This window comes from Arachis stenosperma, chromosome 6, assembly GCF_014773155.1.
Source record: "Arachis stenosperma cultivar V10309 chromosome 6, arast.V10309.gnm1.PFL2, whole genome shotgun sequence".
Taxonomy (NCBI): domain Eukaryota; kingdom Viridiplantae; phylum Streptophyta; class Magnoliopsida; order Fabales; family Fabaceae; genus Arachis; species Arachis stenosperma.
Window position 1 is genome coordinate 33,582,954 of NC_080382.1, and position 72,089 is coordinate 33,655,042.

General features: G+C 37.3%; 2 protein-coding genes and 2 non-coding genes across 4 annotated transcripts; 2 read left to right on the forward strand and 2 right to left on the reverse strand.

The window, feature by feature from the left end:
• The first annotated feature begins 9,651 nt into the window (after nucleotides 1-9,651).
• Nucleotides 9,652-11,779, forward strand: LOC130935334 (uncharacterized). Its single transcript, XM_057865034.1, has one exon. It carries the CDS (start codon nucleotides 10,119-10,121, stop codon nucleotides 11,559-11,561), a length of 1,443 nt encoding a protein of 480 aa, XP_057721017.1. The 5' UTR covers nucleotides 9,652-10,118; the 3' UTR covers nucleotides 11,562-11,779.
• A 1,451-nt stretch (nucleotides 11,780-13,230) lies between these two features.
• LOC130932976 (probable E3 ubiquitin-protein ligase LOG2) lies at nucleotides 13,231-16,147 on the reverse strand. Its single transcript, XM_057862454.1, has 3 exons — nucleotides 15,365-16,147; nucleotides 13,917-14,412; nucleotides 13,231-13,681 (listed from the first exon to the last, which is right to left on the reverse strand). Exons 1-3 carry the CDS (start codon nucleotides 15,832-15,834, stop codon nucleotides 13,571-13,573), a joined length of 1,077 nt encoding a protein of 358 aa, XP_057718437.1. The 5' UTR covers nucleotides 15,835-16,147; the 3' UTR covers nucleotides 13,231-13,570.
• A 36,314-nt stretch (nucleotides 16,148-52,461) lies between these two features.
• Nucleotides 52,462-52,569, reverse strand: LOC130937863 (small nucleolar RNA R71). The gene has a single exon (XR_009069057.1). It is a non-coding gene; the product is annotated as a small nucleolar RNA R71 (small nucleolar RNA).
• Nucleotides 52,570-61,227: 8,658 nt separating this feature from the next.
• Nucleotides 61,228-61,335, forward strand: LOC130937932 (small nucleolar RNA R71). The gene has a single exon (XR_009069122.1). It is a non-coding gene; the product is annotated as a small nucleolar RNA R71 (small nucleolar RNA).
• The last annotated feature ends 10,754 nt before the right edge of the window (nucleotides 61,336-72,089 follow it).

Genomic DNA, 72,089 nt, shown 5'->3' on the forward strand with positions numbered 1-72,089 from the left:
ATACTTTTGATTGTTGTAGGCGCATAAACAAGCAATAACAATCGAATGTAGAGACAGAAATTAGCAATAGTTAAGGCTTTGGAGATGCTTCTTGTTCTGAATTAACACATCATACTTTCTACTTCAACGATGAATGATTCCTTCAATGGCAAGGCTATAAGTGATTAAGCCATGGGTCGTGGTCATTAATCTCCTCAGGTTCAGACCAAACATCCGAACAGACTAGATTAATCTGGGAGAGGGTGAAGCGCGCGCAAGTCAATCCCTTTGATGATCCTACTCAAAACGCCACAGACAAGGTCGGATCTTCCGAATCAGAGATTGATGCTCTTATGGTTCTAGCCCTTAGAGCTACAGGAACTTCAATTACCCCTGACTAATGAGGTTATATGTCATATACCCCAATTAATCTAGATAATTCTATTGGAACCCGTGATGCATCCTCAAGCTGTAGCTCAATACTATCCGGGTCAGGACTCATAAGGAACTCATGTAAAATCAAGATTTATAAGGATGAAGAACGACAATGTATCATAGAATAGAATCGAACGTTCATTGGAATAGAAAAGTAATTGTATTAATCCATAGGAATTAGCAGAGCTCCTAACCTTAACCTAGGAGGTTTAGTTGCTCATACTGTACAAAGTGAGTTCAAAGGTTCCAAAACTCGAAAGTTCCAAAAGAGATCCCTAACAATGGTGATCTACCCTTATTTATAATAATGACTAGATTTAAAAAGAAATTACTAATACTTAGAAATTACAATAATGAAAGAAACTAAGCTAAACGGTGCGAAAATCTACTTCTTGGCCCACTTGGTGAGTGTTTGGGCTGAGCTTGGCTTCTAACTTGAGGGAGTGGGCATCCAACGCCCAATAGGGGATAGATATGCTACTTCCTTGCTCCCTTTGTGGCATTGAACGCCAGTCTTGTGCATTCAATGCTGGCTTCTGTCCCCTTGGGGCGTTGAATGCCAGAAAGGGGGTAGTTTGGGCGTTCAACACCCATTTTGGGCCTTTATTTCCAAATCAAAGTATAAACCATTAAATATTTCTGGAAAGCTCTAGAAGTTAGCTTTTCAACGCTATTGATAACGTTTCATTTAGACCTTTGTAGCTCCAGAAATGCTAGTTTGAATGTATGGAGGTTAGGATCTGACAACATCAGTTGTCCTTTCTTTGTCTCTGAATCAGACTTTGCCAAAACTTGCCAAATTCACCCAAAATTCACCTAAAATCATAATAAAAACACAAAAGCTCAAATTAGCATCCAAAAATTGAATTTTACATTAAAACCTAATAAAACATAATGAAACTTAACAAAACATACTAAAAACACTAAGAAAATGACATCAAAAAGTGTATAAAATATCCGCTCATCACCTGTCTTGCTTATCATCGCCAACTTCCAACACATAAGTCACGATCTTCTTCTCGAAAACCATGTTATCCACCTTCATATGGATGTCGCCAGTGTTCTATCGATTGCTCTCCCGATTGGGAGTATCTTGAAGCAATGCCAGACGCTACTGCTTATGCTTCCCTAAGATGATCAGCGTTCCAACAGCATTTGGTGGAGTTCCAACAGCATTTGGGAGCTCACGTGTTTGCATCACTTTCTCAACATGTTCAATGCTGCAATTCGAAGACTTTGAGCTTTGAACCATTGCTTGTTTTAAAGAAGAATGCAGGTTGGCTTTCCTTTGGCCCACTCCATGTTTGTTAGTGAAAGAGAGATTTGGTCTCCCATTCTTAATCAAGGCCCTTTTGTTACATTGGGCTTGGAGTTTAGTAGCCCATTAGAATTATAATGCATAAGTTTTATTCAACTCCACTTTTTGTTTACCTTTTCGTTTGACTTCAGCCCCATCTCGCCTCCTTTGCATGTCCCTTATCCTCAACGTTAACATTTTGCATTAAAGTCTCCCCCAAATTCACTGATTGCTAAGTTTACATCATGATAAAAGATTGATATTCAAATTCAAAATGACGCGTTTTGGGTTGGGTTCGTCTTTTACACTTTTACTTTCATTCTTCTTCTTCTTTTCTTCTTCAATGACAAAATGCTAGGGTTCATAATAAGTAGAATGACCCTAATTATTGCTGATGATGTTAATAATTAAAAGGATAATGGAGTACCAGGAAAGCATGAGGTAAGTGCTTATTCTTATTTTAGTTTCATTTGAACAACTAACAGTTTTATTGCTCGAGAACAAAACTTGTTGGTGTATTATATAAGCAGGAAAAATAGAAAGCCATGTAAGTTCGTTTCATTCTGGGACTCAGCTCACTTGTTTTATGGAGCAAGGAGTTGACCATTGGAGATTACTATTACACATTGGTCCTTGTAAGCAACTCTTATTCTAATCAATCATACTTAATATACAGATTTTTCAATAAGCACAAAGAATTGGCAACATGAAAAATGGATCCTCTCAATGGATCTTGTAAGGTGTGATTTTACACGATACAAATAGATTTTGTTTAGATGTTATATTGGGTGGAAAAGATGAATTTTTTCTGTAAAATTACAAATAGAGCTCATCTATTAAAATTTTCATCTTATTTTTATCTGCCAACCAAGCGTACTCTAATGTAAGAACAAGATTTTTGGTAATTAATGCTTGATTTAAAGGTTGTAAGAGTTGGTGATTCTAACTAATGAAACCTTGTTTGAAGAAATATCATCCTGCAAGGGTACTTACCTTGATTTATCAACCATATGCACTTGGAACAATAGCAATAATGACATGGAACAAATCAAAGATCAATACTAGAATGTGTAATTTGGTAGGATACAGTTTTTTCTTTGCCAGCAGTTTTTTAGTTCTTGTTGTATCTGAACACTAGGGATGAATTAGGATTTTTTTAATGGGAGAGAGACCAAATTGGGTCCAATTGCAATCTTGCCACATCGTCTAGCTATCGAAATCTCCAACATGGCAAAGGATAGCCTATCAGCACTCTATCAGCTGAATCAACATCAGAAATTACCCCAGGGACCACTATAGTGCCTAGATCAGAATCTGGAGGACCACTATAGTGAAATTGGAACCTCAAGGACCGAATTGGGTAATCTAGTAAATCTCAAGGACTACTATGGATATTTACTCTAGCAATCACACTTACTACAAATCAAGTGTAAACTCTCGTATTCAATCTCATATTACACTTCATCAACATTGATCTTTTTTATGATTGGTAGTTCCAGATTAATTTGCACACATGTCCCTGGCATACTTTTCTCTTTCTGCTAACTTAGTCGCAAGGTCAATCTTGATTGGTTTTCCCACAGTTTTCGGTATTCTCATCATGGCCTGCTCATAATAATACTATATGTTTAAACTAGTAATTCTTATCCAAACAAGAGTAGATCTAAAAGAACACTTGTTTGACCTGAAGCTAGGACTCCACAGTTTTATAGCTACATAGCTACTCGAAAGCATCTATGACCACCTAGCAACACCCTTTCTCGATCTTTCGAAAGATCAAATTTAATAAAAAAAATCAAAACTCATGTCAAGGATCTCGTACCCTCCTCTAGTACGCCAAACTCCCTTAAATTTATGAACCAAGGCAGTGTAACTAAAGTATTTATCGAGCACTTTGATCACCATTGCTTCTTTATATGGTTCTGATAAAATTTTTGTAGCTTTCGGCGTGAAGACTACACTTAGTAGTACCTTATTCCCTTGTTTTTCGTTTATTTTGGCCATGCAGTCATCCACAAGTGAGACAGCTCTGACAAGAGCATTAGAGGATGAATTCTCCACAACTTTGTTTCAGAAAGAGATCTTAGCATGCTTCTCTAGATTATTTTCCTCGTTGCTTCGGATACGACCCCTTCCCTATTCTCCTCTTTATGTCTTCTGCCAGTGTTACCGGCTACCTCAATGTGTTTCTCCCTCATGATCTCTTTCCCTCTCTCACTTCCACTCATGTCTATCAATCCAAAACTCCCATAGTAGTAAAAATTCTAAATTTCTAATACATTTTTACATCTAGGGGTGTTCATGGATCGGATCGTATCCACAAATCTGCGGTAAATATCTGCATCCGATCCAAAAATTGCAGATACGATCTGATCCGCATACTGATCAAATCGAATAGGATCCAATCCGCACCCTTTAAGGATCGGATCGCGGATATCTGCTCTGCATCCGCATATCCGATCTGCGAATCCGCATATCTGCACAATAACAATTAAAAAAATAAATATGTATATTTTTGGTATTATATTTACTTATTTGTATTTTTTACTTAATAGTTATTATTAATATATTGTATTATTTTATTTTTATTATTTAGAAAAAGATTGATTAAAAATATTTTAAGAATAAATAAGTTTAAAAGTGTGAAAGAAATATTTTTTTGAATTTTTTATATAGAAATATAATTAAAAAAAAGGTTCAATTATGCAGATATATCCGATATCCGATTCGATTCGAGATCGGATCCGACATTAGAAAATACGGATATCATATCCGATCCGATTCGATGGAAATTGTGCGAATCGGATCGAATTTTCGGCTATATCCAATCCAATCTGATCCGCGTACACCCCTATTTACATCCTATCAATTTGAATTTAAAATAGAAAACCCAAAAAAAGTATATCTTGTACTGTGCTTGTTGGTGCGTGCTGTCTCTCTATCGATCCGTTGGCTTATGTACTTTAGATCCAATCATACAGTTTCACATTTTTTTATTGTACACTTTTTTTTTTCTTTTTATTTATTTATTTGGATCAATTACCACTCTAATATTACTGTAAAATGTATTGTGTATAAATTAATTAATTTAATGAAAACATTCTGCTGTCAAAAAAAATTGAAATATCAATATCCTAAAGATGTTTTAAACAGTACTACAAAGTTTTATCCCTAATATTCAAACTATCTATGATAAAATTTTGAAAATAAAGATTGTAATAATTATTGAACTACAAGTCTACAATCCACGATACATAGTTGAAATTAATTAACATTGGAAATTAAACAATTTTATTATCAATTTTATATAATAAATGAATTTGACAGAAATAGAACTTGACAGTGAATGAATGTAGGACCACATTAAATTTAGCAGGTTCGTTAGTTTGGAAAGTATTTGAGACATGTTAAAATGAAAATGTGAAGGCTCCGTGCATCAAATGTAGAAAAGAGTGGATGCATGTGAACACTCGACCTTTATACACTTTAGAATCACTAAATATTATTTCAAACATACTACTAAAAAGAATTGTTATATCAGCTTAAGCCTGGTTATAGAACTATTTTAGTTACAGATTCATTAATTTAATTAATTTAATTAAAATTTAATCGAATTAATTATTGAACCGTTTTAATTGAGTTATTTCAATTTATATATTTTTTTATTAAATTAAAAAGTTGATTATATTCAATATATTTTTTTTAACAAAAGAAGACTGATTATAATTTTAATAAAAATCAAATTTTTAACATAATTTACTTCTTCTTTGATAAATTTTTAACAAAATTCTGAGTATAATTTTAATAAAGAATCCAAGATTAATAATAAGATTTTTAGTTGATTATAAGTTTAGCAAAATTTCAGTATAATTTTAATAAAGATTAACAAGTAAACTAAAATCAACTAATCATTCATGTAATTCAAAGCAAGAAAACAAAAGACAATACAGAGAGTGAAAATAGAGGATTAAAATCAACTAATCGTTCAATCATTCAATGATTCAATTCAAAAAAGAGCTAATCATTCAATGGTTTAAATTTTAATCTGGGTAAAGAAAAAAAAATGTTCTGAGTAAAGAACAAAGAACAAAAACAAAAATTAAAAATTAAAAATAAAAATGAAGCCATTATCTTCATTCTGAGCAGCACTGTTAGTTGTATTGGTGAGACGCCAACACTAGAATCTCTCATCAGTCTCCCAATAAATAAACAGAGTCTTCTTTATTTTTGGTCAGAGCTAAGTCGTCCAGTAGTCCCGTCTTTAACGAACATCATCCAGTATCGGCCGGAACCGCCGACCCATTCTATGGTCGAATATCTTCTTGATGGTAAGGCCGTGCTCAGTGTCCCACCTAAAATGCAGCTGCAACAAAGAAACTTTAAAATTAGTTAAGTAGGATAGAAGGTATAAACTAGCTAAAAAGGTTTGAAACTAAAAAAAAAGGGTAATTATTGCCTATTTTTGAAACCAATGCTCCCTAGTCTCAATAGAGATCTTCGTGTAGATGGTCGTACATCAGTTTGATGACATTGGTCATCTCTTGAGTACACGCGTTATTATTTGACACAAACCTAACAACCCACAAACAAGAATCAACCTAAACCACTAAACAGGAATCATAATCATTAAAACTTAAAACAAAAATTGGGCAACCAAATCAACGTAAATCCACTTTGTTGGAATCAAGTTTTTAGGAACTTTAAACAATAACCATAATCATTGAAACCCTAAATCCACTAGACAGGAATCAATTCTCAGGAACTTCTAACAATAAAGTTAATCATGATCATTGAAACTTAAAAACACTAACTAGCCAAAAAAATCAACCTAAATCCACTAAATAGGAATCAATTTTCAAGAACTTTTAGCAACAACCAAATCATTGAAACAAAAAACATTAACCAGGCAACCAAATCAACCTAAATCTACTAGAAAGGAATCAATTTTCAGAAACTTCCAGCAAATCAATAATGATAATCATTGAAATTTAAAACACTAACAAGCATTCAAACCTAAATCCACTAAACTAGAATGAAATTTTAGGCACTTTTAGCGATAACAATAAACAGAAAATACATGAGACTGAACATGATACTTACCCCATGCCGCCATCAGGCCAAATGGTCAACTGTACGATGGGAGATGGTGGATGGGCATCAGTTGTTGCCTCACTTCTGTGGCTGGACTCTGAGGTCGCGGCATCCGTCGTTGGAGGCGGCGTCGACGTGGATGCGAGCTGCTGAGCAATAGGAGGCGGCGGCGTCGCCGTAGACGGAGGCATGTCGTTGGGATTAGGGACCATGATGAATGGCTAGTCTGCTAAACCTGCAACCTGTGGTGTCACTGGGGTGGTCGGAGTAGAGGGAGAGGATCCAGAAGTCTCGGGGGTACTGAAAGAAACCCTCCCTCTACCCCAACTACGACCAGCAACCTGATCCACAACACCTCTATCTGTCTTCATGTCTGTAAATATCAAATTATCAAACAATCTCAACAATAATTTCTCAGTAAATAAGTCATCAACGCAGCAATTAACACAATTAGGCAATTTCAAACACTTCAACAATTCAAAACCTAATGTATTAAATCTAATCTAACTTAATCAACCTAAATCCACTATAACTTTGAAACTGATTCAAAATTAAAATTGAAATTCTAATCAAACATAAACTAAACTAAACTGAAATTAAACAATTATCAAACAATCTCAGTAACAATTTTTCAGCAAAACAGTCATCAATGCAGCAATTAACACAATTAGACAATTCCAAATATTTCAAAAATTCGAAACCTAATGTATTGAATCTAACCTAAATTAATCAACCTAAATCCACTAAGGTTAGAAAACTAAATTGAACTAACTTTGATACTGATTCAAAATTAAAATTAAAATTCTACTCAAACCTAAACTAAATTAAACTAAAATTAAAGAAATTAGAAAAGAGTTGCTCAAGAACTTGTAATGAAGAACAAAGAAAATAATAAGGGAAGAGGTGAATGTTGCGGCAGTGGTTGCCAAAGTTGAGGTGGTGGCAGATGGTGGTGACGACGGAGGAGAGAGAGAGAGTGGGGGGGGGGGGGGAAGAGGGAGGGAGGGAGGGGAAGAAGGAGGAGTCAGCATAAAGGGTTGACAGTGACGAAGAGAAGGTAGCGACGATGGTGGTTTCGGCCGCAGTGGTAGATGGCAAGAGTGACAGCGATTAGGGAGAGAGAGAGGGGGGATGGTGGTAATGGTGGTCGAATGAGGGGGAAGAGGTTCATGATTTGAATTTATATAACCCTTTTACCGTCAGAAAATTTTGACGGTAAACTATTACGGGTCACCAAGACACATTATTTCACTAATTGGAGTTGCTGTTAGAATCCGACAGTAAAGGACGCGCCAATTCAACTTATTTTTCCTCCAAATATTACTGGCGGATTTACCGTCGGAAAGCAGAATCTGCCGGTAATTACTTAACCTTACAAATTCGACATTGTTATCGCTGGTAAATCCGCCGCTACTTTGTGATGCTAAATTTGATGGTAAATCCAAGGTTACTCGAAATTTTTCTTATAGTGTGTTAAAAGAGGAAGAAGCGTAGACAAAGTAGTGCCCGAACGTTACGAACGGCGACAGTAACTCTCACACCTTGTGGTCGTGGAGTTTCCACTGTCTTAGAGTTTCTCACTTTCTTTTCTCTCTATTTTGACATTTGGGAGAGGAAAAATTTTGTTTGAATATGAGAGGGAGGGCTCGAGAACTTTAGAAGGAGATCCGTCTCTTTCTCTTTTTTTTTTTTAACAATAAAATAACGTCGTTTCATAAAATCAACTGAATCCTAATTCGACACAATTAATTAAAATTGTCAATTTTAATCGATAAACAAAATCATATTATTATCTAATTTGCAATTAAACTAATCTGATCAACTATTCGATCTAATTTTTATAACCATGCTTAACATGCTTAGCTTATGAAAAATATAGACACACAGCCATAAAAAATTTGATAAACAAAGATATATACACCCACATAATCATTAAAGTATACATACATGCATATAGACATAGTGCTATTATTTAGAGTAAAATAAACTTTAAAATAATCTCTAATTTTTTTTCTAATGGTCACTTTAATCTCTTATCATTGTTTAGTAATTATTAGTTTCTAAACTTTTACATTATTAAATAAGTACGTACGTAAATTTGTAGTTAAAATATTTTAAGTTCATATTGAACTATCAAATTTTATTAAAGAAAAAATAAAGAATTTATTTCACAATTTTAAAATACATAAACTATCTAATAAAATTAACCATCAATTCGATATTTAAAAAGTTTAAATATTGACAAAAAAATTCCTAAAATATATTATCAATCAAATAATTTTTAAAATAATTTTTAAAATTTAACAAATGTATCCATAATTTTACAAGAATTCATTTTTGATAAGCGTAATATTAAAGTAGTTATTAAAATTATACGATTTAGCTATCTTTAAAAATATGACATAAAATTAAATAAAAGACACAAATTTATTGATACCTCTTTATCCTTGTAAAATTTTTGGATAATAATAACTAATATTTAGTGACAATTTTTATTTATTCATATAGGTCTATTTAAAATTTGTATATTAAAGTTAATTTTTAAAAATAATTAAAATGTATTTTCATAAATGATTTTGAAAATATTCTAATTTATAACAAAAAAAAGAAATGCAAATACAGAAAACTTTCAATTAATAAAATGCAAAATATTAACTTTGTCATTTTTAAAAAGCAGAGAAAATAGGATGGTGATGTAACACGAGGACTGGAGGGTCGACGATATTATGCCACGTAGCTAAACATTTTGCATCGAATGGGCCATGGCAGCAAATAATAGATGACACCTTCGCTGGTCCTTACCTTACTGCGTAACACGCAATCACCCCCCATTTCCCGGTCCTATATTTTCCCCAGATCTACACTCACTCAACTCCCAATCACTTCACAAACACACACACTCGCTCCATATCCAACCTCTGCTTCAGATCTACCTAGGGTTTTTCCTCATATCACCACTTCAATTTTCGTTAGAATATTGATTTGATGCTGGAGTTGGGAGGATGAAGTAAGGAACTGAATGTGAGGGGGGCACAATGGGGACGATGATGGGTGGGGGATTATGGTATGAATCATCACCGAAAAGGGTTCCAAGGGGGGTCTGGTTAAGGTTCCAAATCTCAATGGGCGTCCTCGTGGGTGGAAATCACACCTCCTCCAGGTTTTGCACTCGCTAATCATCTCTTCTTCTCTACTTTCCGGCTTTCAAATCTTTCAAGAACCCTTTCTTAGTGTTCAATCAATCAACCGAACTCCGAACTTCCTTTTTTTTATTTAAATTTTTCTTTATTGGTGTTATCTTCAATCCTCGAATCCCATGGATGCCAAAGCCATGAAACTCCAGATCCTGAAGGGGTCCATAGCGAGGCGCGTGTTCTTCCGCTCAATCATGCTCGCCTCCGCCATCTCGATCGTTTCTCTGCTCCGCGCCTTCTCCGCCTTCGACTTGGCTGACTTAGCTCCGGTGACACTGACCTACACCGACTGCGTCGCCGCGGGTTCCGAAATGCGTTTCGAAAACGCCACTCTCCAGAGCCGCGTGCTCAGCACTTTCTGGAGGTCCTTCTACTGCGAGAAAGACGAAAACTTGACGGTCAACGTGGTCAACGACCTTATGAAGAAGCAACTGTTGGATTGCGGAGCCAAGAGCCTCTGCGTCGGAGAAGGTTCGGCGATGGCCGTCGCCGCCATGAAGCACATGGGATTCTCCAGCGTTACCGGTGTCCACAGGCACCGGTTCTTCTCCCTCAAGCAGAAGAAAATCGTGTACGAGCTCAATTACCAGGACTGTTCATTCGATTTCGTGCTGTCAAGGGATCTTGACAAGGTTTCTGTTCCTGCGTTGCTCGTTCTTGAGGTTGAGCGTGTTCTAAAGCCAGGTGGTGTCGGTGCCCTTCTTGTGGGTCCCACTGGCTCCAATTCCATCCCCAACGACCTCATTAGGTCTGCAACACCGGTTTCATCGTTGCTAAGATCTTCCACCGTTCTGCATGTTGGCTCTGTTGGTGATCTCAACCTTGTTGTGTTCAGGAAAAGGGTGGCAAATGATACTGCTTCTGGTGCTTTCTATCAGTATCCACTTCCTGCGGATTGTTCTAGCATAAGTCTTACAAAGCCTTTGATTCAGCTCATGGAGCCTCTTGTGAGTCAGAAGCCGCCACTTGGGTATGAGAAGATGGTACCTTACTTGCCAAAGTTCGTGGATGTTTCTTCTAGGAAGAGGATGGTTTATATTGATATTAATGGGGGGCGAGAGATCCTCAATGCTGATGATAATCCTAGTGATTGGTTCTTGCCATCTTACCCTATTAGTCAAAAGGATTTCAATGTGTATTTTGTTCACTATAACACTTCTGTAATGTTGTCCTATGTGAAGCGACCTGGTGTGACATTTGTTTACTATCCCGGGTTGGCCGGTAAGGCCGCGGCCAAGGCTAATCTTGATGCTGCTGACGATGATGATGGAGATTTGGAACCGTTTGTTGGGGAGGACGAGTTTGATTTCCTTGCTTGGTTCAAGGAAACTGTGCAGTATGCTGATTTTGTTGTCCTTAAAATGAATGCAGGGAATGCTGAAATGAAGTTCCTCTTGGATGTGTTTGAGAGTGGAGCAATATGCTTTGTGGATGAATTGTTTCTGAGGTGCCCAGAGAGTGGAAATGACGATGAGAAAACTGTTATTGGCAAGGATAGCTGCATGGATATTTACAAGGGTCTCAGAAGCAATGGTGTCTACGTTCATCAGTGGTGGGCGGACTAAATTATGCATCAAGGGATGAATCTATGATGATTATGATCTGAATAAGAAGCAAATTGTGTTTCCAAGTGTCTTGTGAGTTATTATTGCGTTTTGTTGTTTGTTGAGGTGTGTTGGATGCTATGAACATCCGAGTGCTTTATGGTTGGGCGCTTGCTACTAAATAATCAACCACTGTTGTCATTCTCGTACGGTTTGCTAATAAAATCTCTGTTATGTTCCTTTATCTTTATTTAATCTAAGTTTTGGGGTGTGTTTTAGGCTTCTAATACAAAATGAGGCCATCGGCATCAATTAACGTACCTATTATTTAATTCTCAATAGATGCCATGATGAATAATACTTTACTCTTATCCTGTACGTTGGTTATTGTTGTACTAACGCCTTGGTGTTACAATATTTCTCCTTATGTTTGACCTTGTGCTTCACACTTATTTAGTTCATTCAATCTTCAATTTACCTTGCATGTTTTTGAATATCTCTCTGAGCGCTACACTGCGACGAAAGACTTCTGATCACTGTACTTTCTGTGATTTGGATATTGGTTTGAAACTTTGAATACCTAGGTCAAGAAGGTTACCGAGTGTCCATTGTGTGAACCGTAATCACGTCATGTTAGAGGAAATTGTTATATCGTATATATCTACTTTTTAATTACATCTTGAATAGCAAACTCGATGTGTTAGATGCAATATAAAATTATAAAGCAACAAATATTTTAGCCTACTCCTAAAACACATCCGAGGCCACTCTTCTTCACTTGGCAACGCTATGTGCATGCATGCGGTAGTTTATTCTTCCGGGTATTATCTTAATTTATCTACAACTACAAGGACGTTACTAAAGTATTTTAAATGAAAAATTATTGGGAGCCAGTAATTTTTAGTAGTTTTGACCAATCATTTGACCAGCACAAATACTAAATTATTTTTAACAGATAAATTTTACTAATTCACACGTATAAACTTTGAAAAGTGTGAGTACAAATTATATTGATTCATGTGTGCAAATTTCTGGTAATATAAGTACAAATTATAGCCTTATTGTGTGTAAAATATTTATAAATAATGAGTGTAAATTAATACTGATCAAATATGGGCCAAAAAAGATAAATATTTGCTGGCCATATAACATTGCTCATTTTTAAATATCCATTGGCTTGTTGGTTATACAAGACCAACAGAGATGAGTGCATGATAAAGCTGTCAACATCACCCGACCCACAACCTTACGTTTCCCCAAACCGCAAACAAAACATAGCTGGAGATAGGATGAGAAAAGAAAGAAACACCCATCACACATACTCGTATGACAATCCATGTGTCAAACATCGACACCTTGATCTTTCATAAGCCACAACTGTAACTATATGGAAATGGGAAAGGAAGCTAGCTAAATGGGAAAAGGCAACCTAAACCTTAAGGTTCCGATCTCCTCCATCAAAATACCTAATTCTACATTGTTACAATCCCTAAATGTCTTCCCCTTCCTAAATCCCAATGTTTTGTTAAGCAAGGTTGTTACCATTCAGTTACCTCTTCTTCCCCTTGATCTCTATTCCTTACCCACTCTTTATTATGTTCCCTTTACCTCGTAAGGTGGGATGCCCAACATACCCTCCTTATCGATACTATAAAGGACTCAACTTTTTACAACAGGGACGACAAAAATATACATTAATACAGGCTATTACAGAAAACCGAAAAACATCAAAGCTTTCGTTTTTTTATTTATTTAAGTGTTATTTGAAGTGAGACATTTAATTATATTTTGTAAGGGAAGGTATTGTATTAGTACTGTCTTATACAAGCCAGGTGCAAAGCGAGCCTGTTCACCATGTTAAACCTCATGTCATCATATATAGGATTCATTCTACAATTTTTTTTTTCCCTGGTTATGGAAGAAACCAGAAAAATGAGGCAGAAACCTAGAAATGAATGAAACAGGGAGAAGTACTAAAGTATGACACTTGGGCTGTACAGGAATATTGAAGGGCAACCAATATAAATTCCTCATTCCTCAGGTCCTACCTTTATCTCCAAAAGCCTCTCAACTGGTTGTCTGCAAATTGGGCATCTATTTGTCTGGAACCTCAAAACCTTTGCGCATCCATTACACATGCACTGCCAAAAATAACACGGGGAATCCAGTCAATGTTATTGTTGAAGAGTGAAGACCAACACTAATAAAAAAATTGTGAACAGTTAAATATGACTAAATAATCATCAGTTCATTAAAAGCCCCAGAATGACAAGGGATAGAAGGACAATCATACTGCCCTAATACTAACGATTAGCATCGCATCATACTGTCAACAAATCGAAGTAAACTTTATTAAAGAAAGGGCAATGCAAATACCATATGTCGGCAGGGATGGACAATTGTGTCGCGAGGCTCTGTCAAACAGATGACACATTCTTTCCCCTGGTCACTCTCATCTGCACCAGTCTCTGTTGAACTTCCAATACCGTATATCTCCTGCAACTCATACCTCATTCCATTCGCCCACAAAATCTGCTTGACAACTTTTACCCGGAATTCACCTTTCTCCTTCTCAAACACTGCTTGTGTTATCTGCGAGTTTCTGGTATTAGATGTTGTAGTTTCATCTGATCCATTGGTATTACTAGGAGATGCATCTGCCTTTACTACGAGAGGGTAGACATCCATCTCACCCACTTGCAATAATTCTGTCTCATTAAACATTTTAAAATCAATACCACTTCCAGCAGGCTGCCTGAACTTCTGGCCAAGACCTTGCTGAAAATTAACCGTCACGGGTGCGAGAAGGTTTTCTTTCACTGGTGTTAGAATGCAGCTTTCATTTTCTTTTGCAAAGAAATAAATTGTGATGCTGTTAAAGAGATAAAGAAACAGGATAGTTAGAACATGCAAAACAAAGAATTTTAGTACAAAAACATTCATAATCAGTAGATCATCATTTGATGACAAAAACCTCAACACAAATGGCAATTAGCATTTAAGACAAAAGTATAAAACATGGCTACATAATGCTGTTTCACAGTAAAGCAAAAAGTACTTATAAATACTGAAAGTAATCCAATGGTATTTTCACATTAGAAAGGGAGGGGGGAAAAATCAGCTTACGCAATGTTGGAGAAATAAAGTATGTATTATAGAAACAACTCAGATAATTAACAACGGATGCATACTAGAAACATATATTGCAATAAGAGGTAATAGATCATGCAAGAGAGAATGTGATTCCATAACGCTCCCAACCCACCCCCTACTGATTATCAAACAAAGATGTATCATCTCTCCAGCAATCTGTAGCAGCAATAAGTTATGCTTTGTCAAATTGGCTCCCCAGATTATAAAGAAAATCAAGCCCTAGATACACGAATATTTTCTAAACCAGCAAACCACAACCACCTGCAAAACAAGATATTCATTCAACAAAAACGGTTTTCCATAGAATTAAAAAAAGGGGTCAATGAGCTACCGAAGCCATCAACTTCTTGAATGCAGCAACCTTCCTACTTCCTACACAAATCTTTTCTTCCGATAATATAATTGCATATCTAAATGGATAAACATATAACATGGTGTCAATTATATTAGCACATTCATATCCTAATTTACATTACAATCACCTTTGATTCAGTTTAGTCAAGTTTACCACCACAGCATGAAAGGTTCGAGCACAACATCACAATATGTATTCAACAAACACGACAACCACGACATACATTGATAATTCAACACAACAAAATTCATTCACATAATTAACATTACCATGATCAACAACTAACAGAAAAGCCAAAAAAAAAAAAAAAACTTACCAGCCAGAAACCGTGGCGTCAAACGTGAAAGAGACGAGGAATTGGCCAGGGTTCACCTCATCGGGCTCGATCTTCAATGTTTCCTTCTTGACATTTACGTCGTTCCTGATTGTCACGGCCTTCTGGTGCTCCACGATAGGTGCTGGAGGAGCCACCATGGTCCCGCAAGGGTAACCTCGGCCGCCAACCCACCCGACCCCCATTTGAGGCTGGTGCTGGTGCTGGTTGTGGTGGGGGAAGGGCACCGTCGGCGGCGGAGGGTAGTAAGCGGGGTAAGGGTACTGCGGGTATTGCATCGGACGGTTCTGGTTCGGGTACTGAGCCGGGTACGGGTTGCCTCCGGGATACAGGAAGGGATTGGAGGTGATCTCCGGCTGGGGCGTCACCGGAGGAGGAGGCGGTGGATGAGTCCTTCTAGAAACAACATGTCGCCGACGGGTGGTGCCGCCGCTACTCGATGCGTTGCCCATGATTGGGGAATTAGAAAAACAAACCCTAATTTTGAATAAAAAGTTTTTCCCCCTTCTTTTGTGAATAACTGGATTTTTCAGACACCGGTGGTTCCGGCGGTAGAATTTTTGTTTTTTGTTTTTCTTTTCCTTCTTTTGTGTTTTAGAGAGCTTTGTAAAAGAAATAGAGAGAGAAATGAAAATGTGGGAAAGGGGGGAAGGAAATGAACGTAAGATTTATGAGCAGAAAAGCTTAGAGGGTTTGTTGTTGTTCTGGTTGTTATTGTCGTTGATGTTGTTGTGTTGATGGTGGTGGCGAAAAAGGGTGCTGTGAAAACTTGGAATTATTGAAGGAAGATTCTCTCTCTTTAAACAATAAAATAAAAAAATAAAATAAAATACTTTGGGTTTTTAAGATTTTTTTTTTTTTGAAGAATATTAGAGAATTATTAAAATTTATTATTTTTTATTATTAAATATAAGATAAAATATATTATTAAATTATTAAAATAAAAATTAAATTAATAATTAAATAATAACAAAAAGTAATAAATTTTAATGTTTTTATTTATTTATTTTTAGTGTTCTAGGTAATTAGATATGGTAACGAATGAAGCTATGAATAGAAGAATAAAAGATTATGTATGTTTATTTATTAGATTTGGAACCAGATGAGATTAAAATAGAACGGACAAAGCAAATATTAAATCCTGAAATAAATATAGATAGAGAATAGATGGGGACATGGGATTGCGTAAAGCTCAACCCAGAGGAAAAACACAATTCGTAGGAAGGAGAGTGGGCAAGTTAATACCTAATAAATAATAATACGTTATACTATATTAGTTTGGTCAGTTTGGAACTTTGGATAGATGTATAAATATTTTTTTTAATTTTTAATTTATAAAAAAGTTATATTATTAATATTTGGTATAATTTTAAAATTAAATTATAATTTTTAAAAAATTATTTGAATATTTATAAAAAATTAAAAAAATAATTTTTTATAATAAAAATTTTAAGATTAAAAAGTTAAATATAAAATAATTTATTTATAAATTATTTTTAATAAAAATATTTGTTATTTAAATTTTTTTAAAAAAATAATTAAACTATTTATTCAAACTAAATTTAAAAAATTTTTGTATCTTTTTTTTAAATTATAATATTAAATAATTAATTTCTTCTGTCAAAATTAATTAATTAATTATTATTTATTTTAATTATTTTATAATTTATTTTTATTATTATATTATTTTTTAAAAAACAATTTAAATTTTTATATCATTATTAATTATTTTATTTATTTATTTAAATTTAAATTTGTATTATATGAGAGTTGAATCCAAAATCTTTTAGTAAAAAAAGGAGAAATATGTTATGTGAACTAAGCCTCGTCGCCATAGCAAAACTATCTGAGCCTGATGTCAATGTCAGAAAAACAGTTTTTTCGTTTTGGTGACGCGACAGAGGGCTCAACAGCTCAACCCATTCACCGAGTTGAGAACCAATGGCCCTTCGGCCCGAGACTAATTTAAGGTATTACAGTGAGTATTGATCCAAAACCTGTATTCACTCACATAAGTCCAAAAGAAAAGTTGCGAGAAAAAGCCCAAAAAAGGATCGACCAAAAAACGTCAGATTCGTTCTTTCTATTTTATTCTTTTACCGGATGACTTATTTTTAATGTAAGTTCAAGTTTTAAATAAACATATTTAAAAGAGTGAGTCAACCGAAAAAATATATATATTTAAAAGAGTGAATAGAAAAAAATTTTATTGATATTTTTAATAAAAATAAATTTTTAAAAATAATTTTATATTTTATGAATATATTTAAAATTTGATCCAATAATTTTAGTCAAATCGAATAAAAATTTTAATTACATATCAAATTCAATTTGATCTATATTCACTCACTATTTTCTATATTTTTACGCAGTTAATTTTTTGTTACGAAAAATTTAGAATTAATATATATATATATATATATATATATATATATATATATATATAAAACATTAGAAGATTATCAAAATTTATTAATTTTTTATTATTAGTTATCAATGTTAAAAGTATGGAATAAGAGACGGACTCGTGCTTTAATTTGTGGGGCAACTGTCCCACTAACATTTTTAAAAAATGTAAAAAAATATATGTATAAATATATGTGTTTTTATTAAAAAATTATATTTGTCTTTATATTAAAATAATAATTATTAATTATGTTAAAATATTTATTATATATATATATTTTTAACTTTTAAAATAAAATTTTGATATATGATTAATATAAAATAATTGTACATATCAATATGTACATTTAATTACGTAATATTATATCACATTTTTTATGTCGATTACATTCGCGTAAATTAAATTTTATTTAATTAAATTTATCCTTGAATATTTTTTTCTACTCAACTTTAATATTTACTAATAAATTGAAAAATTTTGTACGAAATATATATTTTGTTTATTAATTTTCAAGCATAAATTAAATTACAAATCAGTTAAAATAATAACACATTTGGTACTTTTCTCTGTCTAAGTAACTAATTTTATTATTATTGTTTGAAATTAATTCTCAGTTTTTTTATTAAATAATTAAATAATTATTAAGTAATCTATAAAATACATAATGAAAATATGAAAAATTTGGTGCATAATTTTTTTTCTAAAATATAATTTGACATACATAATTCATAAAAAAATATGTTTGACTTTTATTATTAATTAGAAAATAATCTTTTATCATCTTAATTAATTTCATTATTTATTATTATTATTACTTTATAAAAAGGTGAATTAATAACTATATTTTTCTGCAATATTATTTAATATAATAAAAATTTATTTAATATTTAATATTTTTATATTATTTATTTTTATATACTTTGATACGTTTATAAATTCTTTTATTATTTTTATATGTTACATATTTGTCTCACTGCTTAAAATTTTTAAATTTGTTATTAAAATAAAATATATCTTTAAATGATTAAATTATCTAAAATTAAATTTATAATTAAATAATAATTAAAAGCAATAAATTCTAATAATTACTTGCATTTCTCATACATATACACCGCACCCGTGGTTTTTATCATCTTCATGGCCTCTCTAAGATCCTCTATGGGAAAAGAAAAATCAAGTTTGGCATTACACATGCAATGACACATGTGCTTCAGTTCAATTGTCATTGCAAGTTTTTACACTAAACCCCTCAGAGACTCGGAGTCAAAGTTGTTATAAGCATTATTAATAAAATTAGATCGAACCGACCTTACATGGTTTAATCGATTTAGTTCATCAATTAGACCTTACATGCAGTTAATTCGGTCAACAAGACTCTGAATAGTTAAAAATTGAACACTTTTTGTTGAATCGTGTAACAATCTGGTTTTTGTGATTGAATCGCGTATACAAATTTTATGTTTTATTTGCATAATATCTATGACAAGTTTTTTTTTTTTTTGTAAATTTTAAAATAAAATGAATAATAATATAATATTCATATTATATTAGTATTTAATTTTATTTGACGAAAAAATAATTACTTAATATTGAGCTCAAAAAAATTGTAAAAGTTCGATTTTATTAATATTATTTATATTAGTAATTTATCTAACTTTTATTTTAATTAAATACTACCACTTGAGATAATTATTTGAGTTTTTACCATACCTAATTATCTTAATTACTTTTATCTTAGCAGTTTAAAATCGCGACACGCAGCTTTTAATACGCCATGTGTCGACGACGCATACATCTCTCTCTCTATCTCTCTCTGCATACATGGAAAGAATGGGAGAATTTTTTTATTTTCAGACTTTCCGTGCTTGATTTCTTGAGATCCATGACCCCTACAAAAATTCTGATCCGATAGAAGTGACCGTATCTTCCTCCTCAATGTGGTGACATGTGTTTTGTTCGATGGAATCGCGAAGTGGAGCTGCTCCTACCAGAAACCAATTCGGCCGAACCAAGGAGGGGAGGAACCACCGAGTTTTCGACGTTTTCACTCCATTTGACCGATCAAAATCCTCCTCTGATATCTTGTGTGTGTTCTGCGCGTCACAGATGTAGGGTTTGACTCTTTAATCGGTTAAAATTATGAATTAATTAATATATGTGGTTGAATTGTTGTCTGTTGATGTTTGCTATTCAATTATGTGATTATTAGTTTTGAAATTTTAGCGGAATTGTTGGTGGAATTATTGTTGTGATTCGGCTATGTTGAGGAATTGGAAACTGAGATGTTGTTGTTGAATAATTGGATGAAATCTGAGTTATATAATAGTATGTAACTGAGTTTTGTCGGCCGAAAGTTGATTTGGGATTAAATATAGCTAAATGAATATTTTAAATGGAGATTTTGAGTAAAAAAGAGCAGAGACTTAGCTTTTGAGAAAGATTTAATGAATGAAAATTATTTATTTATAAATATATAAATTTTATTGAAATTAACTGAGTTTGATTTTTTTTTGAAGAAAAATATTTGATTTATAATAAAGGGTTTAAAGTAGAAGACGGCTTTGGAAAAAATATGACTCTAATTGAACGAAAATGGTTTTATTTTGAAAATGGAAGAACCATACCCAATTTACTTCTTTTAATGAAGTTTTAGGTATTTGAAAATTTATAAAATATTTTGAATAATTTATAAAGTAATCAGTGAAGATTGGAGCTCTTTTATAAAAGTTCAGAGTTATTTAGAGTAATTTTAAAATAAGTCTGTTTAATTAAAATAACTTGCAAAATATGCCCTTTTTGAAAGTTTGAGCATATTTATGTATTTTAGTCTAGTGGACATATTTATGCATTTTTTTAAAAGTATTTAATAGAATTTAAACACAACTTTGAGATATTCGGAAAAGTGATTCTAAAGTTAAATCTCATGACCCGTTTCAGTTGATTATTTTAGAAAAATTGTGGAATTCTGCATAAGAAATTATTATATTTTGAAAGGTATTTGATTATGTGATGAGATAATTGTGGTTGGAAGTGCTACACCAATGACTCTTCTTGTCATCGATTTATTCGGCAAATACCGAAGAGCGTTACGGGCACTATAACCCAAGAGTGTGACCCGTCATTTTAATCGTGGGAGCAATATGGATGCTATAACCCAAGAGCGTGCGGGCACTATAACCCAAAAGTGTACCAGGCACTGTACCCCGAAGCGATGGCAACGAGAAACAACGTCCGTAAGGATGTAATGTCGGGCGCGAGTCGAAAACTGACGGATGAGCTCATTATCTGCACCAGAGCAAGACATGCATCATACTTATTTGTGCATGTCTCTTGTGTGTTTTGAATTCGTTCTTGTGGTTGTATGTTATGTTATTGTTTGCTTTTGTTTGTTGTTGGCTTATGTTCTTTTGTTGTGGTCGGTTTGATCTAGGACACGTGGCCGTTATATAAAAAGCAAATTAATTTGTTTCACGCCGACCCTACTAAGAACTCTCCATTTCTTATCCCTCTCTTCCTACCCCCTTCATATGGAGACGAGTGTTATCTTCTATGAGTTCGAGTAGCCTTATGTGTATGGGAATCGTATTCTTCACAGCTTCTATGTGGTGGCCGCGGAACCTTGAGTCTGTAAGTACATAGTTAGAGATAATCCCTTTCAACACCCGCTAGATTCACCCCCTCTTTGATCCTGATGTACCGTATGCTTTTTCATTGTCATAGTTATATCCTAAATCTGTTCACCATCCTTTTGATGACATGCATGGATGTCCTGTTCCTACACATCAAGATGGTCAGGTAGTGTAACACCCTCACTATCAGAATGTCACGCTTCCATCTGCGTCATTCTGATAGCGAGAATATTATGACGACTTCCATTTATTTAATAATAAATATGAGCCTTTAACTCGAAACTGTATCGTTATTTTCTTTGAAAAATCGAAAATATTTTTTATTTATCAAACATGCATATATAACCAAATTCCAATCACAACTCTCATACATATAAATTTATATAAACATATCAGACTTCCAATACAAGTAACTTTACAAATATTATAAGCATACATGTCATTGTGACTCCTATCCCTCTTACAAAGATATAATAACAAGGGCAAGGAAAAACTATAATATATACATTAATATAGAACACAAATCAGATGCGAGGAAGAAACTTCTTAAACTCTTCGTCCGTTTTGAAAAGGAAAATCTGTAGGGATAAGAACATCGTCCTTGCTGGTTCTCAATAAGAAGTTTCTAAGAATTGTCATAAGAGGATACGTATAAAGAAAACTGATTTCAATTGTAGTGATTATCGTTCGTCTTATAAGTAATTTTCCAAAAATTCAAAGTTCACTTCTTTAGTTAAAAAAATTTCAAAACACAATTAATATCTCATAACAAAATCAATTTCAGCCTCCCGCCCAACATATAATCATATCTCGTTATGGTCTCCGACCTAAATCAAAATCAACTCGGCCTCCGACCCAAATCAACTTAAAACACGGCCTTCGACCCAACTCAAATCAAATCTCCATCAATACTCAGTCTCAAAACAGAATCAATTACCAGCATCAAATGGTACAAGGCAATTGATGAGCGGATAATTTATACGCTTTTTGGCATTGTTTTTAGGTAGTTTTTAGTAGGATCTAGCTACTTTTAGGGATGTTTTCATTGGTTTTTATGCTAAATTCACATTTCTGGACTTTACTATGAGTTTGTGTATTTTTCTGTGATTTCAGGTATTTTCTGGCTGAAATTGAGGGACCTGAGCAAAACTCTGATAAAAGGCTGACAAAGAACTGCTGATGTTGTTGGATTTTGATCTCTCTACACTCGAAATAGATTTTCTGGAGCTACAAAACTCCAAATAGTGCGCTCTCAATGGCGTTGGAAAGTAGACATCCAGAGCTTTCCAGAAATATATAATAGTCCATACTTTATTTGAGATTAGATGATGTAAACTGGTGCTCAACGCCAGTTCCATGCTGCATTCTGGAGTCAAACGCCAGAAACACGTCACGAACCAGAGTTGAATGCCAAAAACACGTTACAACTTGGCATTCAACTCCAAAAGAAGCCTATGCATGTGTAAAGCTCAAGCTCAGCCCAAGCACACACCAAGTAGGCCCTAGAAGTGGATTTCTGCATCAATTACTTATTTCTGTAAACCCTAGTAGCTAGTCTAGTATAAATAGGACATTTTATTATTGTATTAGACATCCTGGATTGTATTTTTGATCCTGTGATCACGTTTTGGGGGCTGGCCATTCGGCCATGCCTGGACCTTCATCACTTATATATTTTCAACGGTGGAGTTTCTACACACCATAGATTAAGGGTGTGGAGCTTTGCTGTACCTCGAGTTTCAATGCAATTACTACTATTTTCTATTCAATTCGACTTATTCTTATTCTAAGATATTCGTTGCACTTCAAAATGATGAATGTGATGATCCGTGACACTCATTATCATTCTCACCTACGAATGCGTGACTGACAACCACTTCCGTTCTACCTTAGACCGGGCGCATATCTCTTGGATTCCTTAATCAGAATCTTCGTGGTATAAGCTAGAATTGATGGCGGCATTCATGAGAATCCAGAAAGTCTAAACCTTGTCTGTGGTATTTCGAGTAGGATTCAGGGATTGAGTGATTGTGACGAGCTTCAAACTCGCGATTGTTGGGCGTGATGACAAACGCAAAAGAATCAATGGATTCCATTCTGACATGATCGAGAACCGATAGATGATTAGCCGTGCTGTGACAGAGCATTTGGACCATTTTCACTGAGAGGATGTGATGTAGCCATTGACAACGGTGATGCCCTACATACAGCTTGCCATGGAAAGGAGTAAGAATGATTGGATGAAAGCAGTAGGAAAGCAGAGATTCAAAAGGAACACAGCATCTCCATACACTTATCTGAAATTCCCACAATTGAATTACATGAGTAACTCTATCTTTATTTTCTCTTTATTTATTATTATTATTATTATTCGAAAACTCCATAATCATTTACTATTCGCCTAACTGAGATTTACAAGATGACCATAGCTTGCTTCATACCAATAATCTCCGTGGGATCGACCCTTACTCACGTAAGGTTTATTACTTGGACGACCCAGTGCACTTGCTGGTTAGTTGTGCGAGGTTGTGAAGAAGTGCTGAGTTATAAACGGCATACCAAGTTGAATGCCATTATTAGAGATCACAATTTCGCCCACCAAGTTTTTGGCGCCGTTGCCGGGGATTGTTCGAGTATGGACAACTGACGGTTCATCTTGTTGCTCAGATTAGGTAATTTTCTTTTTATTTTCTTTTCAAAATGTTTTCAAAAAAAATCATAAAAACATAAAAATAAAAAATATTTTGTGATTCTTGTTTGAGTCTTGTGTCATGTTTTGAGTTTGGTGTCAATTGCATATTCATCTTGTTCTTGCATTTTTTGAAAATTCATGCATTCATAGTGTTCTTCATGATCTTCAAGTTGTTCTTGGTAAGTCTTCTTGTTTGATCTTTAAAATTTCTTGTTTTGTGTTGTATGATGTTTTTCATGTGCATTTTTGCATTCATAGTGTCTAAACATGAAAGATTTCCAAGTTTGGTGTCTTGCATGTTTTCTTTGCATAAAAAATTTTTCAAAAATATGTTCTTGATGTTCATCATGATCTTCAAACTATTCTTGGTGTTCATCTTGACATTCATAGTATTCTTGCATGCATCATGTGTTTTGATCCAAAATTTTCATTTTTTGGGTCATAATTGTGTTTTTCTCACTCATCATTAAAAATTCAAAAATAAAAAATATCTTTTCCTTTTTTCTCTCAAAATTTCGAAAATTTGAGTTGACTTAGTCAAAAAAAAATTTTAAAATTAGTTATTTCTTGTAAGTCAAGTCAAATTTTCAATTTTTGAAAATCTTATCTTTTCAAAACTTTTTCAAAAAAATCAAATCTTTTTCATTTTTCTTACTATTTTTCGAAAATTTTAATTTAACTTTTCAAAATCTTTTTCTTATTTTATTTCAAATTTTTGAAACTTAACTAACAAGTAATGTGATTGATTAAAAAATTTGAAGTTTGTTACTTTATTGTTAAGAAATGTTTAATCTTTAAATTCTAGAATCATATCTTTTAGTTTCTTGTTAGTCAAGTAATTAATTTTAATTTTAAAAAAATTAAATCTTTTCCAACCATATCTTTTTAATCATATCTTTTTATCATATCTTTTTCAAAAATTTGATTTTAAAATATCTTCTTATCTTTTCAAATTTGATTTTCAAATCTTTTTCAACTAACTAATTGATTTTTTGTTTGTTTCTTATCTTTTTCAAAATCACTTAACTACTTTTCTCTCTCTAATTTTCGAAAATCACTAACCATATTTCAAAAATTAATTTTCGAAAACTCTCCTCTCTCATCTCCTTCTATTTATTTATTTATTTATTAACACTTCTCTTCATCTAAAAATTCGAACCCTCTCTTCTCCTCTGTGTTCGAATTTTTCTCTTCTTCATTCTTATTCTTCTTTTCTTCTACTCACATAAAGGAATCTATATACTGTGACATAGAGGATTCCTCTTCTTTTCTGTTCTTTTTTTTCATATGAGCAGGAGCAAGGACAAGGACATTCTTGTTGAAGCAGATCCTGAACCTGAAAGGACTCTAAAGAGGAAGCTAAGGGAAGCTAAAGCACAACCCTCTGGAGAGGACTTGACAGAAACATTCGAAAAAGAAGAAGACATGGCAGCTGAAAATAACAATAATGCCAACAATGCAAGGAAGATGCTTGGTGACTTCACTGCACCAAATTCCAACTTACATGGAAGAAGCATCTCAATTCCTGCCATTGGAGCAAACAACTTTGAGCTAAAGCCTCAATTAGTTTCTCTGATGCAACAGAATTGCAAGTTTCATGGACTTCCATCAGAAGATCCTTTTCAGTTCTTAACTGAATTCTTGCAGATCTGTGATACTGTTAAGACCAATGGGGTTGATCCCGAGGTCTACAGGCTTATGCTTTTCCCTTTTGCTGTAAGAGATAAAGCTAGAGTATGGTTGGACTCTCAACCTAAAGACAGCCTGAACTCTTGGGATAAGCTAGTCACGGCTTTCTTAGCCAAGTTCTTTCCTCCTCAAAAGCTGAGCAAGCTTAGAGTGGATGTTCAAACCTTCAGACAGAAAGAAGGTGAATCCCTCTATGAAGCTTGGAAAAGATACAAGCAACTAACCAAAAAGTATCCTTCTGACATGCTCTCAGAATAGAGCATCCTGGATATATTCTATGATGGTCTGTCTGAATTGTCTAAGATGTCATTGGACCATTTTGCAGGTGGATCCATTCACCTAAAGAAAATGCCTGCAGAAGCTCAAGAACTCATTGACATGGTTGCAAATAACCAGTTCATGTACACTTCTGAAAGGAATCCTGTGAGTAATGGGACACCTCAAAAGAAGAAAGTTCTTGAAATTGATGCTCTGAATGCCATATTGGCTCAGAACAAAATGTTGACTTAGCAAGTCAACATGATATCTCAGAGTCTGAATGGATTGCAAAATGCATCCAACAGTACTAAAGAAGCATCTTTTGAAGAAGAAGCTTATGATCCTGAAAACCCTGCAATGGCAGAGGTAAATTACATGGGTAAAGCCTTTGGCAACACCTATAACCCTTCATGGAGAAATTATCTGAATTTTTCATGGAAGGATCCACAGAAGCAAGGCTTCAATAATAATAATGGTGGAAGAAACAGGTTTAGCAATAGCAAGCCTTTTCTATCATCTTCTAAGCAACAGACAGAGAATTCTGAGCAGAGCCCCTCTAGCTTAGCAAACATAGTCTCTGATCTATCTAAGGCCACTTTGAGTTTCATGAATGAAACAAGGTCCTCCATTAGAAACTTGGAGGCACAAGTGGGTCAGCTGAGTAAGAAAATCACTGAAACTCCTCCTAGTACTCTCCCAAGCAATACAGAAGAGAATCCAAAAAGAGAGTGCAAGGCCATTGATATAATCAATATGGCCGAATGCGCAAAGGAGGAGAAGGACGTGAATCCTAGTGAGGAAGACCTCCTAGTACGTCCTCTGAACAAAAAGGAGTTCCAAACTGAGGAACCTGAGGAATCTGAGGCTCACCTAGGGACCATAGAGATTCCACTGAACCTCTTTTTACCATTCATGAGCTCTGAGAACTATTCTTCCTCTGAAGAGGATGAAGATGTAACTGAAGAGCAAGTTGCTCAATATCTAGGAGCCATCATGAAGCTGAATGCCAAGTTGTTTGGTAATGAGACTTGGAAAGATGAACCTCCCTTGCTCATTAGTAAACTGAATACATGGGTTCAGCAAACTTTACCTCAAAAGAAACAAGATCTTGGTAAATTCTTAATATCATGTACCATAGGTACCATGACCTTTGAGAAGGCTCTGTGTGACCTGGGGTCAGGTATAAATCTTATGTCACTCTCTGTAATGGAAAAATTGGGGATCTTTGAGGTACAAGCTACAAGAATCTCATTAGAGATGGCAGACAAGTCAATAAAACAAGCTTATGGATTGGTAGAGGACATGTTGATAAAGGTTGAAGGCCTTTACATCCCTACTGATTTCATAATCTTAGACACTGGAAAGAGGAGGATGAATGCATCATCCTTGGAAGACCCTTCCTAGCCACAGCAAGAGCTGTAATTGATGTTGACAGAGGAGAGCTAGTCCTTCAATTGAATGGGGACTACCTTGTGTTTAAAGCTCAAGGATCTTCCTATGCAATCATGGAGAGGAAGCATGAGAAGCTTCTCTCAAGACAGAGTCAAATAGAGCCCCCACAGTCAAACTCTAAGTTTGGTGTTGGGAGGTCACAACCAAACTCTAAGTTTGGTATTGAACTCCCACATTCAAACTCTAAGTTTGGTGTTGGGAGGTCCCAACAATGCTCTGAATACCTGTGAGGCTCCATGAGAGCTCACTGTCAAGCTAGTGACATTAAAGAAGCGCTTATTGGGAGGCAACCCAATTTTTATTTATCTATATTTCTATTGTTCTTTTATGTTTTATTAGGTTTATGATCATGTGGATTCACAAAAAATTGCAAAAATTAAAAACAAAATCAAAAACAGCAAAAGAAAAAGCACACCCTAGAGGAAGACCTTATTGGCGTTTAAACGCTAGTAAGGAGCATCTGGCTGGCGTTCAACGCCAGAACAGAGCATGAAGCTGGCGTTAAACGCTAGAAACAAGCAGTAGTCTGGCATTTAAATGCCAGGGTTGCACCTTGAAGAGAGCTGGCGTTAAACGCTAGAAATAAGCAGCAGTCTGGCATTTAAATGCCAGGATTGCACCTTGAAGAGAGCTGGCGTTAAACGCCAGAAGCAAGCATGGAAGTGGCGTTCAACGCCAGAAACATGCTGCAGATTGGCGTTGAACGCCCAGGACAAGCATGGAAGTGGCGTTTAACGCCAGAAACATGCTGCCGTCTGGCGTTAAATGCCAGAATTGCATACAGAGGGCGTTTTACACGCCTAAAGGGTGCATGGATGAGAAATCTTTGACACCTCAGGATCTGTGGACCCCACAGGATCACCTCAGGATTTGTGGACCCTACAGGATCCCCACCTACCCTCTCCCTCTCTCTCACATCTTTTCATAACACTCTTCCCCAAACATCATTCACCAATCACCTCAATCACTCTTCCCCACCACCTCTCCACCACTCACCTCATCCTCTCTTTCCCATAAACCTACCTTCAAATTCAAAATCTCTTTCCCACCCAAACCCACCCTAAATTACCGAACATACCCCCCTGATGAGCGGATAATTTATACGCTTTTTGGCATTGTTTTTAGTATGTTTTTAGTATGATTTAGTTAGTTTTTAGTATATTTTTATTAGTTTTTAGTTAAAATTCACTTTTCTGGACTTTACTATGAGTTTGTGTGTTTTTCTGTGATTTCAGGTATTTTCTGGCTGAAATTGAGGGATCTGAGCAAAAATCTGATTTAGAGGCTGTAAAGGACTGCAGATGCTGTTAGATTCTGACCTCCCTGCACTCGAAGTGGATTTTCTGGAGCTACAGAAGCCCAATTGGCGCGCTCTCAACGGCGTTGGAAAGTAGACATCCTGGGCTTTCCAGCAATGTATAATAGTCTATACTTTGCCCGAGATTTAATGGCCCAAACCGGCGTTGCAAATCAGCTTCAGAATTCCCAGCGTTTAACGCTGGAACTGGCATAGAAATTGGAGTTAAACGCCCAAACTGGCATAAAAGCTGGCGTTTGACTCCAGAAAGAGCCTCTACACGAAAATGCTTCAATGCTCAGCCCAAGCACACACCAAGTGGGCCCGGAAGTGGATTTTTCTGTCATTTACTCATTTCTGTCAACCCTAGGTTACTAGTTCACTATTATTAGGATCTTTTGACATTGTATCTGTACCTCATGACACTTTACACGTTTCTCATTGTATCTCCTACAGCATGAGTCTCTAAACCCCATGGTTGGGGGTGAGGAGCTCTGCTGTGTCTTGATGGATTAATGCAATTACTACTGTTTCTTATTCAATTATGCTTGCTTCCGTTCTAAGATATCACTCGTTCTTAACCCGGATGAATGTGATGATCCGTGACACTCATCATATTCTCAACTATGAACGCGTGCCTGACAACCACCTCCGTTCTACCTTAGATTGAGTAGATATCTCTTGGATTCCTTAATCAGAATCTTTGTGGTATAAGCTAGAATTGATGGCGGCATTCAAGAGAATCCGGAAGGTCTAAACCTTGTCTGTGGTATTCTGAGTAGGATTCAATGATTGAATGGCTGTGACGAGCTTCAAACTCGCGATTGTGGGGCGTTAGTGACAGACGCAAAAGAATCACTGGATTCTATTCCGACATGATCGAGAACCAACAGCTGGATAGCCGTGCCGTGACAGGGTGCGTTGAACATTTCCACTGAGAGGATGGAAGGTAGCCATTGACAACGGTGAAACCCTACATACAGCTTGCCATGGAAGGAGCCTTGCGTGTTTGAAGAAGAAGACAGTAGGAAAGCAGAGGTTCAGAAGACAGAGCATCTCCAAAACCTCAACCTATTCTCCATTACTGCAAAACAAGTACTTATTTCATGTTCTTTTGCTTTTCACAATCAATCCTGATAATTTTTGATATCCTGACTAAGAGTTACAAGATAACCATAGCTTGCTTCAAGCCGACAATCTCCGTGGGATCGACCCTTACTCACGTAAGGTATTACTTGGACGACCCAGTGCACTTGCTGGTTAGTTGTGCGGGATTGCAAAAGTGTGATTGCAATTTCGTGCACCACCCCCCTCCACTATGTAAACCCCTTCATCCCTCTTCATTTCACATAATACAACCCTCTCTTCTCCCTCTTGGCCGAATACACACCACTCTCCCTCTCTTCTATCTCTTCTTCTTCTTCTATTCTTTCTTCTCTTGCTCGAGGACGAGCAACATTCTAAGTTTGGTGTGGTAAAAGCATAGCTTTTTGTTTTTTCATAACCATTTATGGCACCTAAGGCCGGAGAACCCTCTAGAAAGAGGAAAGGAAAGACAAAAGCTTCCACCTCCGAGTCATGGAAGATGGAGAGATTCATCTCAAAAGCCCATCAAGACCACTTCTATGAAGTTGTGGCCAAGAAGAAGGTGATCCCTGAGGTCCCTTTCATGCTCAAGAAAAATGAGTATCCGGAGATCTGACATGAGATCCAAAGAAGAGGTTGGGAAGTTCTTACCAACCCCATTCAATAAGTCGGAATCTTAATGGTTCAAGAGTTCTATGCCAATGCATGGATCACTAGGAACCATGATCAAAGTATGAACCCGAATCCAAAGAATTATCTTACAATGGTTCGGGGAAAATGCTTAGATTTCAGTCCAAAAAATGTAAGGTTGGCATTCAACTTGCCTATAATGCAAGAAGATGCACGCCCCTACACTAGAAGGGTCAACTTTGATCAAAGGTTGGACCAAGTCCTCATGAACATATGTGTGGAAGGAGCTCAATAGAAAAGAGACTCAAAAGGCAAGCCGGTTCAATTGAGAAGACTGGACCTTAAGCCTGTGGCTAGAGGATGGTTGGAGTTCATCCAACGCTCCATCATCCCCACTAGCAACTGATCCGAAGTAACTGTGGATCGGGCCATCATGATCCATAGCATCATGATTGGAGAGGAAGTAGAAGTTCATGAAGTTATCTCTCTAGAACTCTACAAAGTAGCCGAAAAGCCCTCCACTTTGGCAAGGCTAGCTTTTCCTCATCTCATTTGCCATCTATGCTACTTACTGGAGTTGTCATAGAAGGTGACATCCTCATTGAAGAGGACAAGCCCATCACTAAGAAGAGGATGGAGCAAACAAGAGAGCCCATTCATGGATCTCAAGAGACGCATGAGGAAGCTCATCATCAAGAAATCCCTGAGATGCCTCAAGGGATGTATTTTCCTCCAAATAAATACTGGGAACAACTCAACACTTCTTTAGAAGGATTGAGTCATGACATGAACCAATTAAGGGTGGAACACCAAGAGCACTCCATCATTCTCAATGAGATTAGAGAAGATCAAAGAGCTTTGAGGGAGGAGCAACAAAGGCAAGGAAGAGACATAGAGGAGCTCAAGAACACTATTGGTCCTTCAAGAAGAAGACGCCACTATCACTAAGGTGGACTCATTCCTTAACTTCCTTGTTCTTATCTCTCTATTTTTCAGTTTTTGAACTTCATGTTTGTCTATGTTTGTGTCTTTATTACATGATCATTAGTGTCTAGTGTCTATGTCCTAAGGTTATGAATAATTCCATGAATCCTTCACCTTTCTTAAATGAAATATGTTTTTAAAACAAAAGAACAAAGAAGTACATGAGTTTCGAATTCATCCTTGAAATTAGTTTAATTATATTGATGTGGTGACAATACTTTTTGTTTTTTGAATGAATACTTGAACAGTGCATATTTTTTATCTTGTTGTTTATGAATGTTAAAATTGTTGGCTCTTGAAAGAATGATAAAAAAGAGAAATGTTATCGATGATCTGAAAAATCATAAAATTGATTCTTGAAGCAAGAAAAAGCAGTGAATAAAAAGCTTGCAAAAAAATGGTGAAAAAAAAAGAAAAAGAAAAAGCAAGCAGAAAAAGCCAATAGCCCTTAAAATCAAAAGGCAAGGGTAAAAAGGATCCAAGGCTTTGAGCATCAATGGACAGGAGGGCCCAAGGAAATAAATCCAGGCCTAAGCGGCTAAATCAAGCTGTCCCTAACCATGTGCTTGTGGCATGCAGGTCCAAGTGAAAAGCTTGAGACTGAGTGGTTAAAGTCATGATCCAAAGCAAAAAGAGTGTGCTTAAGAACCCTGGACACCTCTAATTGGGGACTTTAGCAAAGTTAAGTCACAATCTGAAAAGGTTCACCCAGTTATGTGTCTGTGGCATTTATGTATCCAGTGGTAATACTGGAAAACAAAATGCTTGGGGCCACGGCCAAGACTCATAAAGTAGCTGTGTTCAAGAATTAACATACTTAACTAGGAGAATCAATAACACTATCTAAACTCTGAATTCTTATGGATGCCAATCATTCTAAACTTCAAAGGATAAAGTGAGATGCCAAAACTGTTCAGAAGCAAAAAGCTACAAGTCCTGCTCATCTAATTAGAACTAAGCTTCATTGATGTTTTGGGATTTATAGTATATTTTCTTCTTTTTATCTTATTTGATTTTCAGTTACTTGGGGACAAGCAACAATTTAAGTTTGGTGTTGTGATGAGCGGATAATTTATACGCTTTTTGACATTATTTTTAGGTAGTTTTTAGTAGGATCTATCTACTTTTAGGGATATTTTTATTAGTTTTTATGAAAAATTCACATTTCTGGACTTTACTATGAGTTTGTGTATTTTTCTGTGATTTCAGGTATTTTCTGGCTGAAATTGAGGGACCTGAACAAAAATCTAATAGGAGGCTGACAAAGGACTGCTGATGCTGTTGGATTCTGACCTCTCTGCACTAGAAATAAATTTTTCGGAGCTACAGAACTCCAAATGGCTCGCTCCCAATTGCGTTAGAAAGTAGACATCTAGGGCTTTCCAAAAATATATAATAGTTCATACTTCATTCAAGTTAAGATGACGCAAACTGGCGTTCAACACCAGTTCCATGCTGCATTCTGGAGTAAAATGCCAGAAACACGTCACAAACCAGAGTTAAACGCCAAAAGCACGTTACAACTTGGCGTTTAACTCCAAGAGAAGCCTCTGTACGTGTAAAGCTCAAGCTCAGCCCAAGCACACACCAAAATGGGCCCTGGAAGTGGATTTCTACACTTAGACTTATTTCTTTAAATCCTAGTAGCTGGTTTAGTATAAATAGAACTTTTTATTATTGTATTAGACGTCTTTTTTCCTATTTTTGAATTCACATGCTATTTGGGGAGGCTGGCCATTCGGCCATACCTGGACCTTGTTCTTATGTATTTTCAATGGTGGAGTTTCTAGACACCATAGATTAAAGTGTGGAGCTCTGTTGTACCTCGAGTGTTGATGCAATTATTACTATTTTCTATTCAATTCAGCTTATTCTTGTTCTAAGATATTCGCTACACTTCAACATGATGAATGTGATGATCCGTGACACTCATCATCATTCTCACCTATGAACGCGTGACTGACAACCACTTCCGTTCTACCTTAGATCAAGCGTGTATCTCTTAGCCTCCATTCCGAAAGATCGGAGTCTTCGTGGTATAAGCTTGAACTATTGGCGGTCATTCTTGAGAATCCGAAAAGTTTAAACCTTGTCTGTGGTATTTCGAGTAGGATTCAAGGATTGAATGACTGTGACGAGCTTCAAACTCGCGAGTGTTGGGCATAGTGACAGACGCAAAAAAATCAATGGATTCTATTCCGACATGATCGAGAACTGACAGATGATTAGCTGTGCTGTGACAAAGCATTTGGACCATTTTTACTGAGAGGATGGGAAGTAGCCATTGATAACGGTGACGCCCTACATACAGCTTGCCATAGAAAGGAGTAAGAATGATTGAAGGAAGGCAGTAGGAAAGTAGAGATTCAGAAGGGACAAAGCATCTCCATACACTTATCTGAAATTCTCACCAATGATTTACATAAGTATCTCTATCTTTATTTTATGCTTTATTTATTTTTATATTCGAAACCATTATAACCATTTGAATCTGCCTAACTGAGATTTACAAGATGACCATATCTTGCTTCATTCCAACAATCTCTGTGGGATCGACCCTTACTCACGTAAGGTATTACTTGGACGACCCAGTGCACTTGCTGGTTAGTTGTGCGAAGTTGTGAAAAAGTGTGATTCACATTTGAGAGCTCCAAGTCTATTGGCGCCATTGTTAATGATCACAATTTTGTGCACCAGTGAGCACTAAGAGTGAAGAGTTAGGTATTAGCATAGCCAATGTCAAGTTAGGTTAGAACTTGAGTGAGAAAGGATTGTGTCAATCCTGTGGAATTGGTGTATGTAATACTTTTAACTATAGTGAAATTCCTCTATTGTTGTAGAGGAGACTGGATGTAGGTTGCATTGTACAAGGCAACTGAACCAAGATATATGGTGGTGTTAGCTTCTTTCTTCTCTGCTATGTTTGGTTTTCTGATATTCATGAAACAAAAATAAATTGTCTCATAAACTTTTCACTGCTAAGTTCAAACAGAATCAGAATTGAAAGTTTGTTTTAAAGGGTCATTTTAGTAACATAAAAGAAAGGCATAGATTCAACACCCCTTCTCTAAGCCTACTACTACCTTCAATTGGTATCAGGAGCTAAGGTCTCAAGAATAAAGCTTAACCGCTTGGAGCAAAGATCCAATGGCGAACAACTTGGGCATAACCACAGTTGCCTACATGCTCACTGAAGGCCAATCAAACAACCGGTCACCTTTCTTCAACGGAAAGAACTATGCCTACTGGAAAGAGAGGATGAGGATCTTCATCCAATCCATTGACTACAACATATGGAAGATTGTCGTGAGCGGTCCCAAGATCCAAACAAAAATAAGTGCTGATGGAGTGGTGACTCCAAAAGAAGAAGCTGAATAGAATAAAGATGATAAGAAGAAGATAGAGCTGAATGCTAAAGCCATCAACCTTCTTCACTGTGCTATCAGCTTTGAAGAGTAAGGTATCTAGATGCAAGACATCCAAAGACATCTAGAAAAAACTCCAGGTTATACACGAAGGTAGTAAACAGGTCAAAAAAATGAGGATTGATATGCTGCGAAAAGAATACGAGATGTTCAACATGAAGGATGGAGAAAGCATTGATGAAGCGTTTGAGAGATTCTCAATCATAATTAACAACCTTGATGCTGTGGGTACAAACTACTCAGAACAAACCTTAGTGAGAAAACTCCTTAGAAGCCTCACAAAAGAATGGGAAACTACTGCCACTGTCCTAACCGAGAGCAATAACCTATGATGAGCTGAGAGAAAAACTCCTTGCATATGAAACCACACACACAAACCTGGACTCAAAGAAAAAGGGAATAACCCTCAAGTTAAAAATAAAACCAAAAGAGAGTGACTCTAGTGATGGTGTTTCAGATGATGAGCTTATGTTTTTTGCAAGGAGATTTAGAAGGATGATGAAGAACAAGGGCAAATACAAGGGTTCAAGATCAATGGAACACAAGATGGACTTGAGTAAGGTGATGTGTCATTATTGCAAGGAGGCTGGACACTTCAAGCTAAATTGTCCAAAGCTCAAGAAGGAGGACAAAGGAAAGAAGGAAAAGAAGAGAGTGCTCATGGCAGCTTGAGAGGATCTTGAGAACAACTCCAATAAGGAAGAAGACTCTGAAGGTGAAGATAAAGACTGTTTCATGGCTGGAAACAATAATCTTGATGAGGTAAATTTCTATGATCTGTCCATAGATGATTTACATGACATTATTGATGATCTCACTCTAAAAACCTCAAAACTGCTAGATAAGTACAATGAGTGCAGATCTGAAAGAGATGTGTTAAAAGTTGAAAATGATTTTTTAAAAGAAAAAGTGAAGGAAACTGAATGTGCTTTGGACATTATTGAAGAAAATAGATTTCTAAAATCTAAACTTGAAAAATTAAAAGGAAAGCACATTGTGGATCATTCTCATGAGTTAATTGCTAAAAATGAAAGACTAAATGATATGATTAAATGGCTGAATGGTGACTTAGCAAAATTTTCTCAAAGCTCTAGTAGCTTGGACAAATAACTTGCAAGACAAAGACCATTGTTTGAAAAATCTGGTTTAGGTTATATAGCCAAGGAAAGTGCAGTTTTCAATGATTCCTCTATGAAATTTGTGGTTTCTTCGTCAAATACTAAATCCACACCAAACAAATCTGGTATTGGATATGTTCCAATATTTGAAGAAAAATTTGATGAAGTATACACAAGTGAAACTGAGCCTTCACCAAGAACCAAACCTAGTTCAAATAAGCCAGGTCTGGGGTACATTTTCGAAAAATGAGGTTGCTTTCAAGAAACCACCATTTTACAACAAAACTTCATATTCGAAAACTCCAAAAGTTCAAAAAATTCTGGTGAAAATGCTTTTGCAAAGAGGAACAACTTTTACAAAAATCAGTTTATCAAAAGAAATGCACCTCTTCCAAAAACCAGAAAATTTAAGCCCTTTAATCATTTCCAGCAAAATAACTCTCTTCAATTTTAGCGATACACATTAGAAAATCATTGTTTTAATTGCAAGAAATTTGCTCACTCATATGCACAATGTTTCATTGAAAAGAGAGTTGTGGGAAACAAAATTTACAATGTTGTTTGTGATTTCAATGCACTTGGGCAACCAAGATGGATTAACTTCAAAGGATCCAAATTAATTTGGATACCTAAGGTTATTTGAAGCTTTTCATGCAGATTTGCCTAGCATCCAAGAACAAAAAGGATATGTGTTACTTGGATAGTGGATGCTCAAGGCACATGACTGGAAGGTCAACTTACTTCATCAAACTAAACAAGTATGATGGAGGTTTTGTGACCTTTGGAGATGATGGTAAAGGTAAAATAATTGTTGTTGGAAAAATAGGTAATGAACAATCTACTTTTCATTGATGATGTATTTTTGGTATGTGGATTGAAGCACAATCTTTTGAGTATAAGTAAGCTGTGTGACTTAGGATATTTAGTGATTTTCAAAATACTTGAATGCTGTGTTGTAAATGAAAAGACTAATGAAGTGCATTTTGTTGCCAAGCGTTGTAATAATATGTATGGACTTATCCTTGATGAACTAAAAGATCAAAATGTAGCCTATTTTCATTCTAGAAAATCTAAAAAGTGGCTATGGCACAAGAGATTGGGCCATGCAAGTATGTTTCAAATAAACAAACTTGTAAAGAAAGAGTTAGTAAGAGGTTTTCCTTTGATAAAGTTTGACAAAGACATCACTTGTGATGCTTGCCAAATGGAAAAACAAACAAAAAGTTCTTTTAAACCAAAGGAAGACATCTCTACTAAAAGGCCGCTTGAGTTGCTACACATTGATTTATTTGGTCCAACAAGAACTCAAAGCCTAGGTGGTAAACATTATGGTTTAGTGATTGTGGATGACTCCACTAGGTTTGGTTGGGTTTTATTTCTTGCACAAAAAATGAAGCCTTTTCGGCCTTTGAACCTTTTTGCAAGAAAATTCAAAATGAAAAGGATTTGAAGATCTTTTCTATAAGAAGTGATCATGGAACTGAATTTGAAAACAATTTATTTGAATCCTTTTGTGAGGAATTTGGAATGTCTCACAACTTCTCTTGTCCAAGGACACCACAACAAAATGGTGTGGTGGAAAGAAGAAATAGAAGCTTACAAGAAATAATAAGAGCCATGCTTTGTGAGAGCAATGTTCCAAAATTCCCTTCGGCTGAAGCGGTTAACACAGCTTGCCACATTTTGAATAAAACTATCATAAGAAAATTTTTGAAGAAAATCCCTTATGAACTTTGGAAAGATTACCCACCAAACTTGGACTACTTGCACGTCTTTGGATGTAAATGCTTTGTTCTTTATAACAAGGATAATTTGGGTAAATTTGATCCAAAGGCGCATGAGTGCATGTTTGTAGGATATTTCACAACTAGTAAAGCATATAGAGTTTATCACCAAGATGCTAGGATTATTGTGGAGTCCATACATGTTACATTTTTTTATACTAACTTGGTGTAAAGTGTTTTAGAAGAATGTGATGCAAGAAATCAAGCTCAAAAGGATGATAAAACTGTGCAAAATCATGAAAATGGAGATTCTGTTCAAACTGGACCAGAAACTGCAGTTGCTGACAATTCAAGAGACAATTCTATTTCGTCTCATGAATCTGAAGGGGATCCTGAAACCAGCAGTACCCAGAATCCCTTGATGACTGAATCCACCTCCAAGTCCACCAGACCTCGTGAATGGAGATTTCTAAAGAATTATCCTGAGGAATTTGTTATTGGGGACGTCTCTCATGGGGTGAAAACCGGTCTTCAACCAGAAAAGAAAATGAAGGATCAAACATTGCCCTTCTCTCACAAATGGAGTCTCAAAATGTTAAGGAATCCCTTAGTGACCCTTCTTGGTTAAAAGCAATGGAGGATGAGCGTCTTGAATTTGAGAAAAACCAAATGTGGACATTAGTTCCAAGGCCGAATGGAAAGAAAGTGACCGGCACCAAGTGGTTTTTTAGAAACAAGCTAGGAGAGGATGGTAGCATTGCAAAAAAAAAAGCAAGGCTAGTGGCACAAGGATATGATCAAGAAGAAGGAATAGACTTTGATGAATCCTTTGCCCTTGTTGCCAGAATGGAAGTTGATGAGCGGATATTTTATACGCTTTTTGGGGGTGTTTTCACATAGTTTTTAGTAGGATCTAGCTACTTTTTAGTATATTTTTATTAGTTTTTATGCAAAAATCACATTTCTAGACTTTACTATGAGTTTGTGTATTTTTCTGTGATTTCAGGTATTTTCTGGCTGAAATTGAGGGACCTGAGCAAAAATTTGATTCAGAGGCTGATAAAGGACTGCTGATGCTGTTGGATTCTGACATTCCTGCACTCGAAGTAAAATTTCTGGAACTACAGAAATCCAAATGGCGCGCTCTTAATTACATTGGAAATTAGACATTCAGGGCTTTCCAGCAATATATAATAGTCCATACTTTGTCCAAGTTTAGATGACGCAAATTGGCGTTTAACGCTAGCTTTCTGCCTTATTCTAGCGTCAAACGCCAGAAACAAGTTGCAAAGCAGAGTTAAACGCCAGAAATAGGTTACAAACTGGCGTTTAACTCCAATAATGGCCTATGCACGTGAAAGCTTCAATGCTCAGCCCAAGCACACACCAAGTGGGCCCCAGAAGTAGATTTCTGCACTATCTATCTTAGTTTACTCATTTTCTATAAACCTAGGTTACTAGTTGAGTATATAAACTACTTTTAGAGATTTATTATGTACCTCATGACATTTTACATTTGAACTTGTACCTTTGATGGCATGAGTCTCTAAACCCCATGGTTGGGGTTGAGGAGCTCTGCAGCGTCTCGATGAATTAATGCAAGTATTTCTATTTTCTATTCAATCTCGCTAGTCTCTATTCTAAGATATTCGTTCGCACTTCAACATGATGAATGTGATGATTCGTGACAATCATCACCATTCTCAACCTATGAACGCGTGCCTGACAACCACTTCCGTTCTACCTTAGATTGGACGTTTATCTCTTGGATTTCTGGCTCACGAATTTGACTGCCTCTCCTGCTAACAGAGTGTTCAATCCGTGAGTCCAGAGTCTTCGTGGTATAAGCTAGAACCAATTGGAAGCATTCCTGAGATCCAAAAAGTCTAAACCTTGTCTGTGGTATTCTGAGTAGGATCTGGGAGGGGATGTCTGTGACGAGCTTCAAACTCATGAATGCTGGGCATGGTGACAGACGCAATAGGATCAGTGGATCCTCTTCCAACATTAGTGAGAACCAACAGAAGATTAGCCATGTACATGGACCCTTTTCACTGAGAGGATGGCTGGTAGCCATTGACAACAGTGATTCACCAACATACAACTTGGCATGGAAGGAGACCTGCATGCGTGAAGAAGAAGGCTGTGGGAAAGCAAAAATTCAAGGGACAAAGCATCTCCAAAACTCCAACCCACTCTCCATTATTGCGTAACAAATATTCATTTCATGCTCTTTCACTTTTTACAATTGAAACTAAAGAACCCTATTGATATCCTGACTAAGAATAATAAGATAACCATAGCTTGCTTCAAGCCGGCAATCTTCGTGGGATCGACCCTTACTCACGTAAGGTATTACTTGGACGACCCAGTGCACTTGCTGGTTAGCTGTGCGGAATTACATAGTGTGAGTGTAAATTTCGTGCACCAAGTTTTTGGCACCGTTATCGAAGATTGTTCGAGTTTGAACAACTGACGGTTTATTTTGTTGCTTAGATTAGGAAAAATTTGTCTTTTTGATTTAGAGTCTTTTACTTTCTTTTCAAAAAAAAAATTGTTTTTCTAAAATATTATTTTTCTTTATTAATTGTTAGTTTCTCATTGAGTCTAGTTGCATGTTTTAAGTTTGGTGTCCTTTGTGTTTTTGTCATCTAAAAAAATAGTTTTTATCTGTTTAATCCTTGCATTTGTTGAATGTGTCTATTTTCTTGGAAATAGTTGCCCCTTTGAGTCTTCATTTCTAAAATCTTTTTAAAAATAATTTTTCTTTGATTAAATCTTGTGCCAAATTTGAAGTTTGGTGTTCTCTTGTTAATTTTTCTTTAGTTTTCGAAAATTTTATTTTGGTTTTCTAAATATTTTAAGTTTGGTGTTCTTTCTTTTGTTCTTGTTGTTCTTGTGAGTCTTCAAGGTGTTCTTGAGTCTTCTTTGTGTTTTGATCTTAAAATTTTTAAGTTTGGTGTGCCTTGGTGTTTTCCCTCCAAAATTTTCGAAAACAAGGAGCATTGGATTTAAAAATTTTAAGTCTTGTGTCTTTTGTGTGTTTTTCTCTTTCATAATAAAATTAAAAAAAACATCTTTTCCTTCAATTTCCCATAATTTTCGAATCCCTTGGGTTGACTTGGTCAAAATTTTTCAAATCATATCCTTTTAAAATTTTTTTAAAAATCATATCTTTTTCAAAAACATCCTAACCACTTTCTCTCTCCTCACTTTTTCGAAAATTCTCATAAAATATTTTTTCAAATCTTTTTTTATTTAATTTAGTTTTTTTATTATTTATTTTATTTTATTCTTTCGAAAAAAAATTTCTTTTAAATAAATATAATAAAATAAATCCACATCATCTCCCTTTTTCCATCATGGACCTAAGTGGAAATGAACAGTCCAGAAGGACTCTGGGGTCATATGCTAACCCCACTACTGCTTCATATGGGAGTAGTATCTGTATACCCTCCATCAGAGTCAGTAGTTTTGAGTTGAATCCTCAGTTTATTATCATGGTGCAGTAAAATTGCCAGTATTTCAGTCTTCCACAGGAAGAACTAACTGAGTTTCTGGCACAGTTCTTACAAATTGCTGACACAGTACATGATAAGAAAGTAGATCAGGATGTCTATAGATTATTACTATTTCCATTTGCTGTAAAAGACCAAGCTAAGAGATGGTTAAATAACCAACCTAAAGCTAGCATAAAAACATGGAAACAGTTGTTAGACAAATTCCTGAATCAATATTTCCCTCCTAAGAAGATGACACAGCTAAGGCTGGACATCCAAGGTTTTAAACAAGAGGTACAGAGAGATGCTAAGGAAATGCCCCTCTGAAATATTTTCAGAATGGGTGCAGTTAGACATCTTCTACTATGGGCTTACAGCAAAAGCTCAGATATCTCTAGACAGTGACGGAGCCAGAAAATTTATGTTGAAGGGGCAAAAATAATACACATTATTATCAAAAGAGATATTAATCTAAATTTAATAAAATAAAAATACACATTAATTATTCGAATACAAAAAAAAAAAAACAAAATTACATTAGCCACTAATCTTTTTTTTCTTTAAATGTTGAAGGTACTTCTCTTCTTATTTTTATATTTTGAAAATAGAAAATAATTGTTTTATTATCAACTTGATTAAATGTCTCTTTATATATGTAACCAAACAATAATTACTATTTTAAAATATTTTTCTATTACTATTTTTAAAAATGAAAAATATATATTCTAAATTAATAAATTGATCAATTGACTTTAAAAATTTATATACAACAAAATAACATATAATAAAATAGAACGAAAGATAAACAAATAAATAATAAGGATCACTAAATTGAGAATAAAATAAAATATATAAATTCATGAACAGAATTAAAAATTAGATTAATACCTAAATTATAATTACTTAAATTAAAATTTTTAATTAAAAATATCAAAAAAAGAAACAATGAAATTGAAAGATACATAGATTCATAGAGAGGTATATAAAAAAATTTAAAATTTATCTTTTGATGAAGAGAAGATAACCAGTAGACAAAAAAGAAAAAAAAATAAAGGTTGAAAATATAAAACCGAGAATTTAAGAGAATAAAGGAGTGTTGACAGTTAGGATTTGAGAATAGGATAAGATTAAATTTGATTAGGTTAACTAATAGTCAAAATGATAGAAAGATAAAATAAGTTTGGAGCTTTAAATAATTGGGCTTAATTTATTTATAGTAAAATCATTTATAATTTAAAATAAAGACATATTATATATATATTTAAAAAATAAATAAAATGAGAGTGGGGGCAAGTGCCCCCTCTTTATCCTATGTAGGTCCGTCCCTGTTTTTAAACCACTCAGCTGGTGGATCTATACACATGAGAAAAAAAATTGAAAAGGCTCAAGAGCTCATTGATACAGTTGCTAGAAATCAGCATCTGTACTTAAGTAGTGAGTCCTCCATAAAAGAAGAGGCTAAGGCAGTGTCCACTGAACTTAGTCCTCTAGAACAAGTTGCTGAAATCAATAAGCATTTATGTTATCTGACAGAACAGTTGGCAGAATTTAAAGAGATGTTACAAGACAATAAGGATGCTAACAGGAACATGGAAGCACAACTTAACCAAACAAGACAACAGTTATCAAAACAGATAACAGAAGAGTGCTAAGCAGTTCAATTAAGGAGTGGAAAAACATTGAATACTTCAACTCAAGGCAGCAGAAAGCCAAGAAAAGAACAATTAATAGAGGATGAGCAGACTGCTAACCAAAATCCCTCTGAGGATAGTAAGAGCCTAGAAAGGAATGATTTTGGCGTTCAAATGCCAGAGAAGGGAGAAAAAGTGGCGTTAAATGCCCAACCCATGTTCAGTTCTGGCGTTTGGGAGGGAATCTGGCGTTAAACGCCAATCCAGCCCCCAATCCTGGCGTTCAAATGCCTATGAGGGGTCAGACACTTAAATGTGCTGATAATAACCCCCTCAAGAAGGCTTCTCAACCTACCTCTGTAGGAAATAAACCTGCAGCAACTAAGGTTGAAGAATACAAAGCCAAAATACCCTATCCTCAGAAACTCTGCCAAGCGGAACATGATAAACAATTTGCTTGCTTTGCAGACTATCTCAGGACTCTTGAAATCAAGATTTTGTTTGCAGAGGCACTTGAGCAAATACCCTCTTATGCTAAGTTCATGAAAGAGATCTTAAGTCATAAGAAGGATTGGAGAAAAACTGAAAAAGTTCTCCTCATTGAAGAATGCAGTGCAATCATTTTAAAGAGCTTACCAGAGAAGCTTAAGGATCCTGGCAGCTTTATGATACCATGCACATTAGAGGGTACCTGTACCAAGACAGCTTTATGTGATCTTGGGGCAAGTATCAACCTAATCCTTGCATCCACTATCAGAAAGCTTGGCTTGACTGAAGAGGTCAAACCAACTAGGATATGTCTTCAACTTGCTGATGGCTCCATTAAATACCTATCGGGCGTGATTGAAGACATGAATGTCACAGTTGGGCCATTCGCCTTTTCCACTGACTTTGTAGTGCTGGAAATGGAGGAGCACAAGAGTGCAACTCTCATTCTTGAAAGACCTTTCCTAGCAACTGGACGAACCCTTATTGACGTCCAAAAAGGGGAAGTAACCCTGAGAGTCAATGAGGATGAGTTTAGGCTGGATGCTATTGAAGCAATGAAGCACCCAGACACGTCAAAAGACTGCATGCGTGTTGATATTATTGATTCCCTGGTATAGGAGATCAATATGGCTGAGAGTCTTGAATCAGAGCTAGATGATATCTTTAAAGATGTTCAGCCTGATCTGGAAGAACTAGAGGAAATAAAAGAACCTCTAAAAATTCCTTAGGAAGAGGAGAAACCTCCTAAACCCGAGCTCAAACTACTACCAACATCCCTAAAATATGCTTTTCTGGGAGAAGGTGAAACTTTTCCTGTAATCATAAGCTCTACCTTAGAGCCACAGGAAGAGAAAGCACTAATTCAGGTGCTAAGGACACACAAGACAGCTCTTGGGTGGTCCATTAGTGATCTCAAGGGCATTAGCCCAGCCAGATGCATGCACAAGATCCTACTGGAGGATAATGCCAAACTAGTGGTTCAACCACAAAGGTAGCTGAATCCAGCCATGAAGGAGGTGGTGCAGAAAGAGGTCACTAAATTACTAGAGGCTGGAATTATTTATTCCATTTCTGATAGCCCCTGGGTGAGCCCTGTTCAAGTTGTACCCAAAAAGGGAGGCATGACAGTGGTTCATAATGAAAAAAATGAACTGGTTCCTACAAGAACAGTTACAGGGTGGCGCATGTGTATTGACTACAGAAGACTCAATACAGCCACCAGAAAGGATCATTTTCCTTTACCCTTCATAGACCAAATGCTAGAAAGGCTAGCAGGTCATGACTATTACTGCTTTCTAGATGGCTACTTAGGCTACAACCAGATTGCAGTAGATCCCCAGGATCAAGAGAAAATGGTATTCACATGTCTATCTGGAGTATTTGCCTACAGAAGGATGCCATTTGGTCTATGTAATGCACCAGCAACCTTTCAGAGATGCATGCTCTCTATTTTCTCTGATATGGTGGAAAATTTTCTAGAAGTCTTCATGGACGACTTCTTAGTATTTGGAGACTCATTCAGCTCCTGTCTTGATCATCTAGCACATGTTCTGAAAAGGTGCCAAGAGACCAACCTGGTTTTAAACTGGGAGAAATGTCACTTTATGGTGACTGAAGGAATTGTCCTTGGGCACAAAATTTCGAACAAAGGCATAAAGGTGGATCAAGCTAAGGTGGAGGTAATCGAAAAATTACCACCCCACCAATGTTAAGGCAATCAGAAGTTTTCTGGGACATGCAGGATTCTACAGGAGGTTTATAAAAGATTTTTCAAAAATTGCAAAACCTCTGAGTAACCTGCTAGCTGCTGATACACTATTTGTCTTTGACACAGAGTGTTTGTAGGCCTTTGAGACTCTGAAGGCTAAGCTGGTCACAGCGCCTGTCATTTCTGCACCGGATTGGACATTACCATTTGAACTAATGTGTGATGCCAGTGACCATGCTATTGGTGCAGTATTGGGACAGAGGCATGACAAGCTTCTGCACGTCATTTACTACATTCGTGTTCTAAATGACGCACAAAAAAATTACACAACCATAGAAAAGGAATTTCTTGCAGTGGTTTATGCCATTGACAAGTTTAGATCCTATTTGGTAGGATCAAAAGTGATTGTGTACACTGACCATGCTGCTCTTAAATATCTACTTACAAAGCAGGATTCAAAACCCAGGCTCATAAGATGGGTGTTGCTTCTGCAAGAGTTTGATATAGAAATAAGAGACAGAAAAGGGACAGAGAATCAAGTAGCAGATCACTGGTGCACAAAATTGTGATCACTACTTTTCACAACTCAAATAATCCCTAGTAATGGCCCCAAAGACTTGGTGCTCAATACCATGGCATAAACACAACTTCGCACAACTAACCAGCAAGTGCACCGGGTCGTCCAAGTAATAAACCTTACGCGAGTAAGGGTCGATCCCACGGAGATTGTTGGTATGAAGCAAGCTATGGTCACCTTGTAAATCTCAATCAGGCAGACTCAAATGGTTATAGATGATATATGAATAGAACATAAAGATAAAGATAGAGATACTTATGTATTCCATTGGTGAGAATTTCAGATAAGCGAATGGAGATGCTTTGTCCCTTCTGTCTCTCTGCTTTCCTACTGTCTTCATCCAATCCTTCTTACTCCTTTCCATGGCAAGCTTATGCAAGGGTTTCACCGTTGTCAGTGGCTACCTCCCATCCTCTCAGTGGAAATTTTCAACGCACCCTGTCACGGCACGGCTATCCAGCTGTCGGTTCTCGATCATCTCGGAATAGAATCCAGTGATTCTTTTGCGTCTGTCACTAACGCCCCACAATCGCAAGTTTGAAGCACGTCACAGTCATTCAATCATTGAATCCTACTCAGAATACCACAGACAAGGTTTAGACCTTCCGGATTCTCTTGAATGCCGCCATCAGTTCTAGCCTATACCACGAAGACTCTGATCTCACGGAATGGCTGGCTCGGTTGTCAGGCGATCAACCATGCGTCGTGTATCAGGAATCCAAGAGATATTCACCCAATCTAAGGTAGAACGGAGGTGGTTGTCAGTCACACGTTCATAGGTGAGAATGATGATGAGTGTCACGGATCATCACATTCATCAAGTTGAAGAACAAGTGATATCTTGGAACAAGAACAAGCGGAATTGAATAGAAGAACAATAGTAATTGCATTAATACTCGAGGTACAGCAGAGCTCCACACCTTAATCTATGGTGTGTAGAAACTCCACCGTTGAAAATACATAAGAACAAGGTCTAGGCATGGCCGTGAGGCCAGCCTCCCAAAGAGGGTTCAATCATAAAAACATGATCAAAAGATGAAAATACAATAGTAAAAGGTCCTATTTATAGGAAACTAGTAGCTTAAGAATTACAAAGATGAGTAAATGACATAAAAATCCACTTCTGGGCCCACTTGGTGTGTGCTTGGGCTGAGCATTGAAGCATTTTCGTGTAGAGACTCTTCTTGGAGTTAAACGCCAGCTTTTATGCCAGTTTGGGCGTTTAACTCCCACTTTGGTGCCAGTTCCAGCGTTTAACGCTGAGAATTCTGAGGGTGACTTTGAACACCGGTTTAGGCCATCAAATCTTGGGCAAAGTATGGACTATCATATATTGCTGGAAAGCCCAGAATGTCTACTTTTTAACGCCGTTGAGAGCGCGCCAATTGGGTATCTGTAGCTCTAGAAAATCCACTTTGAGTGCAGGGAGGTCAGAATCCAACAGCATCTGCAATCCTTTTCAGTCTCTGAATCAGATTTTTACTCAGGTCCCTCAATTTCAGCCAGAAAATACCTGAAATCACAGAAAAACACACAAACTCATAGTAAAGTCCAGAAAAGTGTATTTTAACTAAAAACTAATAAAAATATACTAAAAATAACTAAATCATACTAAAAACATACTAAAAACAATGCCAAAAAGCGTACAAATTATCCGCTCATCACAACACCAAACTTAAATTGTTGCTTGTCCCCAAGCAACTGAAAATCAAATAAGATAAAAAGAAGAGAATATGCAATGAACTCCAAAAACATCTATAAAGATCAGTATTAATTAGATGAGCGGGGCTTTTAGCTTTTTGCCTCTGAACAGTTTTGGCATCTCACTTTATCCTTTGAAATTCAGAATGATTGGCTTCTTTAGGAACTCAGAATCCAGATAGTGTTATTGATTCTCCTAGTTAAGTATGATGATTCTTGAACACAGCTACTTTATGAGTCTTGGCCGTGGCCCAAAGCACTCTGTCTTCCAGTATTACCACCGGATACATACATGCCACAGACACATAATTGGGTGAACCTTTTCAGATTGTGACTAAGCTTTGTTAGAGTCCCCAATTAGAGGTGTACAGGGTTCTTAAGCACACTCTTTTTGCCTTGGATCACAACTTTATTTCTTTCTTTTTCTTTCTTTTTCTCTTTCTCCTTTTTTTTTTTCGTTTTTCTTTCTTCTTTTTTTTTCGCTTCTTTTTTTTTTTTTTTTTGTATTCACTGCTTTTTCTTGCTTCAAGAATTATTTTTATGATTTTTCAGATCCTCAGTAACATGTCTCCTTTTTCATCATTCTTTCAAGAGCCAATATTCATGAACCACAAATTCAAAAGACATATGCACTGTTTAAGCATACATTCAGAAAACAAAAAGTGTTGCCACCACATCAAAATAATTAATTTGTTATAAAATTTAAAATTCATGCAATTCTTCTCTTTTTCAATTAAGAACATTTTTTTTATTTAAGAGAGGTGATGGATTCATAGGACATTCATAACTTCAAGGCATAGACACTAAGACACTAATGATCACAAGACACAAACATAGATAAACATAAAGCATAATTTTTGAAAAACAGGAAAATAAAGAACAAGGAAATTAAAGAACGGGTCCACCTTAGTGATGGCGGCTTGTTCTTCCTCTTGAAGATCTTATGGAGTGCTTGAGCTCCTCAATGTCTCTTCCTTGCCTTTGTTGCTCTTCTCTCATGATTCTTTGATCTTCTCTAATTTCATGGAGGAGGATAGAATGTTCTTGGTGCTCCACCCTTAGTTGTCCCATGTTGGAACTCAATTCTCCTAGGGAGGTGTTGATTTGCTCCCAATAGTTTTGTGGAGGAAAGTGCATCCCTTGAGGCATCTCAGGGATTTCATGATGAGTGAGGTCTCTTGTTTGCTCCATCCTTTTCTTAGTGATGGGCTTGTCCTCATCAATGAGGATGTCTCCTTCTATGTCAACTCCAACTGAATAACTGATGAGCGGATAATTTGTACCCTTTTTGGCATTGTTTTTAGTATGTTTTTGGTAGTTTTAGTTGAGTTCTTAGTATATTTTTATTAGTTTTTAGTTAAAATTCACTTTTCTGGACTTTACTATGAGTTTGTGTGTTTTTCTGTGATTTCAGGTATTTTCTGGCTGAAATTGAGGGACCTGAGCAAAAATCTGATCCAGAGACTGAAAAGGACTGCAGATGCTGTTGGATTCTGACCTCCCTGCACTCGAAGTGGATTTTCTGGAGCTACAGAAGCCCAATTGGCGCGCTCTCAACGGCGTTGGAAAGTAGACATCCTGGGCTTTCCAGCAATATATGATAGTCCATACTTTGCCCAAGATTTGATGGCCCAAACCGGCGTTCAAAGTCGCCTTCAGAATTCCCAGCGTTAAACGCCGGAACTGGCACCAAAATGGGAGTTAAACGCCCAAACTGGCATAAAAGCTGGCGTTTAACTCCAAGAAGAGTCTCTACACGAAAATGCTTCATTACTCAGCCCAAGCACACACCAAGTGGGCCCGGAAGTGGATTTTTATGTCATTTACTCACCTTTGTACACCCTAGGCTACTAGTTTTCTATAAGTAGGACCTTTTACTATTGTAATAGAGATAGAGAGTCTTTTGATCATGTTTTGATGATTGAACTCACTTTGGGAGGCTGGCCATTCGGCCATGCCTAGACCTTGTTCTTATGTATTTTCAACGGTGGAGTTTCTACACACCATAGATTAAGGTGTGGAGCTCTGCTGTACCTCGAGTACTAATGCAATTACTATTGTTCTTCTATTCAATTCCGCTTGTTCTTTGTCCAAGATATCACTTGTTCTTCAACTTGATGAAGGTGATGATTGACACTCATCATCATTCTCACCTATGAACAAGATGACTGACAACCATTCTTGTTCTACAAGCATTCGAGGCTTAGTGAATATCTCTTGGATTTCTGATTGCATGATGCATGGTTGATCGCCTGACAACCGAGTGCTCGCCTGACAAACGAGCCAGCCATTCCGTGAGATCAGAGTCTTCGTGGTATAGGCAAGAACTGATGGCGGCATTCAAGAGGATCCGGAAGGTCTAACCTTGTCTGTGGTATTCTGAGTAGGATTCAATGATTGAATGACTGTGACGTGCTTCAAACTCCTAACCTGCTGGGCGTTAGTGACAGACGCAAAAGAGGGATTCTATTCCAGTAGGGGCGGGAACCAACCGGTGATTGGCCGTACTGTGACAGAGTGCGTGAGCATTAGCTTTCACTGCGAGGATGGGAGGTTGCCACTGACAACGGTGAAACCCTACACGAGCTTGCCATGGAAAGGAGTAAGAAGGATTGGATGAAGACTGTAGGAAAGCAGAGAGACGGAAGGGAAGGCATCTTCATGCGCTTATCTGAAACTCTCACCAGTGATATACATAAGTATCTCTATCTTTATCTTTTATGTATTTTCGTTTATCACCATATCCATTTGAGTCTGCATGACTGAGATTTACAAGATGACCATAGCTTGCTTCATACCACCAATCTCCGTGGGATCGACCCTTACTCGCGTAAGGTTTATTACTTGGACGACCTAGTGCACTTGCTGGTTAGTTGTGCGAAGTTGTGTTTATGCCATGGTATTGAGCACCAAGTCTTTGGAGCCATTACTAGGGATTGTTTTGAGTTGTAGTGATCACAATTTCGTGCACCAAGTTTTTGGCGCCGTTGCCGGGGATTGTTCTGTGTATGGACAACTGACGGTTCATCTTGTTGCTTAGATTAGGTATTATTTTTCTTCAGAGTTCTTAAGAATGAATTCTAGTGTTTCAAGGTGATGTTCTTATCATCACCAAAGCTGATTGATCATCATCAATTTAGCTCTTGAATGCAATGTCTTGCTGAAGCTTAGCTAGCTATGTCTAATTCCTTTAGACTAAAGCTTTAGACTAACATTGCATGATTCCTGGAATTCTCATTAAGAATTTTGATACCTTTATTTTCCTTTTCACCTAATTTTCGAAAAATAACCAAAAAAAAAAAAATTACAAAAGCATAAAATCCAAAAATATTTCTTGTTTGAGTCTAGAGTCTCATCTTAAGTTTAGTGTCAATTGCATGTTTCTGTTCTTACTGCATTCATGCATGTGTCTTCATTAATCTTCAAGTTGTTCTTGATGATTTTCTTGTTGTGATCTTTGAATTCTATTGACTTGAGTGTTTTGTTGTTTCCCATATATACAAACTGCTAAGTTTGGTGTCTTGCATGCATTGTTATTTGATTTTAGCTGCATTTTGATTATTCCTCATTATTAAAAATCCAAAAATATTTTTTATTTGTGTCTTTTCAAGTCAATAATACAGAGAATTGAAGATTCAGAACATACTGCAGAGGAATCACACAGAAAAAGCTGAGCATTCAAAAATGCCCAGTGAAGAAGACAGACTGGCGTTTAAACGCCAGCCAGGGTGCCTGGCTGGGCGTTTAACGCCCAAAAGGGTAGTAGTTTGGGCGTTAAACGCCAGAATGTGCACCATTCTGGGCGTTTAACGCCAGGATGGCAAAGGGGGAAGATTTTGTTTTCAAAATCAATTTTTTTCAAGTTTTCAAAGTTTTTCAAAATCAAATCTTTTTCAAATCATATCTTTTCAATCAAATGTTTTCAAAATCAATTTCTTTCCTTTTTCAAAGATACTTACTAACAATTAATGATTTGATTGAACATTTTTTTGCCTTTTCTGTTGAGGAAGGTTTTATGTTTGAATCATATCTTTTCTTGTTAGGCAAGTCATTAATTTTAAAATCAAATCTTTTTTAAAATTGTTTTCAAATCATATCTTTTAAAATTGTTTTCAAATCATATCTTTTAAAATTGTTTTCAAATCATATCTTTTCAATCATATCTTTTTAAAACCATAATTTTTCAATCACATCTTTTTCAAAATAAGTTTTCAATCATATCTTTTTGATTTCTAATTTCAAATCTTTTTCAAAAATCACTTGATTCTTTTTCTATTCTTAGTTTTTGAGAATCAATTAGTGTTTTTCAAAATGTTTTCAAAATCTTTTACTTAATTTTCGAAAATTACTTCCCTTCTTCTCACATCCTTCTATTTCTGAACTAACTCTACTCCTTAATGCAAAATTCGAACTCCATCTTCTTTGATAAGTTCGAATTTTCTACTTCTGTCTTCTACTTTTCTTTTCCTCTGACACCTCAAGAAATCTCTATACTGTGACATAGAGGATTCCATATTTTCTTGTTTTCTTCTCTTTCATATGAGCAAGAACAAAGACAAAGGCATTCTTGTTGAAGCTGACCTTGAACCTGAAAGGACCTTGAAGAGAAAGCTAAGAGAAGCTAAGGCACAACTCTCTGTTGAGGACCTGACCGAATTCTTCAAAGAAGAAGAACCCATGGCAGCCGAAAACAACAACAATGCCAACAATGCAAGGAAGGTGCTGGGTGACTTTACTGCACCTACTCCCAATTTCTATGGGAGAAGCATCTCTATCCCTGCCATTGGAGCAAACAACTTTGAGCTTAAGCCTCAATTAGTTTCTCTAATGCAACAGAATTGCAAGTTCCATGGACTTCCAATGGAAGATCCTCATCAGTTTTTAGCTGAGTTCTTGCAAATCTGTGACACAGTCAAGACTAATGGGGTTGACCCTGAGGTCTACAGACTGATGCTATTCCCTTTTGCTGTAAGAGACAGAGCTAGAATATGGTTGGACTCACAACCTAAAGAAAGCCTGGACTCTTGGGAAAAGCTAGTCAATGCCTTCTTAGCAAAGTTCTTTCCACCTCAAAAATTGAGTAAGCTTAGAGTGGAAGTCCAAACCTTCAGACAGAAGGATGGTGAATCCCTCTATGAAGCTTGGGAAAGATACAAACAATTAATCAGAAAGTGTCCCTCAGACATGCTTTCTGAATGGAGCATCATAGGTATTTTCTATGATGGTCTCTCTGAACTATCCAAGATGTCTTTGGATAGCTCTGCTGGAGGATCTCTTCATCTGAAAAAGACGCCTACAGAAGCTCAAGAGCTCATTGAAATGGTTGCAAATAACCAATTCATGTACACTTCTGAAAGGAATCCTGTGAACAATGGGACTAGTCAGAAGAAAGGAGTTCTTGAGATTGATGCTCTGAATGCCATACTGGCTCAGAACAAGATATTGACTCAACAAGTCAATCTGATTTCTCAAAGTCTGTCTGGAATGCAAAATGCACCAAGCAGTACTAAGGATGCTTCATCTGAAGAAGAAGCTTATGATCCTGAGAACCCTTCAATGGAAGAGGTGAATTACCTAGGAGAACCCTATGGAAACACCTATAATTCTTCATGGAGAAATCACCCAAATCTCTCATGGAAGAATCAAGAGAGACCTCAACAAGGTTTCAATAATAATGGTGGAAGAAACAGGTTTAACAATGGCAAACCTTTTCCATCATCTTCTCAGCAACAGACAGAGAATTCTAAGCAGAACCCCTCTGACTTAGCAACCATGGTCTCTGATCTAATCAAAACCACTCAAAGTTTCATGACTGAAACAAGGTCTTCCATTAGGAATTTGGAAGGACAAGTGGGACAGCTGAGCAAGAAAGTTACTGAACTCCCTCCAAGTACTCTTCCAAGCAACACAGAAGAAAATCCAAAAGGAGAGTGCAAAGCCATCAATATGGCCGAATTTGGAGAGGAAAGGGAGGAAGTGAACGCCACTGAGGAAGACCTCAATGGGCGTGCACTAGCCTCCAATGAGTTCCCCAAATGAGGAACAATGGGAATCTGAGACTCAACATGAGACCATAGAGATTCCATTGGACTTACTTCTGCCTTTCATGAGCTCTGATGAGTATTCTTCCTCTGAAGAGGATGAGTATGTCACTGAAGAGCAAGTTGCTAAGTACCTTGGAGCAATCATGAAGCTAAATGACAAGTTATTTGGAAATGAGACTTGGGAGGATGAACCTCCTTTGCTCACCAAAGAACTGGATGACTTGTCTAGGCAGAAACTACCTCAAAAGAGACAAGACCCTGGGAAGTTTTCCATACCTTGTACCATAGGCACCATGACCTTCAAGAAGGCTCTGTGTGACTTAGGGTCAAGTGTAAACTCATGCCCTCTCAGTAATGGAGAAGCTAGGGATCTTTGAGGTACAAGCTGCAAGAATCTCATTAGAGATGGCAGACAACTCAAGAAAACAAGCTCATGGACTTGTAGAGAATGTTTTGGTAAAGGTTGAAGACCATTACATTCCTGCTGATTTCATAGTCCTAGAGACTGGGAAGTGCATGGATGAAACCATCATCCTTGGCAGACCCTTCCTAGCCACAGCAAAGGCTGTGATTGATGTTGATGGAGGTGAACTGATCATTCAAGTGAATGGAGAATCCTTTGTGTTTAAGGCTCAAGGATATCCCTCTGTCACCATAGAGATGAAGCATGAAGAGCTTCTCTCAAATCAGAGTCAAACAGAGCCCCCACAGTCAAACTCTAAGTTTAGTGTTGGGAGGCTACAACCAAACTCTAAGTTTGGTGTTGAACCCCCACATTCAAACTCTAAGTTTGGTGTTGGGAAGTTCCAACATTGCTCTGAGTATCTGTGAGGCTCCATGAGAGCCCTCTGTCAAGCTACTGACATTAAAGAAGCGCTTGTTGGGAGGCAACCCAATGTTATATTTTATATATTTTCCTTTGTTATTTTATCTTATTTTGTAGGTTGATGATCATGAGAAGTCACAAAATCAATTGAAAAAGCAAAAACAGAATGAAAAACAGGAAGAAAAACAGCACACCCTGGAGGAAGAACCCACTGGCGTTTAAACGCCAGTGAGGATAGCAGTTGGGCGTTTAACGCCCAGTCTGGCACCATTCTGGGCGTTTAACGCCAGAAAGGGGCACCAGACTGGCGTTAAACGCCAGGAAAGGGCAAGAACCTGGCGTTAAACGCCAGAAAGGGGCACCAGCCCGGCGTTTAACGCCAGAATTGGCTCAAAACGTGATTTTGAAAGCCATTTGGTGCAGGGATGACTTTTCCTTGACACCTCAGGATCTGTGGACCCCACAGGATCCCCACCAACCCCACCACCACTCTCTCTCTTCTTCCCCCATTCACCAATCACCTCAATACCTCTTCACCACTCACATCCATCCTTCATAAAACCCCACCTACCTCACCCTTTTGGCCGAACCACAAAGCCATCTCCCTCTCCTCCATTTCTTCTTCTTCTACTCCCTTCTTTCTTCTTTTGCTCGAGGACGAGCAAACCTTTTAAGTTTGTTTAAGTTTTTCAAAGCCGGTTCAACTGAGAAGGCATGACCACAAGCCCATCACTAAGAAGAAGATGGAGCAAACAAGAGACCCCTCTCATCATGAGATCCCTGAGATACCTCAAGGGATGCACTTTCCTCCACAAGACTATTGGGAGGAACTAAAACACCTCCCTAGGAGAATTGAGTTCCAACATAGGACAACTAAGGGTGGAGCACCAAGAACATGCCATCCTCCTCCATGAAATTAGAGAAGATCAAAGAATCATGAGAGATGAGCAACAAAGACAAGGAAGAGACATTGAGGAGCTCAAGCACTCCATAAGACCTTCAAGAGGAAGAACAAGCCGCCATCACTGAGGTGGACCCGTTCTTTAATCTCCTTGTTCTTTATTTCTCTGTTTTTCGAATTTTTATGCTTATGTTTATCCATGTTTGTGTCTTATGATCATTAGTGTCTTAGTGTCTATGCCTTAAAGCTATGAATATGAATCCATCACCTTTCTTAAATGAAAACTGTTTTTATCACAAAAGAACAAGAAGTACAGGATTTCAAATTCATCTTTAAAACTAGCTTAATTAGTTTGATGTGGTGGCAACACTTTTGTTCTCTGAATGTATGCTTGAACAGTGCATATGTCTTTTGAATTTGTTGTTCATGAATGTTAAAATTGTTGGCTCTTGAAAGAATGATGGAAAAGGAGACATGTTACTGAGGATCTGAAAAATCATAAAAATGATTCTTGAAGCAAGAAAAAGCAGTGAATACAAAAAAAAAAAAACGAAAAAAAGGGAGAAAAAAAAAGAAAAAAAAAAAAAAAAAGTTGTGATCCAAGGCAAAAAGAGTGTGCTTAAGAACACTGGACACCTCTAATTGGGGACTTTAGCAAAGCTGAGTCACAATCTAAAAAGGTTCACCCAATTATGTGTCTGTGGCATGTATGTATCCGGTGGTAATACTGGAAGACAGAGTGCTTTGGGCCACGGCCAAGACTCAATAAGTAGCTGTGTTCAAGAATCATCATACTTAACTAGGAGAATCAAAAACACTATCTGGATTCTGAGTTCCTAAAGAAGCCAATCATTCTGAATTTCAAAGGATAAAGTGAGATGCCAAAACTGTTCGGAGGCAAAAAGCTACTAGTCCCGCTCATCTAATTTGGAGCTAAGTTTCATTGATAATTTGGAGTCTATAGTATATTCTCTTCTTTTTATCTTATTTGATTTTCAGTTGCTTGGGGACAAGCAACAATTTAAGTTTGGTGTTGTGATGAGCGGATAATTTGTACCCTTTTTGGCATTGTTTTTAGTATGTTTTTGGTAGTTTTAGTTGAGTTCTTAGTATATTTTTATTAGTTTTTAGTTAAAATTCACTTTTCTGGACTTTACTATGAGTTTGTGTGTTTTTTTGTGATTTCAGGTATTTTCTGGCTGAAATTGAGGGACTTGAGCAAAAATCTGATCCAGAGACTGAAAAGGACTGCAGATGCTGTTGGATTCTGACCTCCCTGCACTCGAAGTGGATTTTCTGGAGCTACAGAAGCCCAATTGGCGCGCTCTCAACGGCGTTGGAAAGTAGACATCCTGGGCTTTCCAGCAATATATGATAGTCCATACTTTGCCCAAGATTTGATGGCCCAAACCGGCGTTCAAAGTCGCCTTCAGAATTCCCAGCGTTAAACGCCGGAACTGGCACCAAAATGGGAGTTAAACGCCCAAACTGGCATAAAAGCTGGCGTTTAACTCCAAGAAGAGTCTCTACACGAAAATGCTTCATTACTCAGCCCAAGCACACACCAAGTGGGCCCGGAAGTGGATTTTTATGTCATTTACTCACCTCTGTACACCCTAGGCTACTAGTTTTCTATAAGTAGGACCTTTTACTATTGTAATAGAGATAGAGAGTCTTTTGATCATGTTTTGATGATTGAACTCACTTTGGGAGGCTGGCCATTCGGCCATGCCTAGACCTTGTTCTTATGTATTTTCAACGGTGGAGTTTCTACACACCATAGATTAAGGTGTGGAGCTCTGCTGTACCTCGAGTACTAATGCAATTACTATTGTTCTTCTATTCAATTCCGCTTGTTCTTTGTCCAAGATATCACTTGTTCTTCAACTTGATGAAGGTGATGATTGACACTCATCATCATTCTCACCTATGAACAAGATGACTGACAACCATTCTTGTTCTACAAGCATTCGAGGCTTAGTGAATATCTCTTGGATTTCTGATTGCATGATGCATGGTTGATCGCCTGACAACCGAGTGCTCGCCTGACAAACGAGCCAGCCATTCCGTGAGATCAGAGTCTTCGTGGTATAGGCAAGAACTGATGGCGGCATTCAAGAGGATCCGGAAGGTCTAACCTTGTCTGTGGTATTCTGAGTAGGATTCAATGATTGAATGACTGTGACGTGCTTCAAACTCCTAACCTGCTGGGCGTTAGTGACAGACGCAAAAGAGGGATTCTATTCCAGTAGGGGCGGGAACCAACCGGTGATTGGCCGTACTGTGACAGAGTGCGTGAGCATTAGCTTTCACTGCGAGGATGGGAGGTAGCCACTGACAACGGTGAAACCCTACACGAGCTTGCCATGGAAAGGAGTAAGAAGGATTGGATGAAGACTGTAGGAAAGCAGAGAGACGGAAGGGAAGGCATCTTCATGCGCTTATCTGAAACTCTCACCAGTGATATACATAAATATCTCTATCTTTATCTTTTATGTATTTTCGTTTATCACCATATCCATTTGAGTGTGCCTGACTGAGATTTACAAGATGACCATAGCTTGCTTCATACCACCAATCTCCGTGGGATCGACCCTTACTCGCGTAAGGTTTATTACTTGGACGACCCAGTGCACTTGCTGGTTAGTTATGCGAAGTTGTGTTTATGCCATGGTATTGAGCACCAAGTCTTTGGAGCCATTACTAGGGATTGTTTTGAGTTGTAGTGATCACAATTTCGTGCACCAATAACAGAGGTGACAAATGAGATGAGGAAAGGCTAACCTTGCTAAGGTAGAGGACTTGTCCGCCACCTTATAGAGTTCTTGGGCTATAACCTCATGAACTTCCACTTCTTCTCCAATCATGATACTATGAATCATGATGGCCCGGTCTATAGTAACTTCGGACCGGTTGCTAGTGGGAATGATTGAGTGTTGGATAAACTCCAACCATCCTCTAGCCACGGGCTTGAGGTCATGCCTTCTCAATTGAACCGGCTTTCCTCTTGAATCTCTCTTCCATTGGGCGCCCTCTTCACAAATGTCAGTGAGGACTTGGTCCAACCTTTGATCAAAGTTGACCCTTCTAGTGTAAGGGTGTTCATCTCCTTGCATCATGGGCAAGTTGAATGCCAACCTTACATTTTCCGGACTAAAATCTAAGTATTTCCCCCGAACCATTGTAAGCCAATTCTTTGGATCCGGGTTCACACTTTGATCATGGTTCTTGGTGATCCATGCATTGGCATAGAACTCTTGAACCATTAAGATTCCGACTTGTTGAATAGGGTTGGTAAGAACTTCCCAACCTCTTCTTCGAATCTCATGTCGGATCTACGGATATTCACTCTTTTTGAGTTTGAAAGGGACCTCGGGGATCACCTTCTTCAAGGCCACAACTTCATAGAAATGGTATTGATACACCCTTGAGATGAATCTCTCCATCTCCCATGACTCGGAGGTGAAAGCTTTTGCCTTCCCTTTCCTCTTTCTAGAGGTTTCTCCGGCCTTGGATGCCATAAATGGTTATGGAAAAACAAAAAGCAATGCTTTTATCACACCAAACTTAAAAGGTTTGCTCGTCCTCGAGCAAAAGAAGAAAGAAGAGAGTAGAAGAAAAAGAAATGGAGGAGATAGAGATGGCTTTGTGGTTCGGCCAAAAAGGGAAGAAGTAGTGTTTAGGGTGTGTGAAAATGAAGGAGTGAAGATGGGTTTATATAGGGGTGAAGAGAGGGGTAGGGTTCGGTCATGTAGGGGTGGGTTTGGGAGGGAAAGTGGTTTGAATTTGAATGGTGAGGTAGGTGGGGTTTTATGAAGGATGGATGTGAGTGGTGAAGAGAAAGATGGGATTTGATAGGTGAGGGGTTTTTTGGGGAAAAGGTGTTGAGGTGATTGGTGAATAGGTGAAGAAGAGAGAGGGTGGTGGGGTAGGTGGGGATCTTGTGGGGTCCACAGATCCTGAGGTGTCAAGGAAAATTCAACCCTGCACCAAGTGGCGTGCAAAAATGCATTCTGTGCCAATTCTGGCGTTAAACGCCGGGCTGGTGCCCATTTCTGGCGTTTAACGCCAGCTTCTTGCCCTTTTCTGGCGTTTAACGCCAGTCTGGTGCCCCTTTCTGGCGTTAAACGCCCAGAATAGTGCCAGACTGGGCGTTAAACGCCCAACTGCTATCCTCACTGGCGTTTAAAGGCCAGCAAGTTCTCCTCCAGGGTGTGCTGTTTTTCTTTCTGTTTTTGCTTTTTCAATTGATTTTGTGACTTCTCATGATCATCAACCTACAGAAAACATAATATAACAAAGAAAGATAAATAAAATATAACATTGGGTTGCCTCCCAACAAGCGCTTCTTTAATGTCAGTAGCTTGACAGAGGGCTCTCATGGAGCCTCATAGATACTCAGAGCAATGTTGGAACCTCCCAACACCAAACTTAGAGTTTGAATGTGGGGGTTCAACACCAAACTTAGAGTTTGGTTGTGGCCTCCCAACACCAAACTTAGAGTTTGACTGTAGGGGCTCTGTTTGACTCTGTTTTGAGAGAAGCTCTTCATGCTTCCTCTCCATGGTGACATAGGGATATCCTTGAGCCTTAAACACAAAGGATTCTTCATTCACTTGAATGATCAATTCTCCTCTGTCCACATCAATCACAGCCTTTGCTGTGGCTAGGAAGGGTCTCCCAAGGATGATGGATTCATCCATGCACTTCCCAGTCTCTAGGACTATGAAATCAGCAGGGATGTAATGGTCTTCAATCTTCACCAAAACATCCTCTACAAGTCCATAAGCTTGTTTCTTTGAATTGTCTGCCATCTCTAGTGAGATTCTTGCAGCTTGTACCTCAAAGATCCCTAGCTTCTCCATTACAGAGAGAGGCATGAGGTTTACACTTGACCCTAAGTCACACAGAGCCTTCTTGAAGGTCATAGTGCCTATGGTACAAGGTATTGAAAACTTCCCAGGATCTTGTCTCTTTTGAGGTAATCTCTGCCTAGACAAGTCCTCCAATTCTTTGGTGAGCAAAGGAGGTTTGTTCTCCCAAGTCTCATTACCAAATAACTTGTCATTTAGCTTTATGATTGCTCCAAGGTATTTAGCAACTTGCTCTTCAGTGACATACTCATCCTCTTTAGAGGAAGAATACTCATCAGAGCTCATGAATGGCAGAAGTAAATCCAACGGAACCTCTATGGTCTCAGTGTGAGCCTCAGATTCCCATGGTTCCTCATTAGGGAACTCATTGGAGGCCAGTGGACGTCCATTGAGGTCTTCCTCAGTGGCGTTCACTGCCTCTTCATCCTCTCCAAGTTTGGCCATGTTGATGGCCTTGCACTCTCCTTTTGGATTTTCTTCTGTATTGCTTGGAAGGGTACGAGGAGGGAGTTCAGTAATTTTCTTGCTCAGCTGTCCCACTTGTGCCTCCAAATTTCTAATGGAGGATCTTGTTTCAGTCATGAAACTTTGAGTGGTTTTGATTAGATCAGAGACCATGGTTACTAAGTCAGAGTGGTTTTGCTTAGAATTCTCTGTCTGTTGCTGAGAAGATGATGTAAAAGGCTTGCCATTGCTAAACCTGTTTCTTCCACCATTGTTGTTGTTGAAACCTTGTTGAGGTTTCTGTTGATCCTTCCATGAGAAATTTGGGTGATTTCTCCATGAAGAATTATAGGTGTTTCCATAGGGTTCTCCCATGTAATTAACCTCTTCCATTGAAGGGTTCTCAGGATCATAAGCTTCTTCTTCAGATGAAGCATCCTTAGTACTGTTTGGTGCATTTTGCATTCCAGACAGACTTTGAGAAATCAAATTGACTTGTTGAGTCAATATTTTATTCTGTTCCAGTATGGCATTCAGAGTATCAATCTCAAAAACTCCTTTCTTCTGACTTGTCCCATTGTTCACAGGATTCCTTTCAGAAGTGTACATGAATTGGTTATTTGCAACCATTTCAATGAGTTCTTGAGCTTCTGTAGGCGTCTTCTTCAGATGAAGAGATCCTCCAGCAGAGCTATCCAAAGACATCTTGGACAGTTCAGACAGACCATCATAGAAAATACCTATGATGCTCCATTCAGAAAGCATGTCAGAAGGACATTTTCTGATCAATTGTTTGTATCTTTCCCAAGCTTCATAGAGGGATTCTCCTTCCTTCTGTCTGAAGGTTTGGACTTCCACTCTAAGCTTACTCAATTTTTGAGGTGGAAAGAACTTTGCCAAGAAGGCATTGACTAGCTTTTCCCAAGAGTTCAGGCTGTCTTTAGGTTGTAAGTCCAACCATATTCTAGCTCTGTCTCTTACAGCAAAAGGGAATAGCATAAGTCTGTAGACCTCAGGGTCAACCCCATTGGTCTTGACAGTGTCACAGATTTGCAAGAATTCAGCTAAGAACTGATGAGGATCTTCCAATGGAAGTCCATGGAACTTGCAATTCTGTTGCATTAGAGAAACTAATTGAGGCTTAAGCTCAAAGTTGTTTGCTCCAATGGCAGGGATAGAGATGCTTCTCCCATAGAAGTCGGGAGTAGGTGCAGTAAAGTCACCCAGCACCTTCCTTGCATCATTGTTGTTGTTTTCGGCTGCCATGGGTTCTTCTTCTTTGAAGATTTTTGTTAGGTCCTCTACAGAGAGTTGTGCCTTAGCTTCTCTTAGCTTTCGCTTCAAGGTCCTTTCAGGTTCAGGGTCAGCCTCAACAAGAATGCCTTTGTCTTTGCTCCTGCTCATATGAAAGAGAAGAGACCAAGAAAATGTGGAATCCTCTATGTCACAGTATAGAGATTCCTTGAGGTGTCAGAGGGACAGAAAAATAGAAGAAAGAGGTAGAAGAATTCGAACTTAGTGAGATAGAGTTCGAATTGTGCATTGAGGAGGAGTGTCACTCCATAAATAGAAGGATGTGAGAAGAGGGGAAGAGATTTTTTTTTCGAAAATTAAGTTAAAAATATTTTTTTTAAAAAAAACATTTTGAAAAACTTGAATTGATTTTCGAAAACTAAAAGTGGAAAAGAAATCAAGTGATTTTTGAAAAAGATTTTGAAATTAGAAATAAAAAAGATATGATTGAAAACTATTTTGAAAAAAATATGATTTGGAAAACAATTTTAAAAAGATTTGATTTTAAAAAATTAATGACTTGCCTAACAAGAAAAGATATGATTCAAACATTAAACCTTTCTCAACAAAAAAGGCAACATACTTGAAATGTTGAATCAAATCATTAATTGATAGCAAGTATTTTTGAAAAAGGAAAGAAATTGATTTTGAAAACATTTGATTGAAAAGATATGATTTGAAAAAGATTTGATTTTGAAAAACTTTGGAAACTTGAAAAAAAAATTGAATTAAAAACAGAATCTTCCCTCTTGTGCCATCCTGGCGTTAAACGCCCAAAATGGTGCACATTCTGGCGTTTAACGCCCAAAGCACTACCCTTTTGGGCGTTAAACGCCCAGCCAGGCACCCTGGCTGGCGTTTAAACGCCAGTCTGCCTTCTTCACTGGGCGTTTTGAATGCCCAGCTTTTTCTGTATAATTCCTCTGCTGTATGTTCTGAATCTTCAATTCTCTGTATTATTGACTTAAAAAGACACAAATTAAAAATATTTTTGGATTTTTAATAATGAGGAATAATCAAAATGCAACTAAAATAAAATAACAATGCATGCAAGACACCAAACTTAGCAGTTTGTACACTACTGACACTAACAAAATGAGAATGCATATGAGAAACAACAAAACACTCAAGTCAAGAAAATTTAAAGATCAGAGCAAGGAAATCATCAAGAACAACTTGAAGATTAATGAAGACACATGAGTGAATGCAAGAAGAACAGAAACATGCAATTGACACCAAACTTAAAATGAGACACTAGACTTAACAAGAAACATACAATATTTTTGGTTTTTATGATTTTGTAATTTTTTTTTGGATTTTTCGAAAATTAAGTGGAAAAGAAAATAAAGATATCAAAATTCTTAATGAGAATTCCAGGAATCATGCAATGTTAGTCTAAAGCTTTAGTCTAAAGAAATTAGACATGGCTAGCCAAGCTTCAGCAGGACATTACATTCAAGAGCTAAATTGATGAGAATCAATCAGCTTTGGTGATGATAAGAACATCACCTTGAAACACTAGAATTCATTCTTAAGAACTCTGAAAAAAAATACCTAATCTAAGCAACAAGATGAACCGTCAGTTGTCCATACTCGAAACAATCCCCGGCAACGGCGCCAAAAACTTGGTGCACGAAATTGTGATCACTACTTTTCACAACTCAAATAATCCCTAGTAATGGCCCCAAAGACTTGGTGCTCAATACCATGGCATAAACACAACTTCGCACAACTAACCAGCAAGTGCACTGGGTCGTCCAAGTAATAAACCTTACGCGAGTAAGGGTCGATCCCACGGAGATTGTTGGTATGAAGCAAGCTATGGTCACCTTGTAAATCTCAGTCAGGCAGACTCAAATGGTTATAGATGATATATGAATAGAACATAAAGATAAAGATAGAGATACTTATGTATTCCATTGGTGAGAATTTCAGATAAGCGAATGGAGATGCTTTGTCCCTTCCGTCTCTTTGCTTTCCTACTATCTTCATCCAATCCTTCTTACTCCTTTCCATGGCAAGCTTATGCAAGGGTTTCACCGTTGTCAGTGGCTACCTCCCATCCTCTCAGTGGAATTGTTCAACGCACCCTGTCACGGCACGGCTATCCAGCTGTCGGTTCTCGATCATGTCGGAATAGAATCCAGTGATTCTTTTGCGTCTGTCACTAACGCCCCACAATCGCGAGTTTGAAGCACGTCACAGTCATTCAATCATTGAATCCTACTCAGAATACCACAGACAAGGTTTAGACCTTCCGGATTCTCTTGAATGCCGCCATCAGTTCTAGCCTACACCACGAAGACTCTGATCTCACGGAATGGCTGGCTCGGTTGTCAGGCGATCAACCATGCGTCGTGTATCAGGAATCCAAGAGATATTCACCCAATCTAAGGTAGAACGGAGGTGGTTGTCAGTCACACGTTCATAGGTGAGAATGATGATGAGTGTCACGGATCATCACATTCATCAAGTTGAAGAACAAGTGATATCTTGGAACAAGAACAAGCGGAATTGAATAGAAGAACAATAGTAATTGCATTAATACTCGAGGTACAGCAGAGCTCCACACCTTAATCTATGGTGTGTAGAAACTCCACCGTTGAAAATACATAAGAACAAGGTCTAGGCATGGCCATGAGGCCAGCCTCCCAAAGAGGGTTCAATCATAAAAACATGATTAAAAGATGAAAATACAATAGTAAAAGGTCCTATTTATAGGAAACTAGTAGCTTAAGAATTACAAAGATGAGTAAATGACATAAAAATCCACTTCCGGGCCCACTTGGTGTGTGCTTGGGCTGAGCATTGAAGCATTTTCGTGTAGAGACTCTTCTTGGAGTTAAACGCCAGCTTTTATGCCAGTTTGGGCGTTTAACTCCCACTTTGGTGCCAGTTCCAGCGTTTAACGTTGGGAATTCTGAGGGTGACTTTGAACACCGGTTTGGGCCATCAAATCTTGGGAAAAGTATAAACTATCATATATTGCTGGAAAGCCCAGGATGTCTACTTTCCAACGCCGTTGAGAGCGCGCCAATTGGGTTTCTGTAACTCCAGAAAATCCACTTCGAGAGCAGGGAGGTCAGAATCCAACAGCATCTGCAATCCTTTTCAGTCTCTGAATCAGATTTTTGCTCAGGTCCCTCAATTTCAGCCAGAAAATACCTGAAATCATAGAAAAACACACAAACTCATAGTAAAGTCCAGAAAAGTGTATTTTAACTAAAAACTAATAAAAATATACTAAAAACTAACTAAATCATACTAAAAACATACTAAAAACAATGCCAAAAAGCGTACAAATTATCCGCTCATCAATCACCTGTCCCGGATAGAACCAGTAGAAGGGATGCCTTTACCCCTCACTGAGATCTCTGAAACCTTTTCGGATGAGCAACTCTTTGCCATTCAGGAGGTGCCATGGTTTGCAGACATCGTAAACTATAAACTGCAAGATTCATTTCCAAGGAGTTCAGCATGCAGCAAAAGAAAAAATTACTTTCTGATGTGAAGTACTACTTGTGAGATGAACCATATCTCTTTAAGAGATGCGCAGACGGACTAATCCGTAGGTGTGTGCCTAGAGAAGAGGCGCAGAAGATCCTATGGCATTGCCATGGATCACAATATGGAGGACATTTCGGAGGTGAGCGAACAGCCACCAAAGTTCTCCAATGTGGCTTCTACTGGCCTACAATCTATAGAGACTCCCGAGAGTTTGTACGTAATTGTGACAGTTGCCAGTGAGCTGGTAATCTGCTTCATGGCTATGCCATGACTCAACAAGGGATCCTAGAGATTGAGTTGTTTGATATATGGGGTATTGACTTCATGGGTCCTTTCCCACCATCATACTCAAACACTTACATTCTAGTGGTAGTAGACTATGTATCTAAATGGGTGGAGGAAATTGTAACACCCACTAATGATACTAAGACAGTACTGAAGTTCCTCTAGAAACATATCTTTAGCAGATTTGGTGTCCCTAGAGCACTGATCAGTGATGGAGGCACTCACTTCTGCAATAAACAGCTTTATACTGCCATGGTCCGATATGGAATTAGCCACAAGGTGGCAACTCCATATCATCCGCAGACCAATGGGCAAGCTGAAGTCTCTAATAGAGAACTAAAAAGAATCCTGGAACGGACTGTAATTTCCCGTAGAAAGGATTGGGCAAAGAGCTTGGACGATGCTCTATGGGCATACAGAACAGCATTCAAGACTCCTATAGGAACCTCTCCATACCAGCTTGTGTATGGGAAGGCCTGTTACCTGCCCGTGGAACTAGAGAATAAAGCCTACTGGGCAACTAGATTCCTAAACCTTGATGCCAAATTAGCTGGAGAGAAAAGATTGCTCCAGCTGAATGAGCTAGAGGAATTCAGACTCAATGCTTTTGAAAATGCCAAAATCTACAAGGAAAAAGCAAAGAGGTGGCATGATAAGAACCTGTCATCCAGAGTCTTTGAGCCAAGACAAAAGGTTCTGCTGTTTAACTCTAGGCTCAGGCTATTCCCTGGAAAACTAAAATCCCGGTGGAGAGGACCATATGTGATTACAGGAGTATCACCATATGGACAAGTGGAGCTTCAGGATATTGATTCTGACAAAAAGTTCATTGTTAATGGACAGAGAGTCAAACATTATCTTGAAAGCAATTTTGAGCAAGAATGCTCAAAATTGAGACTAGATTAAAGCTCAGTCAGGTCCAGCTAAAGACAATAAAGAAGCGCTTGCTGGGAGGCAACCCAGCCATTACTGTAGTTTATTTGTTATTTAAATAATAATTATAGGAGTTTAATAAGTTATCATCAGAACTTATTCTCATTTACAGGAGTTCACAGAATTACAGAAGGATTCAGAGCAGAGAAAAAGCTCACTGGCATGAAAACGCCAGTAAAAGGCACTTTCTGGCATTTAACGCCAGCCAGGGTACCTGTCTGAGCGTTAAACACCCAAAACAAGCAACTTCTGGGCGTTAAACGCCAGAATGGGTGCCATTCTGGGCGTTTAACGCCAGAACTACATCATCCTGAGCATTTAGAAAAATGCCCAGTGATAAAGAATTTCTAGCGTTTAACACCAGCCCGGGTACCTGGCTGGGCGTTAAACACCCAAAACAAGCAGCAAATGGGCGTTAAACGCCCAAAACAAGCAGTGTTTGGGAGTTTAACGCCAGGAAAGTGGAGGGGAGGTAATTTTGTTTTCCAACCTAAATTTTTTTCATTTTTATGTTCTCATCCATAATTTCTTGCATAAACATATTTCAAATCCTCATCTTTTCAATTTCAAAATTTCTAAAAAAATTTTTTATAACTCTTAATCCTAAAAAAAATCTTTTCTTATTTTCAAATCTTTTTCAAAATGCATATATCTTTTTAATTTCTCTTCAAATCTTTTTCAAAATTCATATATCTTTTTAATATCTTTTCAAATTTAGATTTATCTTTTTCAAAACTATCTCTTATCTTATTTTCAAATTGCATCTTTTGCATATCATACCTATCTTTTTACAAATCATATCTTCTATCATATCTTTTTCAAAAATTTTCGAACCCACCCCCTCCCTTTTAAATTGACATTCGGCCACCCCATCTCCTCTACAATTCGAATTTGGCTCTCCTACTTCTCCTCTCCTTTCCTTTCTTTTGCTTGAGGACAAGCAAACCTCTAAGTTTGGTGTGTTTTGCGTGATCACTGAGCTAAGACTCACTAAGATCATGCCTCCTAAGGGAAAACAAACCACTTCAAGAGGCAAGAAAGAGAATAATCCAAGACTGGTGCACGAAATTGTAAATCACACTTTTCACAATTCGTACCACTAACCAGCATGTGCACTAGGTCATCCAAGTAATACCTTACGTGAGTAAGGGTCGATCCTACAGAGATTGTTGGCTTGAAGCAAGCTATGGTTATCTTGTAACTCTTAGTCAGGATATCAATTATAATTATCAGTTGACTTGTAAATGAACAAGAGAGCATGGATTAAATAATACTTGTTATGCAGTAATGGAGAATATGTTGGAGTTATGGAGATGCTTTGTCTTCTAAATGTCTGCTTTCCTCCTCTGTCTTCTTCTTCAAGCACGCAAGGTTCCTCCTATGGCAAGCTGTGTGTTGGTGGATCACCGTTGTCAATGGCTACCATCCATCCTCTCAGTGAAAATGGTCTAGGTGCGCTGTCACCGCACGACTAATCATCTGTCGGTTCTCACTCATGCTTAAATAGGATCCATTGATCCTTTTGCGTCTGTCACTACGCCCAACCCTTGTGAGTTTGAAGCTCGTCACAGTCATTCAATCTCTGAATCCTACTCGGAATACCACAAAAAAGGTTTAGACTTTCCGGATACTCAAGAATGCTGCCAATGGATTCTAGCTTATACCACGAAGACTCTGATTAAGGAATCCAAGAGATACTCATTCAATCTAATGTAGAACGATGGTGGTTGTCAAGCACACGTTCATAGGTTAAGAATGGTGACGAGTGTCACGGATCATCACAATTATCATATTGAAGTGCGAATGAATATCTTAGATAGAAACAAGCGTGTTTGAATAGAAAATAGAAATAATTGCATTAATCCATCGAGACGCTACAGAGCTCCTCACCCCCAACAATGGAGTTTAGAGACTCATGCCGTCAAAGAGTACAAAGTTCAGATCTAAAATGTCATGAGGTACAAAATAAATCTCTAAAAGTTGTTTAAATACTAAACTAGTAACCAAGGTTTACAGAAAATGAGTAAACTAAGATAGATAGTGCAGAAATCCACTTCTGGGGCCCACTTGGTGTGTGCTAGGGCTGAGACTTGAGCTTTTCACGTGCCTGGGCTATTTCTGGAGTTAAACGTCAGGTTGTAACCTGTTTTGGGCGTTTAACTCCAACTTGTAACCTGTTTCTGGCGTTTAACGCCAGAATGGAACATGGAACTGGCGTTAAACGCCAGTTTATGTCGTCTATCTTCGAGCAAAGTATAAACTATTATATATTGCTGGAAAACCCTCGATGTCTACTTTCCAACGCAATTGAAATCCTACCAATTAAACTTCTGTAGCTCCAGAAATTTCATTTTGAGTGCAGGGAGGTCAGAATCCAACAGCATCAACAGTCCTTTTTCAACCTGAATCAGATTTTTGCTCATTTCCCTCAATTTCAGCCAGAAAATACCTGAAATCACAGAAAAATACACAAACTCATAGTAAAGTCCAGAAATATAAATTTTTCATGAAAACTAATAAAAACATACTAAAAAATAGCTAGAACCTACTAAAAACTACCTAAAAATAATGCCAAAAAGCGTATAAATTATCCGCTCATCACAACACCAAACTTAAATTGTTGCTTGTCCCCAAGCAACTGAAAATCAAATAGGATAAAAAGAAGAGAATATACTATAAATCCCAAAACATCAATGAAGCTTAGTTCTAATTAGATGAGTGGGACTAGCAGATTTTTGCTTCTGAACAGTTTTGGCATCTCACTTTATCCTTTGAAGTTTAGAATGATTGGCATCTATAGGAACTCAGAATTCAGATAGTGTTATTGATTCTCCTAGTTTAGTATGTTGATTCTTGAACACAGCTACTTTATGAGTCTTCGCCGTGGCCCTAAGCACTTTGTTTTCCAGTATTACCACGGGATACATAAATGCCACAGGCACATAACTGGGTGAACCTTTTCAGATTGTGACTTAGCTTTGCTAAAGTCCCCAATTAGAGGTGTCCAGAGTTCTTAAGCACACTCTTTTGCTTTGGATCACGACTTTAACCACTCAGTCTCCAAGCTTTTCACTTGGTCCTGCATGCCACAAGCACATGGTTAGGGACAGCTTGATTTAGCCGCTTAGGCCTGGATTTATTTCCTTGGGCCCTCCTATCCATTGATGCTCAAAGCCTTAGATCCTTTTTATCCTTTCCTTTTGGTTTTAAGGGCTATTGGCTTTTTCGCAAGCTTTTGTTATTCACTGCTTTTTCTTGCTTCAAGAATCAATTTTATGATTTTTCAGATTATCAATAACATTTCTCTTGTTCATCATTCTTTCAAGAGCCAACAATTTTAACATTCATAAACAACAAGATAAAAAATATGCACTGTTTAAGAATTGATTCAGAAAACAAAAAGTATTGTCACCACATCAATATAATTAAACTATTTTCAAGGATGAATTTGAAACTCATGTGCTTCTTGTTCTTTTGTATTAAAAACATTTTTCATTTAAGAAAGGTGAAGGATTTATGAAATTATTCATAGCCTTAAGACATAGACACTAGACACTAATGATCATGTAATAAAGACACAAATATAGACAAACATGAAGCTCAAAAAATCGAAAAACAGAAAAATAAGAGCAAGGAGATTAAGGAATGAGTCCACCTTAGTGAGGGTAGCGTCTTCCTCTTGAAGAACCAAAGGTGCTCTTGAGCTCCTCTATGTCTCTTCCTTGCCTCTGTTGCTTGATCCCTAGTGATTTTTGTACTCCTATCCTTAGTTGCTTCTAATAATTGTGTGGAAGAAAATGTATCCCCTGAGGTATCTCAGGGATTTCTTGATGAGGGAATTCCTCATGCTCTTGTTGAGGTCCATGAGTGGGCTCTCTTGATGTGCAGTCAAATGCTCTACTACTGAGCTATGGACCCTTGAGATAAATCTCTCCATCTCCCATGACTCGGAGGTAGAAGCTTTTGTCTTCCCTTTCCTCTTTCTATAGGTTTCTCCAGCCTTAGGTGCGATAAATGGTTATGGAAAAACAAAAAGCTATGCTTTTACCACACTAAACTTAGAATGTTGCTCGCCCTCGAGCAAAAGAAGAAAGAATCGAAGAAGCAGATATGGAGAAGAGGGAGAGAGGTGTGGGTTTCGGCCAAGGGGGAGAAGAGAGGGTAGTGTTGTGTGAGAACAAAAAAGAGAGAAGTGGGGTAGGTGGGGATCCTATGGGGTTCACAGATCTTGAGGTGATCCTGTGGGGTCCACAGATCTTGAGGTGTCAAGAATTTCTCATCCCTGCACCTTTTAGGCGTGTAAAACGCCCTCTGTATACAATCCTGACATTTAACGCCAGACTGCAGCTTGTTTCTGGTGTTAAACGCCCAAATATAGCCTGTTTCTGGCGTTTAACGCCAGCCTGATGCTTGTTTCTGGCGTTAAACACAAGCTTGGTGCTTGTTTCTGGCGTTAAACGCCAGACAGATGCTTGTTTCTGGCGTTTAAACGCCAGACAGCTCTTCCTCCAGGGTGTGCTATTTTTAATGTTGTTTTTGATTTTGCTTTAATTTTTGCGGTTGTTTTTGTGACTTCACATGATCATCAACCTAAAAAAAACACAAAATAACAATGGAATTTTAACATAGATAGATAAAATTGGGTTGCCTCCCAATAAACGCTTCTTTATCGTCTTTAGCTGGACTATTCCTGAGCTTTAATCCAGTCTCAGTCTTGAGCATTCTTGCTCAACATTGCCTTCAAGATAATGCATGACTCTTTGCCCATTAACAATGAATTTTTTGTCAGAGTCACTATCATGAAGCTCTACATATCCATATGGTGACACACCTGTAATCACATATGGTCTTCTCCACCGGGATTTCAACTTTTTGGGGAATAATCTGAGCCTAGAGTTAAACAGCAGAGCTTTCTACCCTGGCTCAAAGACTCTGGATGACAGCTTCTTATCATGCCATCTTTTTGCTTTTTCTTTGTAAATTTTTGCATTTTTGAAAGCATTGAGTATGAATTCCTCTAGCTCATTTAACTGGAGCAATCATTTTTCTCCAGGTAACTTGGCATCAAGGTTTAGGAATCTGGTTGCCCAGTAGGCCTTGTGTTCCAGTTCCATTGGCAAGTGACAGGCTTTTCCATACACAAGCTGGTTTGGAGAGGTCCCTATAGGAGTCTTGGATGCTGTTCTGTATGCCCATAGAGCATCATCCAAGCTTCTTGACCAATCCCTTCTATAGTTAATCACAGTTCGTTCCAGGATTCTTTTAAGTTCTCTATTAGAGACTTCAGCTTACCCATTTGTCTATGGATGATATGGAGTTACCATCCTGTGGCTGATTCCATATCGAACCATAGCAGAGTAAAGCTGTTTATTGCAGAAATGAGCGCCCTCATCACGGATTAGTACTCTAGGGACACCAAATCTGCTGAAGATATGTTTCTGGAGGAATTTTAGCACTGTCTTAGTATTATTAGTGGGTGTTGCAATAGCCTCCAACCATTTGTATACATAATCCACTGCCACCAGAATATAAGTGTTTGAGTATGATGGTGGAAAAGGCCCCATGAAGTCAATACCCCATACATCAAACAACTCAATCTCCAA

Excerpts from the sequence above, each read along its gene's own strand:
- LOC130935334 (XM_057865034.1), top strand. The coding sequence starts at position 10,119 with ATGGATGCCAAAGCCATGAAACTCCAGATCCTGAAGGGGTCCATAGCG.
- LOC130932976 (XM_057862454.1), bottom strand. The coding sequence starts at position 15,834 with ATGGGCAACGCATCGAGTAGCGGCGGCACCACCCGTCGGCGACATGTT. Across the intron at positions 14,413-15,364 it reads GACGCCACGGTTTCTGGCTG|CATCACAATTTATTTCTTTG; the intron begins GTAAGTTTTTTT and ends TCTCTTTAACAG. Across the intron at positions 13,682-13,916 it reads TCCATCCCTGCCGACATATG|TGCATGTGTAATGGATGCGC; the intron begins GTATTTGCATTG and ends TATTTTTGGCAG.